This window comes from Sceloporus occidentalis, unplaced genomic scaffold (genome assembly GCF_023333645.1).
Source record: "Sceloporus occidentalis isolate IW3139 unplaced genomic scaffold, rSceOcc1.0.p SCAF_78, whole genome shotgun sequence".
NCBI classification, from domain to species: Eukaryota; Metazoa; Chordata; class Lepidosauria; order Squamata; family Phrynosomatidae; genus Sceloporus; species Sceloporus occidentalis.
Window position 1 is genome coordinate 3,485,970 of NW_028317058.1, and position 72,089 is coordinate 3,558,058.

Here is a 72,089-nt window from a genome sequence, read left to right on the forward strand (position 1 = left end):
CTCTTTTTTTAGGACATCACGGGATAATTTACCACTTTTATTTTATTTTTTACCTTTTTGAAAAACATTAACTATTTTTACTAATCACATTATGATTAGAAAGCTGGGCTACATTGACTTCCATAGATAAATGCAGTACCTATACAGGGGCTCAATTATCTGGAGAGACCCTCTTGGGAACTTGTTTATGGCCTCCTAAGCACTTTTAAATCAGGCATCCACCACCATTTAAGAGGAAAAAGCAACCTGTTGGGGGGGGGGACTTATAGGGGGGTATATCAGGGGGCAGAGTGGTAAACAGGGCGGGTATAAGCCATATCAGGGGGACAGATTGGCAAATAGGGGGGAATAAGGCATATCTGGGGGAGCAGAGTGGCAAATAGGGGGGAATAAGGCATCTTTGGGGGGGCAGAGTGGTAAATGGAGTATCATAGTTTACATGTGAATTATTATTTGTCGTTTTATAATCGAGCAAATACCGTATTTGCTCGATTATTATTTGTCGTCTTATAATCAAGCAAATACGGTATTTGAACTCTTGCAGAAAACAACAAAATATACAAATTGGTATCCACAATCAATATAGAGTAAGAGGTGAAGCTTAAAGAGGGGGGTAGGACAAAAAGAGAAGGGGTGGAGTTTACAGAGGAAGGGGTGGAATAGGTATGACATGGGTAGGAAGGGGTGAGGCAAACTAAAATTAGGGGGCGCATGATTTTCATCAGGCCTAGAGCAGCACAAAACCTAAAGTACTGCCTTGTCGTTAAATACATTTCCTGTAAATTGTGTTGTGTAGATCCTGAAATTGAAATCACTTTTCCTATTTGTTTTATATATCTTCCATTATTAATAAACTGCCAACAGAACAATGGAATGTGTTGTGCGTAGTGCGCTGAATGCTAACACTGCATAGCGAGGTAGGTGCTGCAATTACCAGCTTTAATACAAAGCCACGCAGAACTAGGAGGGCATAAATAAAAGGATGCCACCTGCTGTTTCCCAGTTCTTGTCAATTTGTTTGGAAAGGGTAACTACAGCTGCATCTTCTGGCACAGACTCTTAATCTGATGTGCACTGTCTTTAAAGACAAAACGCACTCCCATAAGAATTGTAACTCCTGTGGGGATAAATTCTGACAGCAGAATTTCACACTAGCACGTATAAAAAAGGCTTGTTAACTAGAGAAAACAGATACATATTCTTCAACAGAAACCCTCCCCACCATTACAGACCATGTCACGGACCAGGTGATCAGGTCTAATAGGAGCCCAGGTGCAGGGGATACGAGGGGCTCTGTCTGTACCCCACGATGCATGATGGCTTGGGGTTGGTACAGACAGGCGCAGGAAATAAATCAAAGACAGAAGATGCGGATTAAGAATTGTATTGCATATGATGGTACAACAATATATAAACAAGGAAAGTCACTTGGCAGGAAGCCCTCTGGTTGGGGCACACACGGCAGGAAGCCCTATGGTTGTGGCACACACGGCAGGAAGCCCTCTGGACGGGGCACACACGGCAGGTTGCCCTCTGGACGGGGCACACACGGCAGGTTGCCCTCTGGACGGGGCACACACGGCAGGTTGCCCACTGGACAGGGCACACGGCAGGTTGCCCACTGGACAGGGCACACGGCAGGAAGCCCACTTGCAGGGCACTTAACCAGGGAGCCCAGATGCAGGGCAATCGACCTGGGAGTCCACTAGTGGGGTGCATGCTGGCCACAACTCAGGAACAATACAGGAACCAAAACAGGCAGTCCTCTAACGTTAATGTCAAGGCCCAGAGTGAAGGGCTGGGCAGGTTTATATAGGCTGTGATATCCAGGTGCACCTTGTTTCCTGGTTATGGCAATCAGGTCTGAGTGCAGCTGGACTTGATAATCACTCTGAGTGCTTCAGAGTGACAAGAGCAGCCACTAGAGGTTGGAAACAGGAATGAGCAACGCAAACTATGAACAAGTCCAGCCAGTGAAGGGTCAAAACGTGACAGACCATAGGGTAGCGTTAATCTATAATGTTTTCGTATTGACAGATACCTTTTTACAAAGAGCTGCTTTAGACCTACAAAAACCACCTGGTCTGGTCAGATAGTCTTCACAAGTTGCCAGCCTTATTCAGAAATCCCTGAACAGTACTGGCAATGCAAGTGCATTTAAACAAGACATATCAACTTCAAATTGAACCTTACAAATATCTCTTGTTGCACTGATCCAGGTACGGATCAAACTACAGTCATTCTTAAACTTACTCCAGTCTTACTAAGAAAGGGGAACAACATTCAATCAATGACTCCAACTCCAGTCAGAATACTCCCTGGATCAAGTACTGTTTACCATACATTAAAAAGTTTACTGATAAATACTTTTCCTTGTTAAAAAAGGAAATCACCTCTGTAAACAATGGAATCCAGAGCTTTAATGGACAGTTATCAAAACTATCTAATCTACTCTATTTCTGTTTTAATGAATTCATGATAGGCATGGCCTACCCAACATCTAGTACAGTATGGTCCTTCAGTACAGACTGGACTGGGGAAACATACATCAAGGCCATTTAACTTCTAATAAACCATTTTAATCTCAGCCTTAGTAAGTACAGCCTTTTTTTTACACTGGTGAGAAATCATATAACTATCCAAAATTTGGTATCTGTTTATTGCACTGTATAGTCTGGGGTCTAGGAGCTCACGTTCTTGCTAATGTAACTGCAATTAATTTGTTCAGTATTGAAATATAAATAGAAACTGTGTGCATAAGATAAGACAACCACTGGAACATTGATATAAAGTTGCATTGTTTGATTGAAATACGCTTGTAAACTGCTGACAAACATAAATCAAATGCAAATAATTAAAGTCCTAAAATGCATATTGATTGGATGAGTATAATCACAGCTAATTGCTTTGCTTCCCCAGAATAATTACACTATAAGGCACAGGAACTGGCTAGCTTAGCTATTTGTTATATATATTTACTGGATGCCCGTTATTTTTGGTAATTATTGTTATTTTATCCAGAATAGAGAGAGAGAGAATATCATAATTGTGGTTCAATTTAGTATTTTTGCTAAAAATGAGAGAGATTGTAATAAAAAAACCTATTTTAACATACATAGGGTATGCATAAGGGTACTGAACAAGGAGCAACTAAGGTTTGGGGTTTTACGGCCACATACAAATGAGGTTGACCAAACAAATATTTATGAGCCATCACGTGTTATGTTTTTTCTTTTATTTTCCTTGACATTGGGTGACGTAGTATTCATAACTCAGCGTCATATGCAGAGGTTGTCTTTGGGAAATAGATGTATGAGTGCTGCCAGCATTGCTGCAGAGGTTGAAGGAGTGGGGGGGGTCAGCCTGTCAGTGCCCAGACTATACGCCGCACACTGCATCAAATTGGTCTGCATGGCTGTCGTCCCAGAAGGAAGCCTCTTCTGAAGATGATGCACAAGAAACCCCGCAAACAGTTTGCTGAAGACAAGCAGACCAAGGACATGGATTACTGGAACCGTGCCCTGTGGTCCGATGAGACCAAGATAAACTTATTTGGTTCAGATGGTGTCAAGGGTGTGCAGTGGCAACCAGGTGAGGAGTACAAAGACAAGTGTGTCTTGCTTACAGTCAAGCATGGTGGTAGGGGAAGAGTGGAAGAGGACTCCAGTGGCAACCTGTGAAGCTCTGGTGAACGCCATTCCCAAGAGGGTTAAGGGAGTGCTGGAAAATAATGGTGGCCACACAAAATATTGACACTTTGGGCCCAAGTTGGACATTTCCACTTAGGGGTGTACTCACTTTTGTTGCCAAGGTTTAGACATTAATGCGCTTAGACAATCTCCTGTGCCGACACTTCCCCGTGGAAAGTGGCGGCAAGGGAGGCTGTCTAATCGCATCGGAGAGTAGGATGCAGGTCCCCTGCAGCGTTGCGGTGGATTTGTATCCTAATCCTGCTGCCTGCCCAGCGCCCGGAACTGCATGTCCCGGGCGTCGGGCAATAGGAATTGCACATTCCTGTGCTAGACCCCTACCGCACCCCCACTTTAAAGACTTAGAGTGGGGGGGGTGGCCTATATTCGTGCAAATACGGTGTGTGTGTGTGTGTGTGTGTGTGTGTATATATATATATATATATATATATATATATATATATATATATTGTGAACCTGCACCCACACAGGGTACCAAACAGCACGGTCCTCTAGGGTATTAACGCCACATCTCAGTTAGGTAATCACCCACGATTTATTTGTAGTCCACGTATGAAGTTATTTACAGGATTACATAGAACACAAATTCCCTACAAACAAAAGCCTAGCTCGTCTGAGCGCTTACTAACATATAACTCCCTCACTACTAAGGGTCTAAACTAAAACAAAACGTAATCCCACCAACCTCTTTGATGGTCTCTTTTGTGCATAGCCAGCTCTGCTGCTTCCAAACAAACTCTCTCTCCCCCTCTGTCCAACAGGTCAGGTTATATTGCAGTCAGTGCAGCTTATTACTTGCAGCTGACCAGTGCATTGGAGTCAGCTTAAACTCCTGGCCTGGAACCCGTGTCAGTCCAGGTGCATGTAAACTGCGGGGTGGAGCACCAGCCTGCCCTATATGTCGTATAAAACCCTGCAAAATCGAGGGGGAATGTATACCCCTTCCACGACAACACCCCGCACCTTGTTACAATATATATATTATGAATCATGCTAGTGGTTTGCCACATACATGTGCTAAATGGCATGCTCCTGGGGCACCAATTTGTCCAGTACTTCCAGTGATTAATTATTGCAGATATTCCAGATTTCGCTAAAATTCATAATTCTCTACCCATGATTCCATATATTTCATGTTTCCCTGGTTTTCAGAAGAATTCCTTGACTCAATCCATTGTCCTAATCCCTTTTTCTATATGTAACAGATATATATATATTCACACACACACACACGTGTGTGTATCTTAAATATTTCTTGAATCGACCCTTACAAAAATGTAAGGTTTGTAAGAACAGTTACTAAATAAATTCAGGGAGCACAACACCTGCCTGTGTTCTATCTTGGTAAGCATATTACTAAGCCGGGGGAAAGCAACAAAGTGCCTATGGCAATCTCTCTCCCATGGTGTAGCATTGCCAGTAAAAATAGCTCCCACTACTAGCACAAAAACTAAAACATAGTTATATTGTAGCCAATAAGAACACACACCTTTTAAATGCAGTTTTTGAAATAAACACAAATGCATACTTGCACATACGTAAATATGAAATGCAGAATTTAGGAAAGTTTCTGGTCCAATTGAAATGAGGAGTTAACATAATTGTGCTCTGAAAACTATTTTTTAAATATACTCAGATTTATATTTTTTCCCAACTCTGATATGCCATTTGCTTCGACTAAAGACTTAACCAAAGCATTTTTGCAAATTGTTCCTAATTTTCCATGATTCCACCGTTAAGTTCAGAGTGACATGATGCCCATATGCATTTTCAACATGCCCCTCTTGACTATAGATGGTACAAAATGTGTTGTGGCAGCAGGATAGCGGATTCCACAAGAAGCATAAAAGAGAAGAGGTAATTTACACTAATGCTTAAATGAAAAAGCACCATTAACGTTTTAAACCTAGGTTTAGAAATTAAGACCGGAGATGACTGTTATCCATTAAAGATGTCCATTTCCTGACATTCTTTTCCAACACCCACAAACACAACTTTCGTACAAAATCTTTAGTCAAGCAGAGGAAACATCTCTTCCAGGCATTATGTTCCTTTTAAGTGGTAAATTAAACTTCTCAGACTGCATTTTTTTTTTTTAAATCTTCAATTTGTTGGCTTCAAATGACTTCTAGTGCTCTACTTAGTACTTTTATTATGTGAATGCTCTGTGGCTCTTAAGATCCGTCTCAAGAGATCCTCATCTGCTAGTTATCGAGGACATCAGGTCTGTAAAGTGCTTTATTTCCCCCCTCAGTCAGGGAGATATTGTTTGTTAAACAGGCTGGGTCTTAAATCTATTTACTCCCCTTTGTCAGGTAGGCGACATAAAGCTGTACTCGGTAAGAAGGTAGACAAAGGCTGAAAACGTGGACAGAAAAACAGGGATTAGGAGGGAAAACATGACCTGCTAATCAAACATTCCACCATTTGGGTTGTGCAGTGCTAGACGAGAGCAGAGGTAGGGTTTTTTTCCCGAGCCATTTTATTTACACTGCATGGGTCCAGGAAACGGATTGCTCACAGGAGCCAGGTGTGTGGTTTTTATATGACAACAAATACGGTATGTTTTTTGTATTCATTAAAGTGAAAGGAGCCAAAAAAAGTTAGGAGACAGAGGAGAGGAGACAAGAACAGAAGAGATCCAAAAAGGAGATGAAAGAGAAATGAGAAGAGTAGAAGGTCAAGAGAAAACAGAAGAGAAGGAGAAAAGAGGGAAATGCGAGACAAATGTGGGGGAAATGGAAGAGAGAGACAAAGAAAAGAGGAAGTGGAAAGGAGAGAAGGGAGAAGACGAGAAAGAGGAGAGTTGTGATGACAGAAGAGCGGAAAGAACAAAAGAGAGGAAGGCAAAACAGAGAAAAACACATACCTACCCTTTCTCCCTCTCCCCCCCTCTCATGCAATTCACTTAAGTGGGAAAGTATCGGATTACTTACAAATGTTATTGATAGAAAAGCAAAGATTTGGGGCTAGAGCTCATGGGAAAATTCCAGTGTTTTTGAAGCCAAAGTACGATTACAGGCAGCAGACACGGTGCAGATGGTCCCGGCTTCAGAGTGGAAAGGACAGCATTTGAAGCTTTGTGCGGATTTTGAAAAATATCATATATGTGTGGCGTATTGCTGGGGTCCATCAACTCCACTTAAGATCTCCATTTGGGTTATGTGCTTTTGTCAAGAACACTCTGGTCTCATACCGTCATAGTCCCCAGTGATGCAAATTGTTTGTTCTGCATGGGCCACCATTACATGCTATATGACTAACTGTAATTTAACATTTTAACAGCTTATACTCTGAAAGGTGTCGCTTAATAAATAGCCATAATGGAAGAAAGCTTTGTGTGTCTTCCTCAACCCCTGGCAATATGAAATCAGAAGATAGATGTACATTAAACTCCATTAGCATATGTCATAATATATGAATCATGCTAGTGGTTTGCCACATAAATGTGTTAAATGGCATGCTTCTGGGCCCCCAATTTGTCCAGTACTTCCAGTGATTGATTCATTATTACAGATATTCCAGATTTCGCTAAAATTAATAATTCTCTACCCATGATTCCATATATTTCATGTTTTCCTGGTTTTCAGAAGAATTCCTTGACTCAATCCATTGTCCTAATCCCTTATTCTATATGTAACAGAGATCATACGACAAATGATATATGGCAGTGTGCAAGCACAGATATTTTTACTTCACCTTCCAGGAGTTTGCTGGTTATTTTTTTCCTTTTAAGTTGTGCTTAGCTAGAGGCTATCATTGATTTTATTTGTGGCTTGCCATTCATCTTTAAATCCAAATTCAAGCTGTGCTCCAAAATGTGAAATAACATGTCTGAAAGCTGATGAGATTTCACGTTTAATATAACAGGTATGCATTTGAAAACCATTGGTACAGATCAGGATTATATATTATGGTTTTATAAACACCTTTTTCTATGCAAACCAAAAAACAATAGCAAAATCCTAATTTTATATTTCCATAAATTTTTGTAAAATTATCAATTTACTAACTTTTATTTTAGCTTAGATATTCAAGTAAAAACTAACACGCTGCCATATATTTACCAACAGGGCCCCCATCAAAAATCTTAGGGCCCAGTACAGAGCTAAGTCACCAATGGAACTAGACAGGGGTGCCCCCCCCTTTTACATGCTGGCATTAGAGCCATTGGCAGCATTCGATCAGATCCGCTCTTCATAACCTTCGTATACGCCATCCTAACATAGCCTCAACTTATGCCCATATATGGCTTTGAGCAATATATGATGTACAACTTGGCTAAAAACAGCCAAACAATGGAGTGCTTCCACTTTGGGCAAACATGGGCACAGCTAAAAGTGGAAATACACACTTGGCAAAACATTGAACTTTGCCCTGGCTGATCAAAATGATGATCCTAATATATACCGATAATATACCGAGAATCCGCTATATTATGAGATCAGTCCTTTTTAAAAATACCACGACCACACTTTCTCTGAGAAATGCAACAAACCTTTTTTTCCCCTATTGAACATCTCACACCAGTAAGCCCGCCGAAAGCTCAGCAGCCTCCGCCAAGTGTTGCTTGAAATATGATGTACCATAAACTGTGAAAGCAAGATGAGCATGTTTATATAGCAGATGTACTTTGTTACCTTATCAGCTCCATTGGTAAAATGGGTTTTGAAATGTATTATAATTGTATGTCATACTTTTGTTTTCATCTGTTTGGAGATGCAAACTCTTTGATAATAAAAAAATTATTATCTTTGGTTAAAAAACAGTAACAATAATCAGATACACAATCACGTATGCGCACCCTGTAATACATGTCCTGTCTGTTGCCATACACCCTTCCGTAGACATTATATAAATATGATATACATATATTGCACTTATGGACTTTAATGCATATGATTTCATTCATGCACTAAACAAACGACAATATGTGAAAAGAGACCCTATCTGTCCGGGAAAACGGGTGTGCTAATTACAGAAATAGTGAATCGTGCTTAGAGCACTCAGATAAATCGCAGTGATCTCACAAGGAAACAACTCACAGCATTATGGTCTGGCTCATAATAGGACCACCGACAGTCTACTAAGTGGTTGGACTTTCTTCTGGTGGACTACTGCTTACTGGTTGGGCTATGTTAGAGATGACCTTACCTCTTGGTTTTTTTTTTTGACAGTTAACCTTCCTTGAGAATAATGCATGTTTGATTATGGAAAATAGGTGATTATGTTCCAGTGCCTCACTATACATCTAGCAGCAGTGGTCAGAACGTGTGTATTCACACAATAGTGATAAACTAAAAAAAAGAAATGTACTTTAGTGCGCTTCAGTGCAAAATCTAGTACCAAAATTGTTATTTACATTTACTTGGAAAGAAAGATGCCTTAATATTCATATTCAGCAGTATGATGACGAAGGTCACGTAGTAAAAGTAATTATGTGCTATAACCGTTTACTACATGGGATCACTTAATATATGATACTATATTTATAAACATTTTCTTATACATATTTGGCAATGATTTTTATTTCTACACTTTGAATCTAATTAAGAGATGTATTTCAGGTGGAGTTGGATTTGGAGAAACCTCCCTAAAAATATCAATAACTGATGCCTGACAATTGTATCTTTTCACCCCTGTGATATGACTACAATCCCTAGTGAATATGTGAGTGCATTAGAGGGGCACTGGAGAAATCTTCTGAGCGGTGATATATATTACACTACAGTATTTTTATTTCATACTGCTGAATATTAATTTCAAGAGGTAGCTTTCCAGGAAAAATGTAATGGTAAACCAAGTTGTTGGGTTAAGAGTTTGAACTGAAGCTCACTTTAGTATCTTTCTTCTTTTTGTTTGATTCTGGTACTGGCCTATTTCTTTATTACGTCAAAAGAATAAAGGCCATTATTGGATTTCCTTTCCCAGTTCTCCTGTACTCGGTTATAGCCTGAGGAATCGTCCCCCAATGGATATGTTTTTGTCTTCAACAACATTCTGAGGACCAGATTATACGTTATGGAGTCATTCTTATTTATCTCCACAGCTAATATCTAAACCAATGTGTTATTTTGGGCAAGATCATTTGCATTCAACATCTTGGTTAAAGTCTTAAAGGTGAATGGTGCTTGAGTTTTAATTTAGTGGAAGTTCTTCTGAAGGAAGACCTCGTCTTATAACCATAGTTGATCATTATTTATGCCTACTTTAGATGGTATTTATGAACTTGTGTAAATATTTTACCCTCGGTTAAGATTTTTGTTTTGAAGGGTAAGCAAATATTTAGTTCCTGTTTTAATATCTATCTTTTGAAATTTTATTTCATATAATTATATTACATCATGCCAGTGTTTCCGAACTGAAAATATAAATTTCTAGTAAAAAAAAAAAAAAGATTTCACAGATCCCTCACACCAGGAGTAGCATGTAATATTTTTCTATGTTCCACATGAATTATTTGTGTATGAAATTCTAATAGAACTCTAAATCGGTTAGAAGGTTTTGAGGCAGAACAGCTATTGGGGATAACATTCTGCAATGGCTCCGCATATATTTCAGGGTGCATCTTGGACTCTGAAAATGTGCATTTTCTATTTTTTTGTTTTTTGCCAGCGAAGCAAAATAGAGTAATCTTATCAGTAACATTTCTTCAGAAATCATGTTAGTCTGTGAGATCCCTGAAATGTCATAGACCCCTCACATTCAGCCAATTTATAAAGCATTTGTTCCATTTTGAAAACTATAATGTAATTCTTAGCTAAATCTTTGGAGATATATTGGTAAATCCTTGCACTAGAGAATTTTCAACCTCTCGATACTTTATTCACGTATCATGCTGACATACAGGTCCACATTAAGGGGGTTAGAAGGTACCAGGTATTAAATGCTTACCAGCTACACTGTTTTTTCCATGCCAAGCAATATTGCTGCAAGTAGATTGTAAGCTCCTTTTGAGCAGGGCCCTCCTCACCTGTTGTCTCTGTTAGTCAATTTGTTATGTTACATACTACTTGTTATGTCCTGTCTACCCATTGTACAGCGCTACAGAATTTGATGGTGCTATATAAAACAATAAATAAAAGGTAGCTGGAAATATTTTTTATAATGCGTACTGGAGCTGGTATATCGCATGGACCACCTCTGACCAATATCATTACATTTTGTTTTCTCTTTTTGTATATGTAGTTATTAGTTGCTACACTGTTGCATAGTAGATAACAATGGTTATTGAATAACTGTTGCTAGATTTTTTTTTATATGGCTGCTGTGATTATTTTTTGGGATCGTGAATTAAACGGGTAAGAGTACCCTACGTAAGTAGTATGCTAAAGGTTAGCTAGAGGAGACCGGCGTGAGGGCGCCGTTGCATTTGAGTTTGATGTGATGTTGATCACAAGTGGGGATAATTCTTTAAAGAAAAGATGAGTGATGTATCAGTGCACCTCTTAACTGTATATGCACCAAAATAGATTCAGAGGGGATCCAATAGTATAGAAACGTCTGTCTTTATTCAAACTTTATTAAAAGCTTCACAGCGTATCTCACGCATCTCGCCACCAGGCTTAATCATAGACAAGGTGTGGAATATGCTTTAATGCTTTTATTAATGTTTGATGTGTCGCACAGGTGAAACGCGTGAGGTGGAGCCATTGCAGCGTTCTGTTTTCACGTTAAATGCTTTGTGTGCCTTGGAGATCTGATTTTACTGGAAGAAATAAAGAAAAAGTTAGGGCCCAGCCTCAGAATGCTTTTTTAATGCCGCCAGCAATAAAGAACTAAAAATGTGTTGTTCCATTAATAGATTGGACCTCGGGTACAGCACAGAGCGGCAGAATATGTTAATGTTCTTGTATACCTTCAGCTCATAGAGCAGTAGGACATAGCTCCGTGTTATGTTATGACCATGTATAATGCCTAATTCAATGGAAGATGAGACTTTGAAGAACTCATTGATGTACCTATATTTAAATAGGACCAGCCAAGCTCTTCCTGCATACAGAGGTTCGCTGTAGTTGGCTCTTCATAATATGTAGGCATGACTCTGAAACACAGCCCTTCCACAAACTCTTCCTTTAATGACTAAACCACGATAGCACAGAGAACCACAATATGCTTTCAGATCCCGTGGTTTGAGTGAAAGTAAGTAACAATATTGAGGTTCTTCTAGAGGCATAAACCTCTTATCATCCACAGTGAATTGCTGTGAGGACAAAAGTTACTATGGGAGACGAATAGAGGACATGAAAATAGGGAAGAGTCCATTGTGAAAGTATGAAGAACAGATTGAGAGGCAGGATGGGGTAAAGAGACTGAGGGACAAGGCGAGGCAGGGTTGTGTGCTTGAAACTGGAAGGAGAGTTGCAGAAAAAAAAGGTGCAAAAGTGCATTTTGAAAGAAGCTAGATTATAGAGAAAACAAACTACCATCTGTCAATATAAAAGAAATGCCAAATAAAAGTAAATTACAAAAAGGCAACGGTAACATAATCCACTGCAATATCAGTGGTTAACGATATTTATATGTATAATAGATGATATAATATAGTAGATCTGTATAGATAGATACATGTCATATGCAAAATGTTAATGTATAGCGATGCCCATTTTGAGGAAGTAATGGTTATATGTTAATGTTTTATTACGATCATATTTTGATGTTAACTTTAGCTGCAGGCGCATGCCTGAAGCTATCCAATACGTTTGTCAGCCACATTCAGAAACTTTAGCTTTTTATGGTCTAGGGACATTTTTGGGGATTTGTTAAATTTAAATGTAACGGTACTGCTGTGAATTGTGTTAATCTTGGTTAAAAGGCTAAGTATTCATTCTGGGTACTTGTCATATATCAGGCAAGATATGTTTGCATCATCTTTTGTACAATGGGAGGCAATGCTGTCAAAGACCTGTCTGGATTAAGGAGATTTAGCCTATATTTAACAAGAATGGTGGGACAACTCAGGGTTGCTAACATTTATTAATGACCCTGCTAAACAGGACATTTTACTTCTCGGAAAAAGAAGTGTTTTGTAAAAGAAGGGATTTAAAGATGTTGCCGAAAATCCCTGTACCATAGTTTGCACCATACAAATATGCTTATTGTGGCACAGTAAACATGTAAAATATAGTAGCTACCTAATCATATGTTTAGATTGAAAAAGGACACATTTCCAATTGTGCCTCAAAAGCAGGGATATCCCTTTTTTACTCCAAATGGCGTGGAGGGAACAATCATTCCATGAGTGATCATGCAGCTTTAACCCATTCAATGTTGTGAAGCACTTTATGGGGCTTTATAAGTCTTGTCAGACCAAGTGTTGATCGGTGATTGAAATAATAAAAACGTTCAACAGCACTCGCCTAGAGGACAAAGGTGCTTCCATGTCAGTTGCTGTCAGTGACAGCTATCAGAGGGAGAGAGTGGTCATACATTTAAAAAAATAAAATAAAATAAAAAAACACAATAAAAGCATTTTTTTTAAAAACGTATATTTATATTTTTTACGATATTTTTGCGATATTCATAGGTAACATTGTTTCGCCTAATAAATTGCTATCTGTGATCTTAAGTCACTGAACGTTGATCCGTCTCTCCGATCATTAGCCAGTGACCTTATTTGAAAATGTCTTCTATATACCTAATGGATATGAGGTTATTTGCCATTACCAATTACATGTATGCCTTATTCGTATGAACCAGTACATTTTGGTGGTTTAAAAATATAAAAGACAAAAGCTATCTATAGTTTTACACTAAAAATGAATTGTGGTTACATGAAAGGATGCTAAAATTGTAGGTGTCCTGGTCTACCAGGAGGAAACATTTGGCCAGACCTCTGGCACACAATGGGTTTAAAGCATCTATTGAAAATGTTAGCAAAGCCTCTTTATGAAGTGAATTCTACATCTTTTATTGTCCTCGCCATAAATGGTGAGGACCTCTTGAATGGATGACCTCTTGTTCTTTGTAAAGTCCAATTAATTAACAGATCATCAGAAAGCCGTTTATAGTGTCCTTTTTATGTATTTGTATAATGATATCCCCTCCAAGACGCCTTGGAGTATTTCTTAGGTCAAAGCTGTTGCGTTCCTCTGATTTTGTTGCCTGCCTCAGAACTTATTCAAGTTTCTTAATGTCTATTTCAAGAACGTTAACAATGAAAAGTACTTTGCTGCCCATCCTGTGGGATATGGAAATCTTTTAACATAATATAGCATTAATAAGCATGTCATAAAACTGTTCTATGAACGGGATCACAGAGCTTTTTATTGAAATCCAGATAGGGATGTATCAAGACAACATGCGTTGGCAGGTTCATGAAATCAAGGGAGCACTACAAACAAGAAATATTCTCTTTATTGGGTTGAAAGTAGTAATAAAACAAATGCTATGAAATGCAGCCTCTACAATGGTGTCACTGTGATTTATGTAGTGGAAAAAGAATTACGAGGTAGTTAGGTACAGGCTATTTTAGTTGTGGGGTTACTGGTTGAACTCTTCAAAGACATGGTCTTTTGTCAGTAACTTTGAAATAGAAATGAGATGTTGCGATACGGTTGCAGTACGTAAAAAAAAAATAAAAAAATAAAAAATAGATAGATAAATGCATATACACTTAACAAATTATTTTCTTATTTAATAGATTTTTAAACGCTGCAAAGAAAATGTTTTGGTTTTTTTTATCCTAATTTTGTTTAAAGCATTTGCGTTAGTAGTTCATGTGATAAACGTGGCACCATTGCTTTGATGGAAAAAATATTGTAATGTTAAAGAGTAAGATATTGCTTACATCGCTTCATTGCACAAGTGATGTTGATCATTCTGTACTTGGCATTATCTATACGGTGAAGAAGAAAAGGTGCATGAAAGGTAAATAATAAAAACGTTTCTATTTGACAGCTGAAGATTTCCAAATTGGTATGCAATAGTCACAGCCACACAGATTGTTTTACATACATCGATTGTAAGCCCTATGGGGCAGGGAAATCTTTTTTTTTTTTCTAATGTATTCATACTTGTTAAACTTATCACATTTTTTGTTAAACACTTATTTTATGGCAGTACTTGTTAACAGTTTTTTTTTTTTTTTTTTTAATTATACTTTAAACTATGAAGAGCAAAGTGAAACTGTAAGTGATCAATAAATAAAAATACACACGTACGTTCCGACACACAGGAGGCTTGTCGTTGTCTAGTTGGCAGTTAGTTTGTGTATGTAGGTAGCAGACATGTCAGCCACTGTTGGACCACCCCTTGCATGGATGATAACATGTCCTTACCGAACAAGTTAAGTCACCGATTATAAAAGAGGGTCAGCAATGTAACAAAATAAATCCCAATCAGGGTCAGACTTAGTGGTTAAATTGATGAGCAATCAGAACTGTTACCTGCGGTAAAAGATTCAAAAACAAGCCTACCTGGTAATATTTGGGAAAAACATTACCTGCCGTTTATATAAATAAGTCCAAACTCGGTATTCATCAGGTGGAATGTTATCTAAAAGTATTGCAGCTATGTAATAGAAACCTAGTGAGCAGTAACAGTAGTTATATATGGACTGTGCTCTGTCCACATACCGGAGTTGCCTCTCCACTAAATCAAGCTCTTGATTATACTGTTGAGTGAAGGGAAGAACAGTATGTATCAAAAGAGGAGAAATGCCAGGACTAGAGGACAAAGTCTAAAATTAGATGGGTGTAAGCCGACTGGAAAATACCTTACGTAAGCAAATCTAGTTTAGATCTGAAATAACATAACACGAGATGGATGTTCATGCAATTAAATGTGATTATTTTTTTTTTATATCAAAATATATATATTTATAAGTTACTTGGCAATGCCATGGAAGCCCCAGGTCAGCATCAGCCAACGACCACGATCGGGAATACAGAATGGCTAGACCTAGACATGAATACTCCTTCAGAAGTTCCAGGAGAGCTTCAAATTAATAACTGAGGAACAGATGTTTTCATATTCTCTAGATAGGGTGGTGGTGGCGAAGTGTTCTGTGAGTGGACACTCATCCAAGATACAGCAAGTTCCATGCACAAACATTATGTAAGTACTGTGTCCATAACACTTTGACCATGTGCCAAGATACCAATAAAGAAAGGAAACAAATAAGAAGGAACAGCTGCATGAGCACCAAAGCTATAGAAAAATGCCGTAGAGGCGAATATAGTGTGAGAACATAAGCATGCCTAAGCATTGGGTATTGGCCCCAGGATGTAGAAACCAATGACAAGACAGGGTGGGTCAAAAGGACCTTTTCTAACCAAGTTTCATGTTTCAATTGACAACTTAAATTGTGTAGCATATTGTATAATTATAAGACAAAATTCTCATGTTTACTTATCAAAGCTTTTGCTTTCTAATAAGGGGCCTTTTATGTCAAACAAGTTGTCAAACTATCTCTCACCATAAGCATACATGGGAACGTTCCGGCTCCAGCTACCCGGGGCCATCTTCTCAGGATGTGGGTGGGCATCTCTACTGACATCAGTGGGTGGTCCCACTGCCGTCGGTGGGCAGTGTCTTGACATAAGTGCTGAAGTTGTGTGCTGAAAACTTTAAAGTTTTCAAGTGGGCAGGAAGTGGGGTATTCCTCGATGGCACTCCCGCGACCCGGAGATTCTCTGCAGTGACCCGGAGAAGCGGTGCTTCACCCCGAGTCTCCGGGCAAACACAGAATCCCAGGTATGACTATAAGGGTTCAAGGTTCAACTAACAAAAAGCAATTGAAAGCTTAAACATTAACTATATAAGCGTTTAGAGTAACTGTTATCTGATACACCTGCTGTGTGTATATGCAATAATTGTTTTAATAACACAGCAGTCTGCTTGTTAAGCAAAGTGACATGGTTTATGGTAGGTCATGCGTTCAATAAAAATTATAATGTATCAAGAGAATGTACTACAAAACGCAACCCTAATGGCTTCACATAAATAATTAGAGGTAACAGCAGTTAATACAACTGCTACCTTAGTTAAAAAGCATGGCTTCGATCTTGAAGAGCCAAGTGACCTTTAAGTGTCTGCTTCAGTCACATTACTCATGCAATTTAAAATAAAAAGCAATTTCACTATGTGTAAGCGAAGAATGATTGCCCTATCTAATGAATGCCATTTATCACAGAGATGCAGAGCAAGTCTAATACCAGAACGGGTAAACAGACCAGTCACATGTACAGACCCTAATATTTTAGGTGCCTAGAAAATTATAGGAAGCGATAGAAATAAAACCTTGCAAGCTATGCACCTTCTTGCAGGTAAATATCTACTTAACCCTCCCCTCCTCCACTTTTCTTTTCTTATAGAAAACACACATTGTAAACAATGTGTAATATCTATAAGAATGTTATGTATATAAGGCAATTTAGGTGTGCTAGTTTATCTTGAATGATGCAAAAACTCTTATCTGTATTAACAGACTTTATGATCCAAATTGATGCCCTGACATATGCAGCAGAATCAGTCCTATTCAGTACCCAACCGCCAAGCTTGTAACACAAGTCCTGTCACTTGTACCACATGGTTTGGTAGCACAAAATTAACCAGATGTTTGTTATTGATTGACTGAAATCAATAGGAGTGCTTTGTGAGTATGGGGACTTCCCCAGAACTTTCATGAGCCATCAAGTCGACTGGCAGTGAGTATGGCACATAGCTCAACCACCTCCTGCAAACCTAGTAACTGGGAGGTGGGAAAAAGGCAAATGCACATGGAGGGATTCTATAGAACCCCTCTATACATTTGTAAGAAGGTCCACATGAGCTGGAGTGTTCAGTTATTGCCCTCTAGCCTCATGAAAAACAAGGGAAATATTTTATTTTAAAATGTAATATTAGTTTATCTAACTCCAACTCTATCCATACACACACTTACCCCATGTATCTGTTTAATATACACACACACACACACACTTACCCCATGTATCTGTTTGTTTAATATACATACACACACACACTTACCCCATGTATCTGTTTGTTTAATATACATACACACATATTTAAGAAAAATAACTCATGTCAGGGAGAAGGTAAATATTCTAGATAAGGAAAGGTTACGTGCTCCATTAAAAACTCAAATATACTGCGTTTTATCTTTTCTATGACCGCTCATCCAGTATGTGTATCCAGCATAATCATGTACATCATTTATCATCTGTTGGTGCCAGGGCCAATTTAAATTTCTTTAAGAGACTTTTGTGTTTGTTAAGACTCTCTAGGTGAGTTAAGTTTTCCAATTGATGTTCTCAAGTGTGCACAGACAATATTATTCACTCACAGCTAAACTGGTTGCATACACTTTGCTACTTAAAATACTATCAGGGCTTTCCCTAAAAGCAAAGGCTTCCTTACTGTCACGTCCTAGAAAGATAAAGACCTAAGGCCTTGAAAGCTGATGTGGCTCTACATTTTACTCTGTGAATGTTGTTCATCAAAAAGGTATCACAAACCTTAATACATTTTGAAACCTATGCAGTAGAATCCATTTTCATATCTTGTCTAATTATCCTTTATGTAACCTTGAAAATTTGTACAATTTTTTTATTTTTATTAGTTTGTCTACTTCTCCTAACAGCTTCACCCAGGGGAGCGCTGGCACTTTTTGGCCCAGCAGGGCACGTAATACCAAATGGCCTCATTAGCCCCTTGCCCCTCCTCTATATCTCACATCCACTGGTAGACACATGCACATTCACCCTAACACACTCACACTTACAGACATACACTCTAACACCAGGGCCGGCCCAAGACAAAATGCCGCCTGGGGCGAAGTTTAAAATGCCGCCCCCTCCCCTCATTATCTACCCTTCCTCTCCCCCCCCGTACTTACCTTTCAGCAGTCCTGCGGCGAGTCTCCCTGCTCGGTCTCGGTGCCGGCTTGTAATGCTGAGCGCCGGAAATGACATCATCTTCAGCTAGAGGGCTCGCGGAGGAGAGAGTGCCGCCTGGAGCGGTTGCCCCACTCGGCTCCATTGTTGGGCCGACCCTGTCTAACACACACTCACTCTCACCTACACACTTATTCAAACACTGTGACGTTAATGTGCATACGTACACCCACCTACACAGCTTTCTTTGTGGCTGCGAGCACCCTTGCTTTTACCATGGGGGTCACATAACATTGCCCCCTTGGGCCAGCCGGCCCTGGCTTCATCAGTGATTAATGTATATACTTAGGGGTCTCGCTAGACTTCCTGGTGCTCATTCTCATTGTAAAATGTGCTTGATAAGGCCTGCATTTGCTGTACTAGTAGTTCCCATCAGTTGTTAAAGTCAAGGGAAACTTAAAGCTTCCATGATACACGAATGTCCCTCAAGATTGTAAAGCTTATCTGAGCAGGGCCTTACTCACCTTTTTTGTTTCTGTAAGTCCAAATTGGTATCTGATGTACTATTTGTAATGTCCTGTTTACCCGTTGTACACTGCTCTGGATTATGATGGCGATGTATAAATCAATACATAATAACCCAGATTAAAGACAATGAGTGCTCAGAACAGTTGACGCAGGGGCTTATTGACTTAACCTTTTCCCTCCAGTTGCCCAAAGCTTGGGTTTAATAACTTGGGAGATGAGACTAACTGAACAATAATAAAGACCACAACACAATAATAAAAAATGTACATCATTTGAAGAGACCCTTTTACAATGAAAATTTAATGGTAACAGAACCATTAACACATGGACATACGTTAAATAAAAGGACACCCACCAAGATTTTTATGAGACTTTGATCTGCTTCTTCCTGTAGCAACATGGGGTGAGGAAATTAATGAAATTTCAATTAAGTGGCAATATGAAAACAGTAACTACATTGTAATTAATTGAGACATTCAGGGGGGAATAAGATTAATAAAATAAGTTAACTATCATGTAAAAAACTGCATACATAAACAAAATGTATAATGTTATTACAGTTGCCAAACAAAAACGTACTGCATAGTGTTTAATATGGAGAGCATTTAATCATCTCCAAAGCATGAAAAACTATTATTTTAGATGCTGCTAAACATAACTTTTTCAGCAAAAGGAGTTAAAAAAAATAAATAAATAAATAAATAAATAAAAACCACAGCATTATTTGTTGAAACATACAGTTGTGACCAAAAGTTTTGCGAATGACACAATATTGATCTTAAAGTTTGCTGCTTCAGTGTTCTTAGATATTTTGGCAGATGTTACTATGGTATACTGATTGATATGCTTGGAGTGTGTCAGAATTTGTGGGTTTTTGTTTGTCCACCCGCCTCTTGAGTATTGAGTTCTCAATGGGATTTAGGACTTTCCTGGCCATGGGCTAAATATTTAGATGTTTTGTTCCCAGAGCCACTTAGTTATCACTTTTGCCATATGGCAAGGTGCTCTATCACGCTGGAAAAGGAATTGTTCCTCACCAAACTTTTCTTGGATGGTTGTGAAAAGTTGCTCTTGAAGGATGCGTTGGTATCATTCTTTATTCATGGCTGTGTTCTTAGGCAAAATAGTGAGTGAGCCCACTCCCTTGGCTGAGAGGCAACCCCACACATGAATGGTCTCAGGCTTTCCTGTTGGCATGACAGACCGGATACCCCAAACAATCACAAAGGGAATTCATCAGAGAAAATGACTTTACCCCAGTCCTCAGCAGTCCAATCCCTGTACATTTTACAGAATATTAGTCCGTCCCTGATGTTTTTCCTGGAGAGAAGTGGCTTATTTGCTGCCCTTCTTGACACCAGGCCATCCTCCAAAAGTGTTCGCCTCACTGTGCGTACAGATGCCCTCATACTTGCCTGCTGCCATTCTTGAGCAAGCTCCGCACTGGTGGCACCCGATCCCGCAGCTGAATCAACTTTAGGCGACAGTCCTGGTTGCTGGACTTTTTTGGGCGCCCTGACACATTATTCACCACAATTGAACCTCTCTCTCCTTGAAGTTCTTGATGATCCGATAAATGGTTTATTTAGGTGCAATCTTACTAGCGGCAATATCCTTGCCTGTGAAGCCCTTTTTGTGCAAAGCAATGAAGACAGCACGTGTTTCCTTGTAGGTAGCCATGGTTAACAGAGGAAGAACAGTGATTTCAAGCACCACTATCCTTTTAAAGCTTCCACTCTGTCGTTATAACTCAATCCGCATAACAGAGCGATCTCCAGCCTTGTCCACGTCAACACTCTCACCTGTGTTAACGAGAGAATCACTGACATGATGTCAGATGGTCCTTTTGGTGCAGGGCTGTTCTTTGAAAACTTTGTTGTGTTGTGTATCCCTCTAATTTTCTTTTCATGTATCTGCCACAATAACATCATTAAAATAATGCGTCATTATTATATGAGAGAGTGACAGAACCACATTAACTAGAGCAAGGTTAATGTGGTGGATCAATAGCAGGGCCCTCCTTACCACTTGTTTTCTGCAAGTCAAATTGTAATGTTACTGCTTATGTCCTGTTTACCCATTGTACAGGGCTGCAGAATATGATAGCGTTATATAAAACAATAACTACATACCAGCTTAGTAGTGATTTTGGAGCACCTGATGAGAAAACGTCATGCTTATTGTAGGCTAACATGGAGGCAATCATTCTGGTGCCTTAGAGGAAAAGCCATTTTGTCCTGTTTTCTCAGTTTGTTAATAACTCCAGGTGCAGCCCCCAGCACATAAAGGAAAGCGAAGGAAAGAAGAAAGACCTAATCTTGCTGGATAATCTAGAAGTAATATATGCTCATCCATTCAGCAACTGGAAATCTATTTAGCTTGTTTTAAAATGTAACCATGATCTTTTGTGCCTGCAAGGCGTCCATTCTAAAAATTTGATGTTGAAACGGAGATAAGATGACACACCTGTGTATTGCTACTTTAGCTGTATAGAAAATATAATAGCCGATTTAGCGTTGAGGGTCTACGTAAACTGTGATAGCCTACTTGATATGCGAGGACCAGTGGCATCGCTACAGGGGGGCAAGGGGGGGCAATTGCCCCCCTAGGTAAATCCTTGCCCCTCCTGTTGCCCCCCTGCCGAATTTGGAATAAATGCGACTTTAAATCCCGTCTTTTTTTTATTATTATTTTTTATTTATTTTTTTTTAATGTGGAGGAGAGAGAGAGGGTGCGGCCCGTGTAAGATCAGGGCAACCGATCTTACGCGGGCCGCACCTCGAGCCCTGCTACTTACCTGTGGCAGGGTCTTCTGTACAGCATAGAGGAAGCGGAAACCAGCAGAGTTCACGTGACATCACATGACTCTGCTCCAGTCCTGCTTCCTCTGTGCAGTACCAGAGAACGCCGAGGGAGGCAGCACCCTCTGCTGAAGTCTGTGAGCGGCATCGAGGAGCTGCAGTGCAGGTAAGGGGGTGGGGAGGGTGTTTGAATGAGTATGCGTGATTGAGGGAATTAATCTGTGAATGCGTATATGAATGAATGAGTGTGTGTGTGATAGCATGGATGTGTAAGTGCTGGAACCTAGGCATGATGGGACTGTGATTGCTGTTGGCATGATAGGAGTGTGATTGCTAAGTCAGCCAGCACATGCTGAAACCTGGCTAGCTGCCCCCCTTGTGTATTGATGCTGCCAGCAGTATGGGGTCTGCACATCACTTACAGCCACCATGTACCAGCATGTGCTGGCTGACTTGGCATGATAGGAGTGTGATTGCTAACAGCAATCACAGTCCCATCATGCCTAGGTTCCAGCATTTACTGGTTGGATGTGTTAGTGCTGGAACCTAGGCATGATGGGACTTTGATTGCTGTTAGCAATCACAGCAATCCAATCACAGCAATGTACTGGCTGACCTGGCATGATAGGAGTGTGATTGCTAACAGCAATCACAGCAAGCACAAGTCCCATCATTCCTAGGTACCAGCATTTACTGGTTGCCTGGGTATGATAGGAGTGTGATTGCTGTGTGGGCAGTGTGGACGCCAGGGCTGGCTTTGGGGTGTGCAACCTGTGATCTATGCGTGTAATTTAGGGGGTTTTAAATATACCTTTTAATGACGTGTTTTTATGTGAATTCCAATTGATCTATACCTGCGTTATTCTGTAGATCCATATCTATATATTTCCATACATTATTTATGTATACCTGCAAATACAGTGTTTGTATGTCTTATTCAGTTGATTAATACCTGCAATGCTGTTTCCATGTATTTATTTGATCTATACCTGCAATGCTACGTTTCATATACTATTGTATACCTGCAAATACAGGATTTGTACGTCTGATTCTGTTTATTTGATATATACCTTCAGTGCTGAGATCACAAGTGAATTTCAGTTGATCTATACATGCAAAGCTTGGTTTGTGTGTTAATGTGTTAATCTATACCTGCTATCGGCAACTGGGGCTAATATTAATATATATGGGCAGCAGGGACATCAATACACAAGGGGCAAAAACACTAAGGGGGGTATAAACGACAATGCAGTGTGAAAAATCCATCTTGATGTAGACTGGTCTGACTAGTGACTTGTACAGTGGTAGGATTATTTCCTTGTCGTGGGCATCTATGCCCCTTTTGATGCACCCCATGATTTTATTTGCCTTAGCAGCAGCTGCCTGACACTGCAGGTAAATTTACTGTTAACTAAAACTCCCAAGTCCTTTTCCATGTCAGTCGTCCCCAGTGTTTTCCCATTTAATACATATTCCCAGCCTGGATTTTTCTTCCCCATGTGCACATCCAAGCCCAAGCCTCCAACCTATCCAGATCCATTTGTAATCGTGCACTGTCCTCTATTGTGTTAACCACGTTACAGAGCTTAGTATCGTCTGCAAGGTCATTAATAAATATATTAAAAAGAATAGGACCCAAAACTGACCCCTGTGGTACCCCACTAGCAACAGTAACCCACTCAGAGTATGTACCATTAATAACCATCCTCTGTTTCCTATCACTGAGCCAGTTACTTACCCACACATTCTCCCCCAGCCCAAGCATTCTCATTTTATGTACGAGCCTTTTATGTGGCACCGTATCAAATGCTTTGGAAAAATCAAGATACACGACATCCAGCGATTCACCCCGATCCAGTCTTGAGCTCACCTCCTCATAAAAGCTGATCAGGTTAGTTTGACAGGACCGATCCCTTGTAAACCCATGCTGATATGGAATCATACATTTATTTTCATTGAGATACTCCAAAATAGCATCTCTTAGGAAACCCTCAAACAGTTTACATACAACAGAAGTTAAACTAACAGGCCTATAATTCCCCCGGGTCACTTTTTGTCCTCTTTTTGAATATTGGCACAACATTTGCTATGCGCAAGTCCTGGGGAACAGACCCTGTCACTATAGAGTCCTTGAATATTAGAAATAGGGGTCTGTCTATTACATTACTTAACTCCCTTAGAACGCGGGGGTGAATGCCATCTGGACCTGGTGATTTGTCTATTTTGATTTTTTTTAGGCGGCACTGCACTTCTTCCTGGGTTAGGCAGGCGACATGTACTGGGGCATTTATCTCATCCTGCTGTATATTACCTGGCATTTCATTTTCCTCTGTGAATACAGCAGAGAAGAATATATTTAATATATTAGCTTTTTCCTGATCCCCGTCTATAACTTCTCCCTCATTACTTTTTAAGGGGCCAACGCTTTCATTTTTAACCTTTTTACTATTTATATAGTTAAAGAACATTTTGGGGTTTGTTTTACTCTCTTTGGCAATGAGTCTTTCTGTCTCCACTTTTGCTGCTTTTATCTGATTTTTACATATTTATTTTTTTCCCGATAGCTTTTTAGTGCTGCCTCACTGCCTTCCTGTTTTAGTAGCTTCAGGGGCGTACCTAGAGTATTTGGCACCCGGGGCGGATCCTGTAAGTGGCACCCCCCCCCCCACATGTAAAGACATCTACAAAATTATGTTAAGAATATTTATTGCACCAATTTGTAAACTGTATTTCAACTGTAAACAACAAGAAATCTGAAAAAAAAAAATAACTTATAAGTAAAATAAATACGTTTAAATAACATTTACTGAACATATAATAGTGCTTTCTTTAATAACCCTCCAAAAAAAACAGCGTCCACATTGCCCACATAGAACCTGACCAGCACCCAAATTACACACACATAGGACGTGCCATCTTTGCCCCCAAACAGCCCAGCATGAGTCAGCATTGTTCCCAAACAGCCGAGTGTACGCCATCTTTGTCCCATGAACACGCTACCTGTGCCATCTTTGTCCCACAAACACCCTGCTTATACCATCTTTGCCTTTTTGACAAATCAACTATACACCTATGATTAACACAAACACTTTTACAGTCACTCACTAATTCACTTTCATTCACACAATCATTTATTCTTTCACACAAATTATTTACACATATTCATTGATGCATTCTAACAAATTCTTTAATTCTCTCACTCATTCAAACAATTCATCCACACATTAATCCATTCATTTTCGCTCTCTCATTCTGACTCTTTATTTCAATATTCTTGCTACCCTCCTTTCTCCCTATCTACCCATTCTCACCCCCTTCTGCCCTATCTACCCTTTCTCACTCCCTTCTCCCTATCTACCCTCTCCCCCCTTTGAAGTTCACTTACCTTTCAGGAGTCCTGCGGTGGGGGTGCAAGGCCTCTGTCTCCCATCTCTGCCACTGTATGGAACAGTATAGAGTGATGGGAGTTATGATGTACTTTAGAGCATAATTATATAATGAAAAAGACATTGGAAATGGTACATCATAACACCCATCACTCTCACACATTTACCAATCCACATTTACCAATCCACAGATTCCACACATACCAATCCACACATACCAATCCACAGATTCCACACATACCAATCCACAGATTCCACACATACCAATGCACAGATTCCAAACATACCAATCCACAGATTCCACACATACCAATCCACACATACCAATCCACAGATTCCACGCATACCAATTCACACATACCAATCCACAGATTCCACACATACCAATCCACAGATTCCACACATACCAATCCACATTTACCAATCCACAGATTCCACATATACCAATCCACAGATTCCACGCATACCAATCCACACATACCAATCCACAGATTCCACACATACCAATCCACACTTCCCAATCCACATTTACCAATCCACAGATTCCACACATACCAATCCACACATACCAATCCACAGATTCCACACATACCAATCCACTCTCACTGTCACTCTCACTGAATGATTTCCTATCTTTCCTCTTTTCTTCTTACAGCAGTAAGCTCCTTTTCTTCCTCTTCGCTCCTCCTCTTCTGTCTTCTTCGCTCCTCTTCTTCTGTCTTCTTCGCTCCTCTTCTTCTGTCTTCTTCTGGGTCAGAGGGCACTGTGGGCGCGGCTTCAGTGTTGTGCGCCGGGATCTGACAACAAACCCCGGCGCACAGCAGCAGTTGCCGCGTGGATCGCGAGGGAGCGGTATCGGAGGTCTTTAACAGACCTCCGGCTCCCTTGAGTGATTTTAAGCCGGTTCAAGGGAACCGGCTTAAAATCACTCAAGGGAGCCGGAGGTCTGTTAAAGACCTCCGATACCGCTCCCTTGCGAGCCTTCTCTTCCAGCGGCGGACATTACTGTCCGTCTCTGGAGGGGTGCCGGCAAGTTGGCACCCCCCTGATCAGCGGCACCCGGTGCGGACCGCCCCCCCCCCCCCCGCCCCCCGCTAGGTACGCTACTGAGTAGCTTAAATGCCTTTTTTTGCCATTTATTGCCCCCTTTACATTTTTATTTATCCACATTGGTTTTCTCTTGTTCCTGACTATTTTATTCCCATACAGTATGTACCTTTCACAGTGAGAATTTAAGATATTTTTAAACATCTCCCATTGAGTGTCTGTACTCTTGTTTTTGAGGACATTTTCCCAATTTACAGTGTTAAGGGCTTCTCTTAGTTGATCAAACTTTGCCTTCCTAAAGTTCATAGTTCTTGTGGCTCCTCTAAGAGTTCCCTTATTGAAGGACAAGTTATAGTGTATTATATTGTGATCACTATTTCCTAGATGCCCCCTGACCTGCACATTAGTTACTCTGTCAGGTCTGTTGGTTAATATTAAGTCCAGTAGGACGCCCCTTCTGGTCGGGTCCTGTACTGTTTGGGACAGATAATTATCTTTAGTTATAGTCAGAAACCGGTTTCCTTTATGAGATTTACAGGTCTCGGTTTCCCAGTTTATGTCGGGATAGTTAATGTCCCCCATAATAACCACCTCATTGTGATTTGCTGCCTTGTTTATTTGCCTTAATAATTGATCTTCTGCTGCTTCATTATATTTGGTGGCTTATAGCAAACCCCGATCGGTATTTTATTATTTTTCTTTCCATATATTTCTACCCATAATGACTCCACATTATCATTTCCCTCACATATATTCTCCCGCAGTGTGGCCTTTAGGCTGGACTTTACATAAAGGCAAACTCCTCCCCCTTTTCGTTTTTTTCGATCCTTCCTGAATAGACTATAACCCTGTATGTTAACCGCCCAGTCATAGCTATCATCCAACCATGTCTCTGTTATACCCACTATATCATAATTTTCTTCAGACATTATTAACTCCAGTTCGTCAGTTTTATTGGTCAGACTTCTGGCATTAGTAAGCATGCAATTTAGCCTATCCCTATTAACTATTCTAACCCCTCCCTCCGCTCCACCCCCAGGTACATTTATAAGCCCCAGCTCTCTATCTACACTATCTTCCCCTTCTATATTGTAGTTTCCCTCCCCCCCTTTACCTAGTTTAAACACTCCTCCACCTTCTGGCCATCTTCTCCCCGAGCACAGCTGCACCCTCCCCATTGAGGTGCAGCCCGTCCCTACCGTAGAGCCTGTATCCGACAGAGAAGTCGGCCCAGTTCTCCATGAACCCAAACCCCTCCTTCCTACACCAGCTTCTGAGCCACTTGTTTAGCTCCCTAATCTCCCGCTGCCTCTCTGGTGTGGCACGTGGTACAGGTAATATTTCAGAAAATACTACTTGGAGGTCCTTGCCTTAAGCTTGCATTTTAGAGGTCTGGACACTTTTCGCCATGAGAAGCCAGACCAGTTGTTTTGCTATATTTTAAGTGGAAACTTATTTATTTTTTTCTTTTGAATCCATCCAGCTATTAATAAATACCTAGTTTAAGGTGGTCAGTCACATCGCGATGTGGCTGGTAAAAACGCCCCCCAAAAATGCCAGTATATGCCAAAGCAAATTATAATGGTTACAAAACCAAATATTTTTCATAAAGCCATGACCCCACATCTTATGCAGTATGAGGTTGTGCTAGTCATACATAAGATGGAGACTGTATGTTATAGTTAAAAGCCATTGGGTCAGAGGTGTAGTGTATAAGTGGGATAGACTTAAATAAGAAGAAATAAACATTGAGGGAATTCCAAGGGGCACTCTAACCATCATATGCACTAATATCGCCATAAATTTACTTTTTTTGCAAACTGATCAGAATCCCCTCTACGTATTTACGCCCCCCCCCAAAGCGTATCATGCAACCAGTTGGTCAAAGAAGTTGTAACATTAATTGTTGCTTTTTTTCACCAAACTTTCATTCTTTGTTTATTTCATTATACTTCAAAAGCTTGCTTTTTCGCTTGAAGAAAAGTAGGGGAGCTTGAGTATGCAGTTTGTGTCTTAGATCTTTTTAAATGATGACGATTTAATGATATAAATTGAGCAGCTTACATAATTGTTGTAGCTCTAAAGGGCTCTATGTATGTGCTTTTATTACTACACAGAAAAGGTAGGAGTAGATGGCAAATTTGGATACTATGTGGTTGTTACATGTGATCCACTAACATACATTGCATAGAATTACTTAAAAATTTTTAATTCAAATTCCAAACAAGACAAGCTGGACTACTAAAAGAATAAACTTTTTGTTTTATATATTTATATATCATTATTCTGTAAATTAATGAAATCGTAGACTGAAAATGACAGTTTTTTATACCATTATTTTAGGTATCGGAAGAGGCACTTCATTCCAAATCGGAGGAAGATGGGGCCTTTCAGGATATGGAGCCATATCTAGTGAGAAGGCTTTCTTGTCGAACTCTTCACTTACCTCCACTGGCTTTCAGACTAGCAGAGCAAGCTGAATGGGATAGAAAGGGTGACCCGGATTGTCCACAACGACCAACGTCGCTAGCACTGAGGATCCCACCAGTTATAGCGATTACAGCGGCTGATTCCACCAGGTAAGACATTTATTTTCCCCAAACCGATGGATATTACACACATATTTGGTTAGATCTTGCTCAGACAAATGTAAAAAAACTAAGCAAAGGCAATGTTTGTAGTTTTTTTTAATCCTCATTTTAGAGATACTGAAATTGCGTCATGTTCACTTGAACATTCCGTACAGGTGAAAGGAGATGCAGCAGCATGGTCTAAGATGTTGTATGTTATGTCCAAATGATTATAAGGATTACTAAAGATTACTTCAAAATATTTACCTGTACATGGAATGATGTTTCAGTTTGTTTTTCTTCTTTTTAATCTATTTTTATATATATGTGTGTAAACTTATTGTGCCCCCTAACATTCCACAATTGGACATAAAATGATTTTAGAAGGCAACATAGAATCATTGTAGAGAGTGTGGTGTTGGGGTCAGCAGGAAGCTTTATTATCTATAAGACTGGTGTGAAAGATGGGCACTTTTATGCCAAGAAATGGCGATTCTGTGTTCTTCAGGGTACTTGTAAAAGGTAATATAATTATATTCTTGTAACTAACACTTTATTAAGTTAACCTTTTTTCAATATTAAAAATAACTCATTCAGTGGCCGTTGTTTTTATATGATAACAAAATCCGTATACATATACCCATCATGTCACAAGCACAACTTCCAAAACTGTGCATATGTGCTTGTTCTAAAATATTATATGTTGGCTTTGCTTTAAACAAAATAACTAATTTTGTGCCCTCGGACATGTCCTTCAAAAAAGCCCCCAAGACCTACTTCCTTAAGGATGCTTACAACAAAACTTGAATGCCCTTTCTCCTATATTCCTGTAGCTCACCTTTCCTAGTCCCTCTCCTGTAATACTTATACTAGTGCGGCTGCTCCATCCTTAACAACACTTTTACCTATTGTGTAACACATCCTTACTCCCTCTAGATTGTCAGCTCTTTTGAGCAGGGCTTTCTTTCGGTGTTGTTTCTGTAAGTCAAATTGTTATGTTATAGACTACTTATGTCCTGTCTGCCCATTGTACAGTGCTATGGAATATGATGGTGCTATATAAAACAATAAGTCAACTTTACAGAGTAACTCTTGGCAATGGTAACAGTTCAGTATTTTTTGCATTGCTGCTATTTTTTTAAAGAAAATATAGGACTGTTACATATTTATGACATTTTCTATAACACCATTGCATGAAAAAATCTTTTTGGATAATTACCCAAGGACTGATGATTTCATAGACCTAATCATTAACAATTTAATATAATTGGTGGCGCCTACATCCTGTGGGTTTCTCCATCAGTAAATAATGCATCTACTTTGCGATTTAGTAAAACACTAAATCAACAATTATCAAAGGAAAGGAAACATAATACAGATGTTTAAGACCTTTCTCAATTTCTTAACGGATGTATCAGGAAAACGGCTAATAAGCTATGGCTACAGGGGAAGTAATACGAAATGTGGATGGGAATGGGTTGCTCATCTGTCTATCAAAATCTGCTTGCCGTATCCGAATATAATTACAATGCCTGAGCAAATTAGAACAGATACAAAATTCTTTGAAATAGTTCAATAAGCAATAAATGTGTGTTTTAAAAGTCCAACTTATGTGGCCCCTCCTAGAGCAAAGAGTGCCCAGGGCAAGAAGCCTAATTGTTGGCCCACATTGCGTGTCTTTTTTGTTTTTTTTCTTTTCTTTATTTTTCCAGATCTAGAACTCGTGTGCCCCCCACGCACTGTCAAGAATCTGCTGCACCTCTGTCAAGTACCAGACTGACTTTTAGACATTGGGCGCAGGTTCTAGAGTAACTCTTGCCGCCACTTGGTCTAGTCAATTCAGACAGATGCTTGACTTACCTAGTGCTAAAACTAGCCTTGATTTTTTTTTTTTTTTTTTGCGTTCTTGCTCTCAGGATCTATTCTTCTTCTCCAGTATGGTATCTCTGAGCCATTAAGTTGCTAATCACTGTTGATTGATGCATGCAGTCTTTGTATGAAAAGTAGGGACATTCTTTTATGATCAAAAAATCAGTCTCACTTTCCATGAGTGAACGAATTATCTTCAAAGCAACTATATTGATTGACAATAAAGGAAATTATAAACTGACCAACAAACGGCACAAGTGAAATGTGCTTTCAGTAAATTAGTTTACTTATATGACCGTGCCATTATTCAACAGATATTTTTTTCAACTGTACCTGTTCTCTCAATCTTTTTGTCAGAGGAGATGTGTGGCCTTGGCAAAAGTTTGGTGAATCAAACTAAAATAAAAATTTTCTTTTTTATACTTTATTTACCATGTATTTACCTATTTCATCTACAGCTGTAACATGACCATATCCACAGTTATTGTAAGTTTTAATAATACATTAGCAACCCGGCCTTGACCAGCAACGCTTTCAAAACACATTAACGTTATTTTTGAAATGTTTGTTACACAGTGTGCTGTATGCAGTATTTATCTTATTATGAGATGAAGTTAATGAAATTTTCGCTTTATCCTATTAACATAATGACGTTGCATAAGTTCTGTGATAAACTATGCAGTATTTATAAACTAATTAATTAATCAGCAATTACTCAACAAATGGGAGTTTCCTACAAAGAATGCAAAAATATACGAGGAGCAGTAACATAGTCTAAAATGAAAACTTAACTTTAAATTGATCAGTTGTTGTATTTAGGAACTTATTTCTTTTTATTTAATTAAACTTAATGATAAGCGCCTAAGAGGAGATTTGGTGAGCAACAATTGGGTGGGGGAGTCAAATACCAGATCTGTGCAATTAAAAATTCTATATAATTATATTACTTTTATAATTTATTGATTAAAATATTTGTATATGAAGAAAATCTATATTAAGGTGCAACATTAAAAAAGATTAAAGATAAGCCTGATTCTACTAACTTTTGTGGATCATGTAGAATATATAATTTAACATCATACGTTATTTGATCTTTTTAGAGGGATGGTAATGGCCTCTATGATTTTAAAAGGGAGAGTAATTAAAACCATCACTTTGAGACCATTAGGGAATAGGGTCTACATCTGATATCACCCAGATAACCTTTGTAGTAGATTGAGGTTCCTTTTTCCAGGACCTATGGATATTTTACCTACATAGCAAATAATGTTGGAATTATTGTGTTGTTCCCTAGGGTTTAATCCATTCATAGGCAATGTTAAACTATTTTCTATGGCACTCCTTTTCACAAAAGAGTTTTATAGTAATTTAGCTTTTGTGTCAAAATCTTTCAGGTTTGAGCTGTTTATTTTTGGTTAAAGATACTGTGTTGCTTGTATATTTCACTTTAAGGGGCTAGGATGGAAGCTTCACCAGTCGAAAAGGCTGTCGGTTAAAGTTGGTTTTCTAAACCACAAAGTGTGTAATGTCCCATCTGGTCCCTTAATGACTATATCTAAGAAGTCTAGATAAATAGGGTCAATAATCGAAGTTCATTTTAAATTTCATTTGTGTTTAGAACTTGAACAAATTCAGAAAATAGTTAAATAAAGGAATCCCACATAAGAAATAAATAATTGAAGATCTTCCCATTAAACATGAAAAAGTTAGGACAAAAGCAAAAATCTTCAGAATAAAGATTCAGAAGGTAGATGCAAATTCAGACTCTATTAAGAAAAAAAATTGTGGGGGATATTACTACAGTATATATAGAGACTGCACATCTAGACTGCAAATATGGGGGTAGCAAGATGTGTAGTTCACTTTATTTTATTAATAGTGTGTGTGCTTTCTTTAACATTCGATGGTAAGTTTATAACAATGAAATACAATATTTGTTACAAGTAGTGGCTGATTCTTTCACATAAAGAATAATTGTCCTATACAATACAGCAACCAGGAGGTAAAATGGATTTTTTGTGGATCTCTGTTAGACATGAGTAGCGCTATATATTCACAAAAATCCTGACATGGAAAGAGTTAAAATACTGGCATTTGAAATAACCATGGGGTGTCTGTTTTTCAAAAATGTTTGGTTTGATGGAGTAAATCAAATTGGCTGGGTATAAAGGTGTCCAAAATAGGACATGGGCACAGGCCGTTCAGATGTCAGATTCCCAAACATGGCCTTTTGTTGCTAAATACATATTGGGGTGTTTGGCTATGGCATATATCAGGAGGCTGGCGGTAAAATCAATGCATAGAAAGGGTTATAATACCAGTGTCTTTTTTTCCAAACATATATGGTTTGATGGGGGTAAATTAATGTGAAGTTGCCCCCCCCCCCCCTTTGCAGCTATAACAGCTTCCACTCTTCTGGGAAGACTTTTTACATGAGTGTTTCTATGGGATTTTTTTCACTTTCATCCAGTATATCATTTATGAGGTCAGGCACAGATGTTGGATGTAAAGGCCTGGCTCGCAATCTCCTTTCTAGTTCATCCAAAAGGTGTTGATGGGGTCAGGGCCCAGTCACGTTCTTTCACATCAAAATCATCCAACCTTGTGCTGGGGCATAGGCCTGCTGGAATAGAAAAGGGGATTTTCCCAAACTGGAAGCATAGCATGGTACACAATGTCTTAGCTGTAGATTGGTTTGTAGCAATGGTTTACAACATTTATGTACAGTACAGGTTTGTTTTTATTGCACACATAATATTACTCAGGTTATGGTATGAAGAAAGCAACCCCAAAGAGAGACTGTGTTTATGTAATTAACTTCTAAGTCATGGCTATTAAGAAACTGGAAGAGTATGATCTAATGAGACCAACATACTTGATTAGCGGATCAATTAAAGCATTTTTCAGGATACATTTAATAACGGCTTATGTTTCCTATCTTTAGTTAACAATTAGAATTTTTTTTCAATTTCGGTATTGCTTTAAAAAAAAAAAAAAATGCCATCCACGCCATAAGCTGGATCTGACATTTTCCACATTAAAATTAAAGCCATAAAAACTAATATGTGGAGTTTTGGTTAGCTAACTAGCATATAAAACTGGTTAATAACAAATTATTTATTGATTTATATAGCGGCAACATATTTAAATGTCACATTGTAAATAAAAAATTAATAACCATTAGAATTGCCAATATTTTAATTGCTAGAAAAACAAAAATGTTACTGAACAAAGCTGTTTTGTTTACAGTCATTTAAATAAATTAGAATTAATGATATCATAATGCTAATTAACAGATCTAGGTCGTTTACCTCTGAGCTCGTTAGTCATGTTCAGCTTTATTTTTCTTTCTAGTAGTCGTTTTATTGTACATACCCTTGTTCATACATGTGTTTATCGGAAATTCATAGACTTACAAACATTGATTAATTAGTGATGGCAAAAGTAACCTTCCCGCCCTTCAGTTTGCTCATATTAGAACATTCTAAGCTTGTCCTAAACCTCATACTCACAAAATAAATAGACTCGTTCCAAGTACGAGTGTTCATCCATCAAGCCGCCCAATGAACTGTTCAACTCTAGCCACTGGGTCTGTTTATTACATCTGCTGAAGTAATCAAGGGAAAATCTCTTTTTACAAAACAAGTTTAACCTTTTATAATTTGACTTCTAGTTTTGAACGTCTAGTTCAAATTAATGACTTTTATAAACCTCTAGTCATGTGATGTTTGGTAATGCAACTGGACCAGTAATAATTTTTTCACATTTATTACACCAGGTAAATCTAAAGTATAATGTTGTGTTAAATGGGCTAAATGCTAGTAGTTTAGACTGAAAGAATGATTTATTATAAGTATAACTAGGAATTTTCAAAACGACCTTAAGACTGATCATGAAGAATAATGGGTTATTTTGTGTCATATCCTAATGAATCAGAAAATCTTTTAACTACAGACTTCATGAATTACATGACTCTTGTTATAAATAATCCATTCATTTTTGTGAACCATTTGTAGCTTCTAGGAAACACAGCTGAATCAAGGTTATACCTTTAACCACTTTTGATCCCTATTAGTTAAGATTTTCGTATATGAGAATTTAGGTCATAGGTAGTACTGACCTAGGCTGACCTTGGGGCTGTGGTGAGAACCCACCTCTAGCGGGTAATTTTTTTATTTCTTAAACGTTATCTTGCTGTGAATGCTTCTGATCGAAGATGGACATAAAAATTAATATATAGATAAATGGACATTGCTACAATACGCTTGCAAAGTGAGTAGAACGGGTGCAGTACCTTATTAACCCCAAGCCCCGCATCACTTTAGACGCCGTCTGCCCTTAAATAAGGTTATGATGGATTATCATATCTCCTGTATGGAAACGGCAAAAATAACACATATTCTAATGCAACTATTATCTATAACATGCTCAGCAATGCTATCTTTAATTGCATGCCCGCATGCAGCATCACAGCTCATGCACAAAACGGGATATATATTTGAAGACATTATTTATAGTAGCAAAGCATGGAGTTCTTTACGCAAACCGTATGTTGCACATATAACTTGTCATTTGCCAGACTGAATGCTGGCGTCTGTACCATCTAACATTTACTTAATGTTGTTGTTTTGTAACAAAATTCATTACTTTTATTTTTAATGTCTAAAAGGAAGCAGCTGGTGGCATATCACTTATTGACTAGGAAACAGAGAATTTAATGAGCAGCTGTTGAATTTGTTTTGCAACACAGGTAGAGACTTGTCCTCAATCTAACTTTCTTGTATTTTTTTTATGAATATTTATATTATATTATATCTGCCTTTCCAATGTATTACAAAAATTGAAGGAAAAAAATAAATCTGGATGCTTTGAAATCTCAGAAATTATGTTGTAACTGCATGTTCCATTATACCACACATAGGGTTTTTTTTAACAACGCTCTCATTTGTCCCAGCGCCCTTTAGTATTGCATTACAAGTAGCTAATCGTTGCCCAGGTACTCCCATAATATGGCACAAATTCAAATTGGCCGGTAATAGTTTTGCTTTTGGTATGGGAATGGGATGCCACCTATGAAAATATTTTTACAAGAAAACATTTTTTAAAAGTTACTGAAGCTAAACATATGGCACATATAATATTCAATAATCAATATTATATATTTTAATTTTTAATAACTTTTTAGAGATGTATGCTTTTTAATATCTGCTTTTAAGTTATTCATATTTATATCAATGTTAAGCCTATAACGCTCAAGTTGTGCGAATTTTTTTAATTTTTTTTCAATTTTTTTTTTTCCATTTTTATTTATTTTATTTATCTCCCACCTATATTGGATATTGCCCCCCCCCTGAAAAAAAAACCCCACACAATTGCTAGCCCCAGAAACCATCAAATTGCATGGGGGGGGGTTGGGGGGGAGTGGGGACAGAGGTGGTGACCCAGAAAAGCAGCACTTAACACAGACATAGTTTCTAGGAATGGTCATCGCACCTAATACACGATACAACGGCTGTATCAGAGAACCAAAAATTATAGTTTAATTGGGAAATAAGCATTTTATGCCTAGATTGTGTTTCTCTGGCATAATTATACGGTTGTGGGGAAAAAGTATACCCACTTTGGATTCTATGGTTTTACATATCAGGGCAAAACCTTAGCTGGTCTAAAAATTAGGTAAATACAACCTCAGATGAACAACACATGACATATTACAACATGTCATGATTTATTCAACAAAAATAAAGCCTGTGCATGTGATCGTGAATGTTTTATGTATAAGTGTACATGAGCATGAATGTCTAGGTGACGTATGTACAATAATGAATGTTTAAGTGTGAGCATAGACGTGTAAGTGTTTGTGGGCATAGACGTGTAAGTGTTTGTGGGCATAGACGTGTAAGTGTTTGTGAGCATAGACGTGTAAGTGTTTGTGAGCATAGACGTGTAAGTGTTTGTGGGCATAGACGTGTAAGTGTTTGTGGGCATAGACGTGTAAGTGTTTGTGAGCATAGACGTGTAAGTGTTTGTGAGCATAGACGTGTAAGTGTTTGTGAGCATAGACGTGTAAGTGTTTGTGAGCATAGACGTGTAAGTGGTTGTGAGCATAGACGTGTAAGTGTTTGTGAGCATAGACGTGTAAGTGTTTGTGAGCATAGACGTGTAAGTGTTTGTGAGCATAGACGTGTAAGTGTTTGTGAGCATAGACGTGTAAGTGTTTGTGGGCATAGACGTGTAAGTGTTTGTGGGCATAGACGTGTAAGTGTTTGTGAGCATAGACGTGTAAGTGTTTGTGAGCATAGACGTGTAAGTGTTTGTGAGCATAGACGTGTAAGTGTTTGTGAGCATAGACGTGTAAGTGGTTGTGAGCATAGACGTGTAAGTGTTTGTGAGCATAGACGTGTAAGTGTTTGTGAGCATAGACGTGTAAGTGTTTGTGAGCATAGACGTGTAAGTGTTTGTGAGCATAGACGTGTAAGTGTTTGTGGGAATAGACGTGTAAGTGTTTGTGGGCATAGACGTGTAAGTGTTTGTGAGCATAGAAGTGTAAGTGTTTGTGTTACACTTTGACACATATACTGTATGTATGTTAGGGGGGCAAGGGTCAAAGACAAGCTGTTTGGGGCACTGGCAAAGTGCAACAAAGATGGCACAGGCAGGCTAGGGGTTAGGATGGCACTGATAAGCTGCTTTGGGGCAAAGGTGGCACTGAGGGACGTGTTGCTTGGTGGTGATGGGGGCCCTTAGGGTTTCAAGTTACACTACTGCTGTCAACTGGCATTTAAATCAAGCCATTAAACCTCTGTATGCATCCATCCGTCTGGCATATCTAGGTACCGTACATTTTTATGTGATTGTATTCCCATAGTGGAATATACAGCACTGAAGCAATTGTCAACATTTGCAATTAGGATTCCAGGCAAGATTAGTGATGTCCGGATCATGAACGAATCGTTCATTTGATCCGGTTCTTTTTAGTGATCCGGATGAGTCGGTTCACTAGACTGAACGATTCGTTTGTAGCGGTTCAGTCTGTGAATCATCATGCAGCTGTAACCTGATCCTAGAGCTGTGAGTCATCTGCAGAGCACTCTGGGGTCAGGTTACAGCTCATTAATTCTCACAGGAACGATGACTCATAGAGTCAGAGATTCGTTCAAAGAGTCGAATGAACCGAAGAGTCGAATGAACCGAAGAGTCGAATGAACCGAAGAGTCGAATGAACCGAAGAGTCGAATGAACCGAAGAGTCGAATGATTCGAATCTTACAGGGATCCGGATCTTACAAGGATCCGGATCTTACAGAGATTCGAATCATTCAGAGAAAATCACTGATACCATACTTTTATAAATAAATACATTAATAATGTTCACACTGCCCCCAGGATTTAGATTCCCCTGAGTTTGCCCCCCCTTTACCTATAACTGCACCTACAGTTAACTTTATTAAATTAATTAAATTAACCCTCAGTCATCAGCATAAAATTAACCCTTATACCCCATCAACCATAACTGCCCCTGAAATTAACCGTAAAGATCCCATTAACCATAACGGCCCCTGAAATTAACCCTAAAGACCCCATTAACCATAACGGCCCCAGAAATTAACCCTAAATACTCCATTAACCATAACTGCCCCTAAATTAATTGCATGTACTCCAGATAAATTACCTAATAAATTGGTATGGTTGATGGGGTCTTTAGTGTTAATTTGGGGGCAGTTATGCTTAATGGGGTGTTTAGGGATAATTTAGGGGCAGTTATGCTTAATGGGGTCTTTAGTGTTAATTTAGGGGCAGTTATGCTTAATGAGGTGTTTAGGGTTAATTTGGGGGCAGTTATGCTTAATGGGTCTTTAGTGTTAATTTAGGGGCAGTTATGCTTAATGAGGTGTTTAGGGTTAATTTGGGGGTAGTTATGCTTAATGGGGTCTTTAGTGTTAATTTAGGGGCAGTTATGCTTAATGAGGTGTTTAGGGTTAATTTGGGGGCAGTTATGCTTAATGGGGTCTTTAGTGTTAATTTAGGGGCATTTATGCTTAATGAGGTGTTTAGGGTTAATTTGGGGGCAGTTATGGTTAATGGGGTGTTAAGGGTTAATTTTAGGGGCAGTCATGGTTGATGGGGTGTTAAGGGTTCATTTTAGGGGCAGACATGGTTGATGGGGTGTTTAGGGTTAATTTAATGGTGAGGGTTAATTTAATTAATTTAATAAAGTTAACTTAAGGTGCAGTTGCAGGTAAAGGGGAATGTAAATCCTGGGGGCAGTGATTATTAATGTATTATTTATAACAGTATGGTGACATTCTCTGAATGATTAGAATGCCAATGAAGGCAGAGAGTCGTTCAAAGATCCGGATCTTACAATGATCCGGATCTTACAATGATCCGGATCTTACAGTGATCCGGATCACTGTAAGATTCGGATCCCTGTAAGATCCGAATCTTTGAACGACTCTCTGCCTTCATTGACATCACTGGAGGCAGGGGGGAGGATTCATAATGAAAGGGGCGGGGCCAATCGTTAGTGTGCCTGCACGGAGTTACTGGAAAACAGTAACTCCGTGCAGACACACTGAGTGATCCGAAGATCCGGATCATGAATCGGATCATTTCAGTGAACGAATCGAAATGATCCGATTCACTTTAATGATCCGAACTTCCCATCACTAGGCAAGATGTGTATGTTTGCAAATTGATTTTCTTAGGGCAGAATGAGCAACAGTATTTCCCAATGCCAATGGTTGGAGATTAACTCATTCAGCACCAGAGGAAGTCAACAACCTTTCCTGTCTCTTAAAGCATTGATTGCTATATGCACATTAACCTTTCAAGGAGGCAAATTGATACTTTTAACGGAAATGTCAAATTGGTTAGGAAGGATGCCAGTAACCCACTGAGTACCAGACTGGGAAGCATTGCTTTAAAATACAATTCACTGCACTCTTGACGCTAAGCATTTAAAGCCACCCATTTACTGGATTTCTATTTATATCTCAGATTGTTAGTTGGGCTCCATAGAGCTGTAACCCTGTAGTGTTTTCTGACTAGAGTAGCTAAATGTTCCTTTTTCTTTTTAGGTAATTTTTTTTTTTTCTTTGGACTTATGACATTCTTATCTTTAAGGCACAGGTATAACATCGGTATAATCTGCATATATATGATCAAAATTGCATTGGGTGTACATTCAAAACCTTTATATGCATAGACCACAAAGGGCAGACTTACAATTCATATCCATTTGTGAAAGAAACAATTGGGAGAGACAGAAATAATCATCCTGTTCACTCTTACACAGAATACCAGTGGAGTAATACCTGATCTAAGTGCATTCCACGTCTTAGTGGTGTTTTTATAGTGTCTTCCCAATGCTCCTTACTGTACATTGTGCCGAGCTCTTTTTCCCAGGCAAGCATGTCATTTTCTTGTGTCCATAAGTTTGATATTCCTCATTTAGCACCAAGGATAGCCTAGCTGAAGTTTACCTCTGATCCCCAATTTTGCTAGAATGTGCAACCCTTCCCACTCCAAGTAGTAATTTTATATATTAGTGTTTCATATTAAAGAGCTCTTTGTGGGGGTATGCATCCCACACTTGTAGGAAGGGGAGTAGTCGTTGGTAACTCCAAATCTTTTGGTCTTTGGAAAGTCACATGGCAACAGGAATTTCCCTGGGGAAATACCCCCGTACTGAAGGATCACCATCTTCATTGAGACGGGTTCCTTTTACACTATTATAAACCTAGCTACTAAATAATTGCTATAAACTTATGTCCATTTTAATGAATTATAAACTTCACATGTAAACTGCCATGTCTTGCTTTAAATGCCTTAATAAGCAATTGACCAAAAATGTGCAATTTATACAAGTTTCCTTTAGCTACTTTCTTTATTAAAAGTATCATTAAAATGTAGGTTTTAAAGTAAGAATGGTATATATGATCTATGCTCTCCATTCCAAAGAAGACAAGTTGGGTATAAGGCTCTGTCGCTTTTCACTCTGATAATGTAATATCAGTATTATAAGAGTCGATATATTCTATATCATATTCTGATATATTTCCAACCATATGACTAATGTATCCTATTGCTCGGAGCTCTAGCTCACGTATACAACTACAGTATGTGGTTTGTTTGTTTTGTTCATCTGATTGCACAATTCACGGTTCTGTAACATTTCTTCTAGTGTATAATCTTTAAAAAAACACTTCAAAATCCTGGCCATCAATTAAAAAAAAATTATAAAAAAAAAAACACCGAACACATGCAGAAAAAATATTTTACTAGTAAAAATTCCCTCTACGGTGAAAGCCAGTAGATATATTGTCATATCCTTAAGTGGAGCTCTGCAGAATTCTGCATTCTTCCTGTGCAACTTGTTGGTCTAGCCAGGAAATATACTAATTAGCCATATGTATTTGTTTTGCACTCGTAGCAGATACTGGCCATAGAGGTTTCTGCCCTGACGTAATAGAGAGTATAACACCACACATAAAACCTCCTCTCAAAGTGGAGGTACCCCAAATCTGTGTCCGAGCTCCAGTCTTTAGAGTCTCTTGTTTTTGGGGGGAACGTGGCACTCTGTACCAGGGGGAAGAAGTAGTCCCAACAGACCCCTTGTACCCACCTCCCCAAAAACAGAACCCGTTCCAAGGCCTGGGCCTTATAGGGAGGAGGCTGGCCCTCAGGCCTCTACAATGGCCCAGGGCATGGAGGCTTCCATCATACAAGTATTTTCTTGTTCTTATAGAAGTGGTGGACTGATACAGAGATAAAACAGCAAACCCCAAATAAGTCTGGAAAATTAGTTATTTGGTTATTAAAGTGCTTTTTTTCAACAGTTCAACTGACAAATAGATGACTTGCAATTGAATTTACATTAATGCATTTGTTGTGCAACTTCATAAATATTGTACTGAAATAATGTTTGCTGAATATGGAATGTATTCACCACATCATATTGACTGTGCAGATTGCCCCCCCCTCTGATTCAGACATTGCTAAGAAACTGTTTATACAGAATATATACATAATAGAATATTATTTGCTTTATAATCAAGTATTTTTGTGAAAAGAGTTAAATGATGGACTTCAACATTTTCTTTAGTTTAAAAAACCTTTAGAAATTGGAATGTCAACAAATTCATTGCCCTTTATATTAACGTTTACTGCCTTATTTTTAATCATACTTGTAAATATATTAACACTTTATCTTACATTAGATAAAGCTCTTTTCTTTTCCAAAAGTAATTAATTTTTTTTGTGATCTAACGCATAATATGTACTGTAATCGCAAAGTGTTATGTAAGAAATGCCAAGGCCAAATGCAAACCACATGATTCAGATTTATATCTGTTAAATGCTTTTGCATTTTATGAAATTCTATAAAAAAAAATAAGTTTACAGTTCTCCCAACTTGTGATTTTTTTATTTTTTTCCTTTCTACTTCAGCTGTTTTTGAAATCTGATACATAATTGATCTGTGCACTGTGGTGCCGTATTATCAATTAGGCACAATAAACATTTACCTAGTAGCCTCTGGGTTCTGGTGGCTGGCGTAGCTTTAAAGAATAATGTGCCCACCATCCTTATAGCAGCAGTGGTCGTCAAGGTTTACTGTAGGTGCCACAATATACTGTAATGCAATATTAGCATAACCTTCACTATGTATTATAAAGAAGCAACCCAAGTTAACACTGAATTTGGCCCAAAGAAGTGCAGAACTGACCTTGCATGTTGTTTAGTTGTATCAATGAGACTCATTAAAAACAACCTTTCTAAAATCTAAAACCTTAGTTATAATGCGCTATAACCCATCCCAGTCCTTATATTAAGCCACACTGATGATCATTGGAACCTGAACACTCATCTGAAATGGCATCCCACATCAGGTAAGTACTAAATCTAGCATGGCGTTGTTTCTTGTTGGCTCTTCTGCCAATTACATTGTAGAGGCAAGGCTCAGTGGGGCACAAAACACAAGCAACAAGCCCTGTGAGTGTATTTTGGTGGTAGTGCGGATGCATTTGGCTTTAGGTGCCGACCCTTCCCTGGAAACAAAGCTTTTTTGCAGAAAATTATTCAAAGTTAGCCCATAATGCAAGTAAAATTAGGGCATCGGGACGTTTTAGCTCACTGCACTTTTTATTGCGTAAATCCCTACGTGTGTGTATAAATGAATCTCTGTTTTTTATACCCCTATATCCTACCATATTGCATTTATCCTTTGTCTTATTCGTACTCGGTAACTATTTTGGTATAACTGCTAATTACTGGAATTTGTTGCATCTCTTAATGCGAAGGGCAGTGGTGTTTGGCCCTGTCCGCTCCTCGCCTTTCTCCTCAATTTCATAAAATCTTGGAAGCATGACCAGCCCTTCCCACCCAACCCAGAGTCACCACCTTCCATCTCCCATATAAGACAGGAAAATGTAATCTCTGGGTCAGCCTGCAAGGGATGGCTAGTGTGATTTATAAGCTTTTACTTTGCAAATGCGGTTTTGCAGGTCATGACACATAACAACCTGCAATAATAATTGGCTAACCTTTTGGATGAATGATAGTTCTCTGACCTTGTTGGTTAACATACAAAAAAAAAAGCCTTTGCTCTAAACACTGTTATAAAATGTGATGAGCACCGGATTTTCAACAGGAGTATACATTTCGTTGGATGCTCCCACCAGAAGCCATTAAAAACAGAGCCAACCTAGTGTATTAATGATTGTCATTGGTCAATAGTGAAGCATCTGACAGATATAGAGTGAGAATTCATTGCAGAGAACTGAAACATATGGACATATCTTTAATGACAATTTATGGTACCAGTGTTTTGGAATGATAAGCAATCTTTAAAAAGGTTTAAACTAAAGCGGAAATGCTAATTGGAACATTTTAGATCAAAAGATGCTGAATTATGTAAAAGGCGGATTCCTCATTCATATATATATATATATATATATATATATATATATATATATCACTATGACACATGTTTTATCAACATTACTGACAACTCCAACATTACTATGACTCCTGGAATCACATCTGATTAACGGAGTCTCGCTTGATCCCAGCATTTGGTCCTCCCCACTTCCCACCCAAGCTCTGCCTGCTCCCCCATCCTGTTTCCTATTGGCGGTTTACCAAACTATTCCCTACTCCCATAAGGAGCTCTTTGGGAGAAAAGTCTTGGGCATGTTTATCAAGTAAAAAGTAGAGCGAGGAGGTGCACACCTAACATTATATGCAAAAGCGAAAATGGCACAACATTATGCAAATTAAAGCTTCACAATCATACTTCTACCCAAAGTAGCGGCTTTACTCTATTGTTGATAAAAAAAAATCAACTGTTTGTCAGCAAATAGCTGGTAGGAATAGCTTTTCATTTGAATCAAATAATGGAATTATGTTTTTAATGGAATAATTTTTCATAAATCAGCCAGCCTTTGTTTCCCTTAAATATTGCAATTAACTAGCAAACCGTGTAAGTCATCATTTACATGTAATATTATATATTCATTCATTGACTTTCTCCACACCTTATGTTTCTAGTCACCTCATTCACTCTAGGTTATAAGTTTGCAAGCAGTGCCATAGTCTATCGATTCTAGTTTTGGCATACCCCTTAAATATATATTGTATGTTATGTAAATTGTTGATGGTATATAAATGATATTTAAACGTATTATTATATACTTATATGCCTCATATATCTAGGATTGATTCTATTGCACAAATTATACTTTTATGGTGATCTCTTTTGGAGCGCATCACTAATTTTTGCTCTTTTCAACATAGCATGTAAGTAACAATCAGGCCCGGACTGGCCATCGGGCACACCGGGCATTTGCCCGGTGGGCCGGGCCGGGCCGCGGCAGGGCCGGATTGATTTAGGGGCTGATGGAGCTGCAGCTCCAAGCCCCTACCTTAAAATAGGCCCAGTCAGGACCGGACTGACTGGGCCTCTACGGCCGTCTATAACGCAGGGCAAAAGGGGCACCTGCCCCTTAACCCTGCAGCAGCTGCGACCGGGCCCGCCACTCTAGGGGGCCCGTGAAACCCCCACGATTAATTCCGCGGGGGCCCGCTACTTACTGGCTAGCCGAGGATGCCGGGGACGCAGGAATCCAAAAGAATCACGTGACGTACGTGACGTACGTCACATGACCCTGCTGCGCATCTACTTCCTCCTGTGCAGAAGAACAGGGTGGTCTGCGAGCGCCGAGCGGCACGTACTCTTTAAATCTTCAGTTGTTCAGGTAAGGGGAGGCTGCATGAAGGAGTGTTTGAGATTGAGTGAGTGAATTAATGAGTATCTGTGAAGGAGTGAGTGAATGAATGTTTGTGAATGAGTATATGTAAATGAGTGTCTGAATGAGGGAATTAATGAGTATCAATGTATGAATATCTGAATGAGTGAATGGATTATCTGTGAATTAGTGAGTAAATATTTGTGAATTAATGTGTGTGTGTGATAGCATGGATGTGTAAGGGGGGCAAAGATATCACAGGCAGGCTGTTTTGGTGGCAAAGATGCCACAGGCAGGCTGGTTTGGTGGCAAAGATGCCCACCTGTGGCATCTTTGCCACCAAAACAGCCTTGTTTTGGTGGCAAAGATGCCACAGGCGGGCTGTTTTGGGGCCAAAGATGCCGCAGGCGGGCTGTTTTTGGGCCAAAGATGCCACAGGCGGGCTGTTTTGGGGCCAAAGATGCCACAGGCGGGCTGTTTTGGGGCCAAAGATGCCACAGGCGGGCTGTTATGGGGCCAAAGATGACACAGGCGGGCTGTTTTGGGGCCAAAGATGCCACAGGCGGGCTGTTATGGGGCCAAAGATGCCACAGGCAGGCTGTTTTGGGGCCAAAGATGCCACAGGCGGGCTGTTTTGGGGCCAAAGATGCCACAGGCGGGCTGTTTTGGGGCCAAAGATGCCACAGGCGGGCTGTTTTGGGGCCAAAGATGCCACAGGCGGGCTGTTTTGGGGCCAAATATGCCACAGGCGGGCTGTTTTGGGGCCAAAGATGCCACAGGCGGGCTGTTATGGGGCCAAAGATGCCACAGGCGGGCTGTTATGGGGCCAAAGATGCCACAGGCGGGCTGTTTTGGGGCCAAAGATGCCACAGGCGGGCTGTTATGGGGCCAAAGATGCCACAGGCGGGCTGTTATGGGGCCAAAGATGCCACAGGGGGGCTGTTTTGGGGCCAAAGACGCCACAGGCGGGCTGTTTTGGGGCCAAAGACGCCACAGGCGGGCTGTTTTGGGGCCAAAGACGCCACAGGCGGGCTGTTTTGGGGCCAAAGATGCCACAGGCGGGCTGTTTTGGGGCCAAAGATGCCACAGGCGGGCTGTTTTGGGGCCAAAGATGCCACAGGCGGGCTGTTTTGGGGCCAAAGATGCCACAGGCGGGCTGTTTTGGGGCCAAAGATGCCACAGGCGGGCTGTTATGGGGCCAAAGACGCCACAGGCGGGCTGTTATGGGGCCAAAGATGCCACAGGCGGGCTGTTTTGGGGCCAAAGATGCCACAGGCGGGCTGTTATGGGGCCAAAGATGCCACAGGCGGGCTGTTTTGGGGCCAAAGACGCCACAGGCGGGCTGTTTTGGGGCCAAAGATGCCACAGGCGGGCTGTTTTGGGGCCAAAGACGCCACAGGCGGGCTGTTATGGGGCCAAAGATGCCACAGGCGGGCTGTTTTGGGGCCAAAGATGCCACAGGCGGGCTGTTTTGGGGGCAAAGATGGCAAGTCCTATTCTTCCAATCTGGGTCCTAGGCAGGTCTGGGTGCCAGGTCTGATTTGATACTAAGGGGGGTGGCTGGCATAAATACACAATGTAGGGCTGGCTGACGGGGCAATATGCAAGGGTGTGGGGGCATTAATTCACAAGCGAGTGCTGGCTGGGGCATCAGTGCATCACATAAAACAATACTAAAGTGGGGCTGCTCTCTTGAGTGCATAAATACACGTGGGGGCTGGCAGCATCAATACACAAGAGAGCCAGCTGCGGCCATCACCTAAATCAAAGGGAAAGCGTCCGTGGAAACCCTCCGGATGCGGGTGTCAGTGTGGCAGAGCCTGTCCTGGTGTTTGTGTTTAGGTGTTGGTGTGGCAGAGCCTGTCCTTGTGTGTGTGTGTGTGTGTGTGTGTGACTGACTGGGTGGCAGAGCCTGTCCTGATGTGTATTTAGTCATCTGTTTTCTGGCTCTTTACTTTCTGTAGGATTAAATTGAACTATTTAATTTTTACTTATCCAGAGATAAAACGCCCTCCTGAATTTGTCACTTCAGAGGTCAAAACATTCTAGGCCCAGCAAAAGTAAAGGTATTGTGATTTTTTACTCTTATTTCAACCTGCGTATCTTATTAAAAAGGATTTGTGGCACTAGATTGTGGCTTCAGGGGTCCCGTGTATGATGACTTTTTTTAGTCACATTGCTCAGCCTAGAGGATTGGCTGAGCGCCGCAATTCAGTTGGCGTGGTCTGAGTTTCTTAGTTTGTGACTGGCTGCGAGAGAGGATCCAGGTCCCCTGCAGTGCTGCGGGGAATTTGGATTTTAGTGCGCAACTTCCACTACTTCACTTCCATCTGCCCCAACAGGGGTTAATATATCAACAGAAGAAAAACAGGGCAAATAAGCACCACTGGGTAAGCTTAGCCTGGAGTATTATCTTTATTTTTTGCTTATTTGCCCCATGTTTCTTCTGTTGATATATTAACCCCTGGTGGGCAGATACAATTTTTTCGGGATCTATTAATTATGTGCATTCTTGAATTTTTTTTTAATTTTTTTTGATTGCTGTAATATTTGATTTATTGCTTGTATTGTCCATATATTTATATATATATATATTGATATTGTATTATGTATTTTTTTTTTTTGTCTAATTATTATATATTTTCATACCTATTTTAGCGCTGTCAGTTTTTCTATCACGGGACAGAGTGTCATATAGGAGGTATAAGGGATATCAGGGGGCACAGTGGCATCTCTGGCATATAAATAAATAAATAAAAATGGGCTGCTCAGTCTCAAATGCCCGGGCCTATTTTTTGTCCCAGTCCGGGCCTGGTAACAATCCTTTGGAACCAAGGGCTTCCTGACTAACATTTCAATGTTTAATTTCTAACGTGTGATGGGAATAATATGCGTCAAATATATGCCCGTATAATAAAGGCTATACTCATACAGATTCAAATATCCTTGAACATACAAACATTCCCCAGAGTATATTATATGCTTATTCTGAAATATGTTTCATGAAAAAATAATAATGTGTATATATATATATATATATATATATATATAGATCATTTCTGGTCCCCTTCTCTTCCACCTAGCCTAGTAAATACTATAAATGTATTATAAACTGTAAATCCGCTGGCAATTGCGTTTCATCCATACTACATATGGTTTCTGCAAAAGAAATACAAACTGTATTTTTGACAGATTTCAGAAATGTATGGTTGCTACGACAATTTAAGGAAATACATAGAAACAGAAGTTCCTGGTAGATCAAGGCCAGATTAAGGAGCTTTAGGCCCTGGAACGACAAGTATACATGAATGGCCCCTTTACTGGATTTCTAACTTTGATCAAGCTTTTTATCCATGTTTTCCTCTGTTTGTTTTTTTTGCCTCTAGAGGTCTTTGGTAATTCTCTGGCCCTTATCTTTTCTTTTATTTTGCACCTCACTTACTGACATCTTCTTTGTCTTTTTTCTTTTATTTTGCTTGCCTTTTTTCATCCTCTTTTCACACACATACATATATATATATATATATATATATACACACACACAAACACACACACTATAGAGCAGAAAAGGTATGTATGGCATACATATTGGGGATTCCATCACACTATACGGCCATATATTGCTTAGCTCGCCACTACGTCAAAGTACTCCAAGTTTGATGATTGCAGGAAGTGTTAGGACCAAGGCCGGCGCTACCTATAGGCAAAAATCCTTGCACCAACCCTCCTTATTGCTCTTGTACAGTGCTGCCATTCTTAATTGCTACCACCACATCCATCAGGGTCCTACATTGTTGAGTAATACCTTCACAGTACAATCCCTCTTTCCAGAAAATTCATGTTAAAGCTGTACACATTGTGTGTGAATTGTATCCAGTGTACTTTATTCCCCAAGCGGGAATTGTAGGGATTTAATGTTTACTGTTTTATCTTAAAATACATTTTACATTTTGCTTAAATTATCAAAATCAGGTGTATGTATAACTGTGTATATATTATTCATATCTCAAATTAATGATTGTGTTTTTTGTCTTCCTTATGCAAGCTTTAGTAAGTTTATTATTTCAGTGTTGGGTTGATGTTGAATTTTTTGGGTGACATCATTAGCCATTGTCTAAGCTCAGGGGGAAAACAGACAAGATCTGCTGTATGTATCATATGCACAAGGGATTTTGTTTATTCCAGGTCTATGGTGGTTCATCTGGCAGTGTGGAATTGGAAACTTGTAACCCTGCTACACCTCAATAATTCATTATTTAGTGTGAGAGACATAGATAGATACATCACTTTCCAGTTGGGCTCCACGTGAAAACTGAATTATAGATTGCCTTGTGGTATGGGCAATCCACACCAGAGACTATACGCTATCAAGCCATTGCTTTGATATGACATATTTTTATTAAGACTTGAGCAAGAATGAAAAACGATAAATCCTGCATTCACAGCCGGACTCAGAGAAATCATTTATAGTTATAATTCCTTGGGACTTTAATCTTTACATTAGTTCAACTATGGTTACATTCAACTAAAATAGAAATTTAAATTGCTTCACAAGTGACTCAATGGAAAGATAATATGCTTTACTTTTAGTCCTTGTACAAGCTGTATGTTCTTTTCTAGTCATTGTGCATAAAATCTTAGAATGGCCCTTAGCGGTGATGCAAGTAATCCTATGGTAGAAGGGCACATTCGTAATACTCATTGCATAGTGTGTGTATCTGATGGCAGAATTAACAGACTCGATTCCCTGTCGCGCAAACACTCTGATGATCCCGGTTCTTTCAGTAAAGAGACAGCAAAAAAAAGCAATTTCCCATCCAAGTACAACCACTTCTAATAGAGTGTGAAATGCCAGGCACTTCATATAATCTCTATAACCCTTCCTTCGCTTTCCTCCTTTTGTCTTGTCTCCATTTATTTCTCTTTTCTCTTTTCTCTTTTCTCTTTTCTCTCTCTCTCTCTGCCCTCTGCCCTCTGCCTTCTGCTATTTCTCCCTATCTGTTTCTTGTTCTATCATCCCTAGTCTCCCACATACATTTAGCGTATACATTTATTTTTATGTATATACCAGAAAGGTGATGAACGCATACTTTTTCTACCACTAGGACCCCCGCTTGCTTCTTAATGTTAGTTATGACAGATGACTGCATATTTAATGATTTTTGACTCGAGCTGCAAGATTATGCTGACATAGAGAATTTTGGCAAGTGCTTCCATTGGTTGTTTTGACAATTCTGCAGATTCTTTGACAGAGAGAAATGTCCACTTGTAAATAGATACAACTATGTTTAAAAATTCATGGAATTTCCTTAAAAAAATAGTGCTAAGGGATGCTAAAATAAATCAATTTATAATTATGAGGAAAGGAATTTTGATCCCGGGGAGAAAACAGATGTGCAAGTTATAGGTTTCCAGCTCCTGACTGCAATGTTGATCCTACTGGTAAGAAGAAAAGCTTTTGAGAGATCTGTCTTAGAATCAATCATCACCTAGTAGGGGCACAAATTATAACAGCACAGCGTTATTTTCAGTTGGACCCTTCAGCTTTTTTACATTTAGTGAGGTGTTTTTAACTATGTCTTAAATTTAATGATCTGACCTACACATGGAATTAAAACAAGTTACTAAATCAATGCACTATTTAGTACACAGCCCTTGCTTGTTAATTATGTGGCTTCTGTTGTTTTTCTTCCTATAATGTTTCATATTGCAAGGGAGCAGTATGTTTCAAAGAAAGAGAAATGTTATGACGCGTATATAGTACTTATAGTACTTATGTACCGTGTTTCCCCGATAGTAAGACACCCCCGATAGTAAGACGTATCGGGAGTTTCAGAGGGGTCAGCTAATATAAGCCGTACCCCGAAAGTAAGACATATGTCTTACTTTCGGGGAAACACGGGGGATTTGCCTACGGCCTACGGCCGCATTAACGCAGGGCATAAGGGGCGCCTGCCCCTTAGGCCCGCCGCACCTGCGACCGGGTCCGCCACTCTAAGGGGCCGGGAAGTCCCCACCAAGGCCGGCCTTACGTGTCTGCGGCCGCACAGGATTTAAATTAAAACATCGGGGTTTTTTTTTTAACTTTATTTAACATCCTCCATGTTAAATAAAGTTAAAAAAAACTTTATTTAACATGGAGGATGTTAAATAAAGTTTTTTTAACTTTATTTAACATGGAGGATGTTAAATAAAGTTGAAAAAAAACCCCGATGTTTTTATTTAAACCCTGTGCGGCCGCAGACCCCTAAGGCCGGCCCCTTAGAGCAGGGCCGACCTTTGGGGTGTGCGACCGCACAGGGCGCCACACTCCAGGGGGTGCCAACCTGCGGCACCCGGCACCCCTCCAGAGACGGACAGTAATGTCCGCCGCTGGAGGAGCAGGCTCGCAAGGGAGCGGTATCGGAGGTCTTTAACAGACCTCCGGCTCCCTTGAGTGATTTTAAGCCGGGTTCAACCCGGCTTAAAATCACTCAAGGGAGCCGGAGGTCTGTTAATGACCTCCGATACCGCTCCCTTGTGATCTGCGCGGCAACAGCTGTTGTGCGCCGGGGTTTCTTGTCAGATCCCGGCGCACAACACTGAAGCCGCGCCCACCGCTGTCCGTGCCCTCTGACCCGGAAGGAGACAAGAACTGGCGAAGAGGAGGAAAAGAAGCTGAAAGAAGAAAGGAAAGGTAGGAAAGCATTAAATTCGAAAAAATTTTCCCAATATAAGACATACCCCGAAAGTAAGACATAGTGGGGCTTTTAGGGATAAAAAGAAAGTAAGACGCTGTCTTACTTTCGGGGAAACACGGTATTCAGTGGTCACCGCTACTAGATGTGTTTCTGCCTATACTGATAAAAAGATAAATCTACCAAAATTTGAGTTGCCGTAAAGTTACATTTGATCTTTTGTCATACCAGATAAAATAACCTCTATAATAATGTAGAATTTACCAATTAATACACACAACTTAATATCAAACAAGGTAGACAATACATAGTAAAACAAAAAATTATAATAATAATTTTGTCTTGTATCTAGTGTAATCAATCATATGTGTGTAAGTAATATATATATAATATATATAATATAATATAAATATATAAATGCTCTGAAAAATACCCCTCGTCTTATAATCAAGGTCGTCTTCTAATCAGACCTCGATTAGGTTGCCAGGCTGCTTACCGGTGCTTTGGTCGCGAGCAGCGTCTCTTCTTCTAGCAGCAGGAGAACAGGAAGCTAGAAGAGTGTCACATAATTCTGCCTCCCCCTCCTTCCTCTGGGGGCGGGGCCAGAGAAGTTGCTCGCACAGCCGGCCCCTGCAGAAGTCTTCGGGTGAGAGATCTGCAGTTCAGGTAAGGGGGTGGGGGAGGGTTTTTGTGATTAATGTGTGGTGAAGTATGTGTGATTAATGGAATGAATGAGTATTTAAATGTTTGTGAATGAGTGTGTGATAGCATGGATGTGTAAGGTGGGTGGTGGTGGTAGCATGGCATAGGGAGGCTGTACTCGCACTCATATCATCCCCAGGTTCCAGCATGTATTGGCTGCCTTGGCTTGATAGGAGTGTGATTGCTGTTAGCAGTTATATATATATATATATATATATATATATATATATATATATATATATAAATACCTCCAGAAATGCATTTTAACCCCCTATATGCCACTCTGCCCCATGATATGCCTTTTAACCCCCTATATGCCACTCTGGCATATAGAGGGTTAAAAGGCACATCATGGGGCAGAGTGGCAAATAGGGGGTATAAGGCATTTCTGGGGGCAGAGTGGCAACCCTGGGGGCAGATGTGCATAACTGGGGGGGGGGGCAGGTTGGCAAATAAAAGGAAATGAAAAAAATACATATTTGTCTCAATAATAGCTTTTATTAGATATGAAAAAATTAGTTTACATGAATTAATATTTACTAGTAAAATGTTTTTTTCTATAGGGTAGTCTTATATTCAGGCTTTTTGTTTTTTTCCTAAATTAATATTTAGATTTTGGGGGGTCGTCTTAAAATCAGGGTCGTCTTATAATCGAGCAAATACGGTATATATATTTTTTAATAGTGTAGTCAATCACATACTTATAGTTTATTAGTAGAACTTACCCTCACCAGTATCACCTTTAATCTTAATCCAACACCATCCAGGGGGGGGGGGGAGTCAAATAAATACTTAAGTATTAAGTCTGTGTAACTGGTTGTGAAGAGAACTGATCAGAGGTCGATCAGTAAATTCGGCCACATGAAAAAATTTCATTTTCTTGTAAGTGTCCTCTGTTGTCCACCTGGTACCAGAGAGGTAAAGAGCAAGCTTTCGTGGAGGCTGCACACTTGGAACACATAGGAGACCTATTTACGTAAAGAATCTTAATACGATAACCATAGGATGCATACGTAGACACCCAAATAGAGATCTAGACAGGCCAGCAGCTGAATACTGAAACACCCTATATTCTGCTAGAGCACCAAAAAAGGGTAATTGTGAACACCATTGGTTACTGGCCCACTGACCATTCGCCCAGTTTGCCATATGGCCAGTCTGGGCCTGGACCCAGATGTGTATTATACTGTGCAACAACTGTCAAAACAAAGGCTTCAAATCCAACCATGTGGACAGTAATAGAAAAAGAAAATTACTAAGAATAAATGAATCCTCTTACTCTGATAAGTAAAGCAATCTGCATATTCCTCTGAACCAGTCAGTTAGTAAAAGCAATTTCACATTTGGAGCTGCTGGGGGAAAAAAAGCATGAATAATAGCGAAGCCTTCTATATGTGCCTTCGAACCCTTTGATGCACCTTTAAAACACCCTGCTCTCTATAGGAAATTATGTGGTCCACGTCAGTTTGTGATTTTTTTCCTACATATATTTTCATCTGCAGCATACATAAAATAGCTGGGGCCCTCCAATTGTTGATGAGCCTTTTGAGGGTTTTATAAATTGTTGTCCATCCACGGTCTACAAACTACTGCTTGGTGGCCAACAACTGTTCTACTTTTGTCTGTATTAAAATAGAACTGAATACTGGCTATATCCAAATCCCATGTCAAACAGGATGATCATTACATTCAGGGGAGATGTTGCATGGCTTTAAGGGTTATTGTGGTTATAGTCTCATAATTCTGCTTCCTGGTTTAATTTAACTCAAACATCTTATAGAAGCAGTTAGCTACTGAATTGCTGGGGATTTTACGTGGTGCCTGCACTTTATCCATCAGTATGTTTGCATTATTGCTGTATCTGTATGCATGGACACATTTTAATTTGGTATCCACAATGCCTTTCCATACCCTAATGTTTCTGACAACCTTATTGTTGCACACACAAACAAAAAAAAACAAAAAGACCTGGACTGGCCATCTGGCACATTAGGCAAATGCTTTGACTTTTAAACTTTTATGGGCCATTTTAGGAAGAAATACCTAAATATAAAGTTGCATTTATTAAGATAAATAACTCTGCTTATCTTTATCAAAGTGCGATGTCCTTATATCTATCTGCCTCTCCTCCGTATTTAAAATCAAGTTGTCATCTACGTCTATACATTTATATTGTACTCACCAACATTTGCAGGATTAAAGGCTTTGCTAAGAATTAAATGCCATACACAGCAAGGACTTTCCTTAACACTAAATGTGCCATTAATGCTAAAGAAAATTCTATAGAAGCTTTATCTTTGAACATAGAGAGGATACAAGCCCATTGAATTCCTTTGCAACATGAAAGTTATGTGTTCTACAAAACGCGAGTGGTTGTCCTTTGAATCGTTTGGCTTCAGCTTTTCAGTTACAATGCACTCTTGGGGGTATTCTTGCTCAAAAAACACGTCCTTGTTTCTTTTTTAAGTCTACAGATGTCTTCTGTTTAAAAGAAACAAATTGCGTAACATCACCCTTCTAAACACCCCAATGTGATCAGCCGTATTAATCCATACTTATGCAGGATTTCAGCACGATTCTCTTCCATTTGGTTTAGCTGTAAACCCCAGCCTTTTTCTTGTTTTAATCTTATTATAAAAGGAATGATTCACAAGGTGTGTTATACACCATGATTGTGCTTATTGCTATAGTCTATTCACAAATATAAAACATGTCAATTCTAACAATGTTGTAATGGGAGATCCTTTAAATAAAAAACCTGTAAATAAAAGTGAGATGTTGCTTGACATAAATCACTCCGTAGAGCTTACAAGTCATTCACTAAAGCAATTAAAGATGTAGAAGAAAGTTCTCTTGATGAGCGCTTAAAGAGCCTTGCTGCCTCTGAGATGCTGTTTGATGCCCTCCTGTGAGGACTGTTCACATACTGCCTGATGTACACCTTTATTAAAGTAAACTAAATGACGCTAAACACTTCTCTGAATAGTCACGAAACTGAATGTAATTAGAATTTGTAATAGAAATTGCTGAGCGGTAAAGGACATTACCCAATTATATTGTATACAGGGGATCTACTACTTACTGCCTGGTTATATGCACATGGAGCCCCTGCCCCAAATCTAATCTAGTCTAATGTGATCATTATGAATGAAATGCATTTTTACATGATTTTACGTTTATAATACATATTCAGATTTGACCCTTGTGACTTTTGTCAGTATGGGGGGGAGGGGCATAGCTTACCCATTGAGCAGCACTGCCGAATATGATGGAGCTGTATAAATCAATACATTCAAATAGTTAAATAATGCCATAGAACAATATCCTTTATATGATCAGATATCAAAAGGCCTCATTGCTATTAGTGGGCAGGCACACACACATTATATATATACACAAATCAGCCGTAACATTATCACCCCCTGCCTAATATTGTGCAGGTCTCTTTTTGCCGAAAAAACAGCCCTGACCCATGGAGGAATGGATTCCACTAGACCTCTCAAGGGGTGCTGTGGTATTCAGCATCAAGACGTTAGCAGCAGGTCCTTTAAGTTGTGAGGTGGGGCCTCCAAGGATGCATCCTGGTGCCGTGTGTTCTCCATGTAAATGATGCACCCAGCCATCTATGTGATAACAAACTCTAACCCTGTCGGCGGTTCACCCCTTTTCCTTCCTTGGACCACTTTTGATAGGTGCTGACCGCTGCGGACCGGGAACACCTCACCAGAGCTGCAGTTTTGAAGATGCTCTGACCTAGTAGCCGTCATAATTTGGCCCTTGTCAAATTCGCTCACACATCAACCTTGTGGACTAAATGTTCACTTGCTGCCTAATATATCCCACCCACTGACAGGTGTCATGATGAGATTATCAGAGTTATTCACTTCACCTGTCGGTGGTCATGATATTGTGGTGGATCAATGTGTGTGTGTGTGTGTATGTATGTATACATACACGCTACATAACCAGAAGTACATTCTCATACATTGGACACCCTTCCTAATATGGTTAGAATCATCAACATATCACTACATAGTCATAGGACATTGTGTCATAGGAATTGCAAAAAATGAACAATTAACTTCTAGAGAAGCTCCTGGAACAATGCCCTCCTTCAAGAGTATGTAGCGACCTCCGGTGCATTGTGATTTTTCCTTGCTATAAATGGCTGCTGATTGAGTCTTCCATGAAGTTTTCCATTATTTTTTCCATTATTTTTTCTGTCCATTTACTTAGGATCCTGGCTTGCCCCTATGTACCCTGATCTGAAGTAAGATCTGATGCATGCTGCAAAGTATAAGTAGTTCTCTAGCAGGGAAAAATATTAAAGATATTTAACCAGAACAGTTAACAGATGACCAATGATGAGTTTTAGCTAAACCCCATAATTCACCATCTGTCACTATTTTTTTAGCAAATACCTACACATGGTCCTGGCATTAATGAAGCTTCACCTTGCAACCTGAAGGCCTCCTGCAGATAGGAGCACTGCATTAATTATGCAATGTAGCATGCAACGTCATTGTGCAAATACAGATGTCGCTAGAAGCGCCTGATAGGCGAGTGACATTTTGCCAAGTAGCCATTAAACGCAGCTTTGATTGTGCCAATACATTGCTTCACGTATGGGGCATCAGCACAGGCTAGTACCTCCTCTAGAATGTAGAAATTTGACTTGGTAAGATGATACTTGAGAGCAGAGAAAACACAATTTGCTGTAGGCTGTGTGCAAGGAGAAAAGTCCGAAGAAAGGACCGCTAAGATTGCAAAACTTAAGGCAAGTTTTCAGCTAAAGTTTAATATTTACCGATTGAGCAGAGCACGCATTACCATGTACTCTACTTACATACCAACTATGCCACCAATGGGGAAAAACAAAACAAATAAAAAGGAAGGTTCCATTTTAAATTCACCTCTTTTTTCGCATTCAGTTGTGTTGTAAAATTGCATGTGTATGCTGCAATTCATACTGTACTACATATTGCCATTATTTGTCTTTTTTGAGGTTCATAAGGAATGATCTTGTAAGGTACATCAAAGAGAATTGAATGTTTTTCTTTCTCCGTCTACTCACATTTCTGTTTGAATATCATGTAACAGTATAAAAATTTTATATTATCAAGTCACAAATATACTACCGTCATTATAATGGATCTGCCATATTATTTATTAAATATTCCAACCCAGGCGAATGTTCATTCACATCCATTATCCTCTGATTCACAATCTTTGGAAATCCACATTTTTGTCTAGAGTGTGAATATGGAATGATACTTAACCACATTAGGGATGTGTCCTTATGGGTTATTTTCTCATAACTCTGCTCCCCAGCCTTGGCTAATAAAATACAATTGACATGTTTTTATTGCACTGCATTCTGTATATGCATCTGTACCATAAGCATCTGGAGAGAAGATTAATCTATGAAAGGGGTAAGAAAAAATGTAATGGATTCAAGATGAATGTTTTAAGCGAAGTATATTTGTTAGAATGCTAAAATAAACTGTATAAATTTAAATAGTCCCACGATTATACATATTGTGTAAAAAAATAAATAAATAAGCCAATTATTAGTTTTCTGTTTTATCTTAAAGTAATAAGAAAAAAAAGTGTCATTGTAATATCAAAATAGTAAAAGTATAAAATGTGCATTATTGCATTTTTTTTTCAAGAAGTTGGTAGGTAACTAGTTAGTTTTGTAATTTGAATTTAGAAATACAAGGAATTCTAAGAAGTGTGGCTCGGATTGTTTTTCATTCATTCTGTATCAACGTTGACATGATAGTACACAGCAAAAGAGTGTACTTGCATTTTGCTGATGAAAACAAAAACATACAATGATACACAATGTTGAACCAGCCACATAATAATGTACAATGAGGTGCTATATTTGCAACATAATGCTCTTTGGGTTGGGTTTATGTGCATGTGTTGTATAATGATTCTTTGAATTGAATGTTACTGCATTTATATAGCCATATGAGAAGGAAATGTTTGTTATGGAGTGAGTTTGTATGAAATATGCTACTATTTGTTTAAAAGAGTCCATTCAGAAATTTGAAATTAATGTCTTGTGTAAATTCCACAGCATTGCAAGTACTTTATAAAATGGTTATTCTTTATTTCATGTATGTGCTTTTTTTTTTTTTTTTTTAGCATGGCTAGGTATATTTCTGTCTTAGTACAGAAGTTTTTTTTGTTTCTTTTAGATGTTGAGAGGTGTAGGCCAAGACATTACTAAATTTAATAATTAATGTTACTGACAATGAAAAGGTGACATATATCCAGAAACATCCAAAGTTGCTAAATACTTCAATAATCATGACATCAAACAAGTTTCTGAAAACAAATTAGTTGCAGAAGCCGTGTTATTGGGACATAAATCCTAATAATGAACTTTTCATAGACTACACAGCTATTCTACGTTAGGTATTATTGATTCATTAACCCAAACAGGCTTTCAAACTGCAATAAAATTTGTAATATACAAGAGTGATTATATGGCAACAAGAAATATTATACTGCAGGTGCCATGCGGCAAACCGGGCAAATGCCTGGTGGTGCGAACCACAAACATTTTGTGCCTGAATGCAATTATTGAAGCAGATCCAAAGATGAAACTGATAGAACCACCCAGGTATTTTATTTCTGATCATCTTTAATTTGATCACAGATGATAATTAAACAATGCCGCTGTGCCTTTATTGACGTTAATTGGCGGTGGTAGTTACCTAGAAGTCATCATATAGTTTCTCTTGATTAATGCACACATCTTGCCCAACTTCGGCAATGAGTGATAGATATGGATCCCTCTATGAAATAATAAAACTGTCAATTATCCTGTAAAATTTTAGGGCCTTGAGTCAGACCTACATTGATTGCCCCTTTTTAGTATAGCCTTGCTCTCTTGTCCTCAATGGTGGACGTTCTTCTGGCAGAGGGTATATCTATTTTTTTTGGGGGGGGGTTAACACACCTCTGTACTTGGGGTATATTATTTAACAATAAGCTACTGGATAATAGTCTGATGCCCTACATTTTATAAAGTAAGATGTTTAATCTTGGAGCATAAATACAGCATTATTTGCTCTTAGAACACAGCAGTAAGCATTATTTAAATGAATAATTTAATTATTTAATCATTTTTACACGTACATTGGCAATGTAGTGGCAATTGTGGTTTTAACTGTAAGTCTTAAAAGACTACAGATTTTATTACAATATTAAATGATTTAATGTACTTAGCTGACATCTTCTAAGTAATATACAATATTCATAATCTACCAATCTAAAAATCATCACTGATTAGAAAATATTTAAGTCAATACATCCTTTTCTTTTAGTCCTGTATTTGGATTAGAGTATAATGCTACTTTGTTTTCTCTGGGGATTAGGTGTCACAGTGAGACATGCTTTTTTACTAATTGAGTGCGTTTCCGTCACGTATTGAGAGGTGCTCTTTGGTACACATAATATAACACTCAAGTTCTAATTGAATGTACATTTCTTGCATTAAATAGAGAACAGAACATTCAGGACTTCTATAAACATAGCTATAACAGTAAATGTTCATTGACATTAAACAAGAGAGGGAAGTGACCAAGGTCTTATAGTCCTTAAAAGAAATTAACCAACTGTAGATCTTTGGAGGCAACTTGGACCAATAATATGACTCCACCTTTCATAAGTTATGTTTGACCAAGAAGCATTGTGTGACATTAGCGTGAAGGACAAATGGTTATTGAGGTGAAAAAATAAGGTCCATCTGGTTAAAAACATTTTTGGTATAAAAGTATGAACCTTCTATTTCCATGTTTAACACAAATACTGTTCATGATGTTGGCTAGGAGTATAAGTAACTCCTGGATCAAGGGCTGAGCTGACCCTGCATAGAGTAGCATTCAGTCTGTGCATTGACAATTGAAAACTCACTACCTTGCATAGTAAAGAAAGACCACATTGGAATGTTACAAAATGAAGAAGTCCTTGGGCATATGCATGCGCAGGTGTTCTGTTTTATTGTCTCATTCCAGCTCAACCACCTAGAACGTTGTAAGCTCTTATGTGTATGAAAAGTAGTGCTGAGCAGGAAGATTTGAGGTCTATTCACTAAATGAAGGGTTGGTAGGAGCTTCTCCTTTACTTGAGTGAGTGAGTTTCTGTCGTAGGAACAGCCTGTCTGATTCTGTGTAATATATAACTAATATGTGAGATATTTCCATAGTCTCGTCACACATTGAATTATGCATTATACAGGGTTAGCTCAGACCATACTGTTGGAGAAACGTACCATAAAGAATAAGGTTAAAACCAACTCTCCCTTTGCTGTATAAACCCTTGTCTCTTTTTTACTTTGGCAGAGAGGGGACAGATATTGGTATCAGGAGTCATGATGGAGGCCTGGGTAGAGTTCTTAGGATTGAAAAACAATTTTGAATCAAATTCCATATGAAGCCTAAAATATGGTATTGGTTGCCTTTGTGGTTCAGTTGCTTCTATTTTGCTGCCATGATTCATTTTTTCCTTTTTGGTCCTTTCCTTTAAATACAAAATACTAAGTTTCATGCACAGTTTCCATCTAATTATTTGCTGTTGGGGGACTGGGAAATGCATTGATTTTTGTAAAGTTACAAGTGCAAGGAGCTGACACCAGGGTCATATTGGACTCCTTTCATTCAGACTTGATGTTGAAACCAATATTGTTCGAAAATGAACCAAGTTCTCTACAACAAATTATCCCATCAAAAATGTGTCACATATAAATGAAACAAGACAGCAAAATGAACGCTGAGAGACTTAACTAGTTTCTAAAAAAAGACCTAGAGATCATGTATAATAAAAATTAAAAAAATCACCAGAATGCATAATACTATGCTTGTCAAAGGAAATCCACTGGTAATGACGCTTCCCTCCTGAACCTTTATATAACATCATGGATTTGTGAAAGAAGGAAATAAGAAGCTATGAAATCCCATTTAACGCATTCAACACGCAAACTGCTTTTTAGTTTTGAGTGATAAAAAGAAGTGTTCCTCCTTATGCCTCACTTGAAGGACGTGAGAGTACATCATTTGAGCACACACTACCATTCAAACTTTAGGGTCACTTAGCTGTTTTCATGGAAAATAAGGACATTTCTAGCTGTATCATTATTGCAAAGGGGTTTTCTAATGACCAATTAGCCATTTAAACGTAAACTTGGATTAGCGAACACAACGTGCCATTGGAACACAGGAGGGATGGGAGTGATAAAAGGCTTCTGTGCACCTATGAAGATACTCTGTGCTCTATTTCTGATCCATTTCATGTTATTTTAATAGACAAGATTTGCTTTTCTTCAAAAACAAGTAAATTACAAAGTGACCCCAAACATCTGAAGTATATGGCATGGCAGTATATAGCAAACAGGCAAAATTTCATACAAATCCGTAAATCCAGCTCAAGGGGTCATATATGCAAATTAATTCTAGTAATTCATTTCGAGAAGCTATAATATGGCAGTGAAGTTTATTTCAAGTTATCAGGACCATACATGCATAAAGGTAACAGAATCAGGCTTCATCATCTCACCATTTTTTGACCATATAAAATATTGGTGAAGAAGGCAAGAGATCTAGAACTATTTTATGTAAATTTGCCAATGATAAAATACACATTCATCTCATTATGTTTTAATTTTTTTTTCAACTGGTAAGGGTTTTAAGTGCTCTATGGATTAATATTGTGCTATCTGGTGAATTCATGACTGACTAGGTTACATAGCACCTCTTGAGTCTGTTGTCTGACGGCTGTGTTTTCCTGGGTTACCCTTGCCTCTTTACCATGGTATATGCACACACAGTTTCTGAGTGGTTTCCATCTTGAGGTTTCTCCTGTTATGAAGAGGCTGTAATCCTCAATGAGAGCTCTAGGTCTCCACTGATGAAACCTAGGTATGTCTGATATGCCCTGGTTTGATCCTCGGAAAGTAAACCCCACAGATGAATGGCATTTTGAAGAGTACCAAATCCTCTCGGTGTTGACAAGTTTTGGTAGAATTTTTTTTTGTATTTTTTTTTTTTTTACCTACAAAAAGCAGTGTAAAACTTACCACTTTGTCCTTGTCTCCACTCATATTTCATCCAAATGGGTGACATCCAGTCCAACCAACAACCACCTGGAAGCTGGCTTCAGGTATCACAGGTTAATGTCAGGCTTATGTGTTCGGATCGACCCAGTTCTTCCAACTTTCTGTCACTTTCCCATGTATTGGGGGTTAGCTGCACCTACTGAATAGCTAGTGCTGCCTACAGTTCCAGTTTCATACTTTCCTTCCTACCTTAGAGAAAAGAAGGGGTGAGCTTTAGTAAGCCAACCCTTGGAACTTCCCAGGTATATCTGAATATCTAATCAATAACATCACAGACTTATCTGTATTGCATTGTAAGCCCTTGACATTTTCTGCACCAGAGAAACATCTTGTGAAGGTTTTTATGGATGAGATCATTTTGAGAGCTCTAGCACAGATATATTCGAGCTGCTAGAAATTCAAGAGAACTTGTTTCTCCCATCCCGGTATTGAGAAACAATAAACTGGCATGCACATGAAAGCTGTCTTAAGACTAGCAACGTCTAAAACCATCTCCCAGGTTCTAAAAGAATATTGTTTCAGATTTATTGTAGGAAATTGTTCATCAGACATAATGGAATTTTTTGCCAATTTGCAGTACTTGAAGAAGTCTTCTGATGAGAATGTAAGTCTAAACGAATAATAAATACGTTTACTTAGCCAATAATTTACTGCAATTTTTTCATACATTTATTATGAACAGCTTTATTCTGGGTTTTTTTAAGTGCTTTTAGATCTCTTCATGCACTCTTATAAATTATTATTTTTTAAGCTGGCTATTTTGTTTTATTGTTTTTCATTTCGTACAGAGGCTCTGAAAGTCTTTCAGTGTAATGGCACATTGGTGGGTTCCCTGAGAGTGACAGAGATCTATAATTGTAGGCATTACGTATGTTATGTTATTAAACTCATCTCGCAATCCAGGCGAATACCACGTGAGCCAATGCCAGATATGCTAGTCACTTCCCTTTACTGCCGCTCAAAATCTTTATACGAGCCGTCTGACTAATAGAAAAATGTTTTCTTCAAAACATAGAATTTAAAAAAGATAAGAACCATTTGGCCCATTAACTTTGCCCATTATTTCTGTTGTAGCAAGGTTAGGTAAAAGGGTTGAACTTGATGGACTTAGGTCTTTTTTCAACCTTATGTACTATGTAACTATCTTATGTAGTTTATTTTTAGCAAAAATGGCCACACATTTCTAATAATAGTTAGCCATCCCCAGATTTGTTTTTTATAGACTACATAATGATAATAAAAAATAAAAAAAAAAATACAAAAAAAATTACATAAAAATGTGTACAAAAACAAATGTCTATTTCGTGTTCTGGAAAACATCATTTTCTTCCAACTAAACCTTTCTAAACACCTTGTCATTTGTAATACAATTTGTGGAATATTATTCATCAAATATTTGGACAGGTTTCCTATCAGAGACTTTATAACATTTTTCAGAGCTTAAACCTTGAAAACTCCTCTGTTAAAGTCTTGTTACTGCCTGCCGAGCACTGAGAATCATTTGCAAACCGAAAAATGATCCCTTACAGACCTCAAATTAGAGCTGCGCCATAAGACAGTAAGGTAATGGTTAGTTTGTGAGATCTGTCACTATTGTTTATTGTTTCAGTGTATATGCACTCCCTATATAGCAATATTATAACCTGCTGAGCTATAGAATTTTTAGCAATCAATAGATTATGAAAAAATAATTAGTGATGAACAAACATCCAGCGTTTGCCAGAACAACTTTCATCCTTGATTTTTTTTTTTTTTGTAGGAGGGCCATGTGGTGTTCTGAAGAATTCTTAAAATGTTCTATTGAGGTTTAGATTAACTTTGGGTAGAAATATTTTATACTTAAAGCTTTTGAACATGTGTTATAATACCAGTATATGTATCTTTATAAAAGATGTCTAATCTATGTACTTGGGGTCTTCTAAGATCTCCTCTCTGAGATGTCTTGCCACCTTGCTCCATATATGAGCTGAGAAAAAAAGGAGCAAGTTGTTCTGAGGAGCATGGCTAGCTCCAAATGAATGGGAGAAAGGGCAGGACTAAGTGAGGAGTGGGCAAGGTTAGAGATCAATTTCTATCAAGTGATCACACGATACCCTGGAGGCTTCCTTAATCTACTATAAGTAAACTGTGTATGCTAATTCATCCTTCATGGCAACTGGCTAGACTTTGTTTTGTGATGGGCCTTGGGCAAACGTCCACATAGATTGAAAGATAATGCAGCCATGCTTGAATAATTGAGGTAGACACATTCTCTTGAGTTTTCTTGCCCCATAAGGTAAAGTTATCAAGATCCTCTAATGCAATGGCTTCTTTAACAACAACTCTTCCTTTTAGATCTCTGCCTAGAATGAGTCAACAAGTCAACAATACTGAAGATCATTTTTGCAAGGACTCTATTTTTTATGGTTATTACACAGCCTTTTTTCATAATTAAATAATGTTAGACTAGTTTGTTGAGTAGACATCCATGGCATAGGGGAATGTAAACCTTTTTCTTTAGAATGTTCACAAACCTATTATCTCATCTCCCTTTATCCGACTATATTAGCTGTTGGTCTATCTATTCATTTATGACTTAATTGCTTCTGATCATGGATGCTCTCCGTGATGTATCTGAAGCGATTAGCACTACAACCACAATTTGATTTATGTCAATACATAATTACTCAGTCTTCCTAAACTTTGTTGTTTCACTTGAATTGTTACAAATTGTCTGCCCCTTCAGTAACCCGAAACATTTTGTCCAAAATCTACAAAGCATTTCCGAGCATCTTCTTTCTCAAAAACAGACACATGGTCTTCTGGCCTGCGATCTGGCTGATTTAATTTCGACATTACCATATTCCCTATTAATATAAGGGCAGCAATTTATGCATCCTATAACAGACGTAACCAAATGAAACATGTCATTTTTAATGTGTAATAAAATCTGCAGAGGCATTTAAATTAGATTGTGCTTTGCATAAAACAGATGTAACAAATTCTTTTTTTATTTTATTTTTTTATTTTTTTACAGTTTATCAACTGCTTGCAAGGGTTTTGCTGTAATTACCAGTTTTGTAAATTTGTCCATAGTTATATTTAAAAACTAATGTAAACTATAAATGTGAAAAGAGATATGGAATAACATTTTGAATTATCTACAGTATGTGCCCTATGAATTGAGGCTACAATAATGTCGGCTAGTGTGGGTTTGGGGCAGGAGCATGAACCACAATTCGCTTTACGTGTTCTTCTTGTCCTTAAACTCCCCAGGCAGTTGGCCATTCTGGATGCATATGGAACACCTGTCTGATGAGGGGTTTAAACTAGGCTCACAAGCCTGTATGGTTCCTACCTCATTTTTAAATTCCAAAATACAACACTAAAGTTGTCGGCGATCATCTTGAATATGTATTGCACTGTAACAATATTGCGGGTTTCAGATTTGTAATTTTGTTTTTACAGTGCAACAAAAACAATCGCATTGAGCAAATTGATGGTTTTTTTAAGCTTTTACTGAAGCCATATACTACCATTTCCATCAAATTCAAAAAGTGCAAGTTCTATAAATAAATCTTATAGACAACGCAACTGCTGTCAAATGCTATCTCACTTTGCTTCTGCAGCTCCTAATTTAAGGAATTTAATCTAGACATATGCTCAGGGAACGTGTCTAGTAACCAGTGGCTGCATTGAACTGTGATTTCACAAATTGTGGTTCATTTTTCCTATTTGTGATTTTTGTAGAAATGCTGGAACCAGGCTAAGTGGCACCTTGGGAGAAAACTCAATCTGCCCACAGCCTATAAAATATAAGCAATCTACAGAGATGAGAATAGTCCTAATAATTGTGGACAGGGCCGGAGTGGGAATGAAAAGCAGCCCTGGAAACATTTGGAGACGAGATCCATGTAGTTTATCTCGCGGTCGAGCTCTCATACCCACACGCACCCCTAATACATACCCGAGTCACACTATTTGCCATACAAATAACTATAAAACATACTTTTTATCACATTATTTGTATTAAAATGGAAGAAAGCAAAAGTGTTCAAAGGCCCTAAGAAATTATTGTAAGCTTGCGAGCAGGGCTTTCTCCACCTAATGTATCGGTTTGTCTTTGTCTGTCAATTCTTTTCTTGTCAGACCCCTTGAATATATGTATTGTATTAAGCGCTGGGTAAATTGTTGGTGCTATATAAATAAAAGAATAATAATACATAAGACGTAATGGAATCAAAACATTTGCTACTGCAAACATTTTTAGATGAAAAAGTTCCATTTTATTCAGTGGGACAAAACTGATCACATTATTCTTCACGATATTCTTGTAAGAAACTTTTGGCTATTAATACCACCACAACTGTTCTAGCACTGCATCATCCAATGAATTCCTCATCCCAGATACATTATTATCATTATTATTTTTAAAAAGCACACAGTTCATGGTGAAAAGTGGTCTGCCAGTATGTTTATGTAAAAGGTCCTCTCAAGGGGGAAGGACTGTGAAACCAACGGGAATAATGAAATCAGAGTGAAAAAATTTTGAACTCAAGATCCCAACCACCATTCAAGTTTCTGCTATTAATCCTTTGTAATAAGATATCCAGATTGAAATAAGAGTGAATAACACAATACCTTTTACTTTTCCTCTCACTGGTTTCTGGGCTACAAAGTTTTGTCCTCTGAAGTGACTACAAATTCAGGAGGGTGTTTTATCTCTGGATAAGTAAACATTAAATAAATCAATTTATTACTACAGTAAGTACAGTGCACACACACACACCAGGACAAGCTCTGCCACGCAGACACCCAAATACACACCTGCCCCCCCGTTATGCACATCAGCCCCTAGGCTTGCCACTCTGCCCCCAGAAATCCCTTATACCCCCTATATGCCATTCTGCCTCCCTGATATGCCTTATACCCGCCTATATGCCACTTTGCCCCATGATATACCTTTTATCCCCCTATATGCCACTCTACCTCCAGAAATGCCTTATACCCCCTATATGCCATAAAGGGGGTTAAAAGGAATATCATGGGGCACTCTGACTCCAGAAAAGCCTTATGCCCCCCCCCCGTAGCATACCTAGCGGGGGGCAGTTGGCCCCGGGTGCGGCTCATCATGGGGGGTGCCGCTCATCAGGGTGGTGCCACTATACCGGAACCCCTCCAGAGATGGACAGTATTTTACGCCGCTAGAGGGGCAGGCTTGGTTGAGGAGATGAGGTTGAGATTGAGGAGGCTTAAAGTCAATTAAGGGAGAGGGAGGTCTGTTAATGCAGACCTCCGATCCTGCTCCCGTGCGATGCGCACGGCAACTGAAGCCGCGCCCACCGCCTTCCGTGCTCACGGCACTGGAAGGACAGGACACAGAAGAGGAGCCAAGAGGAAGAATGAAGAGGAGGAGGAACAGTGACAGAAAAGGTAGGAAAACATTCAGTGAAAGTGGATTAGTAAGTGTGTGAGAGTGATGGGTGTTATGCTATAGTTTACGATGAATGTTTGTGAGTGTGTGTGTGTGCGTGTGCGCGATAGCATGGATGTGTAAGTCTGTGTGGGTAGCATGGCATAGGGAGGCTGTAATCACATTCCTATCATGCCCAGGTTCCAGCATGTACTGGCTGCTGTTAGTAAATATATATATATAATTACTAATATATATAAAGAATGATTGAACAACGATATGCTAAAAAGCCTTATGCATTATAGCTAGGCCAGCTCAGCACTATTTGTTGGGAACATGCTAATGTTGTCCCTTCATAATGAACATTAAGGTTTGAGCGTTAAAACCACAGCTCTACTGCCAACCATTGTTGTTATGACTACATTTCTAATAAGTGGTACTCTTTTATATATATATATATATATATATATATATATATATATATATTATACAATGCATAGAAACCCCTGCACATAAAGTAACATTTGATGTTAAAATCAACTGTATTCAAAGACCACATTCTAGAATTTCAGTACCAGCTGCTCATTTGTTGCACCTTTTTGAATTTGATGATGTCTCATGGTTTGCTAACTAAACAGCTGAAAGTGAAAAGGCTAATTTTAGAAAGATCAAAGAGCGTACAAAAGATTTCTGCAGAGAAACATAAACCCTGAAATTAGTAAAAAGATCAGTTTCCATGCCTTTGGCTTTATTTCCAACATTGAATGGATTAACCATTAGCCATTTTTTTTGGTACGCTGCAGGTTAAGATCACAATTAAATCAAGCTGTATTTATTTAAGTTCAAGTATGTTCAAGTAAATAATACCCTTTGGTTATATGACGAGTTCATTAATTCAATGTATAAAATGGTCAGTATAGTGATATAATGTTACGTGGTATTTAAGTTATTGAACTTTAAAGAATTATGTTAAAATTAGAAAGGTCTGCTCTGCACAAGCATCATAAAGGACTATTTTATATTTATTCCTTAGATTATTTTTCCTGTAAATAGTTATTTTCCTGCAATCTGGTTCAGTATAATTTAATATGTATATGTCATAGTAGCTCCAAGTTACAACAATGTCTGGTTGCTGACATGGTTCATCTACAAGGAGACCTGAGACGATGCTTACTTTGATAAACACATGAAAGGGACAGATTTTGGGCAGACTAGATGTGTCCAATGGTTATCTGCTGCCAAATTCTATATTTCAATTTTTTTTTTTCTCCCCACTAACATCTGATTCACCACTTTGTACCCCAAGATGTCTGGAGCCATAATCATGCTATAGGTCCCCTTGTGGTAAGAACACTCTTTATATGTCTTGTTTTGGGAGTTTTCCTAGCTCAAGTCATCCATATTAATAAATGCCAAGATGTAGATGTGTGTTGATCTCGCTATAGTCTCTCTCAAAATCTGAAATACCCAGAGAAAATAAAAAGCCAATTAATAGATTTTTGCAAATGCATTTTTAATGAGAACATACAGTTTTAGATTCTCTGCAAATGTGAATCATATAGAATACATAGAAACTGGTTAAAGCATCTGCTTCACACTTAAGAACTTGAATTAATTTTCATTTCAGTCGGTGCCAGGGAATATAACATGCAGCAACCCATGAAATAATGTATGTATACATATGAATGTGTGTGAATGTTTTACAATTATATATATCTATATATATCATATATAATTTAATTTTATTATATATGTACAGTGTGTGTGTGTGTGTGTGTGTGTGTGTGTATATATATATATATATATATATATATAAATTAGTATGTATATTTTCTCTGCTTTTTCCTGACAATTTTACAGTATTTTTCAAGTATGTTGCGCCCTCTGATCTCTGTGCTAAATTCTGTGTTTGGCAGAAAAAAGAGACATGGGAAATGTGAGAAACATTTAAATAATTATAGGGAGTAGTTTATTTCAGAGGAGGAGAAATGTTAGAACAAGAGGCCATAATCGAAAACTGGAGGGTCAGAAGTTTAGATGTAATGTAAGGAAATGTTATTCTACTGAGAGAATGGTAGATAAAAATCATACAGCCTCCCAGTAAAAGTGGTAGAGGTTAACAAAGAGAATGTAAACGTGTAAGTGATAGGCATAAAGTTGTCCTTTATCTAAGACAAGACCAATGTCTAATTGAGGTCTAATTCTTTACAGCAAGAGAAATTGAGAGACTAGATGGGCCAAATGGCTCATCTACCATCCATTTCTGTTTCTATGTTTCAGCCTACATGGATACATTGTCCTTAACAGTGGCTACAATAACTTGAATTTCCATAGGTTTGTAAAGTGCTATACTGGTTTAATTCCATAAAAAAAAGAATTCCTCCAATAAGGAGATTGGGGCGCAAGCATAGGCTCGTTATCACCCAGGGCTTTTGAAGACTTGTGTCTTTGCTCCTTTGATTCACCAGTCATGAGATCCTGAGCTGGTCTTCTGCTTCATTTACTTTCTGTAGAAAAAAAAAAAAAAAGGCTGGAAAAGTGAGTTGTTTTAAATTATGCAGGTGAAGCTGAGCTGGGACCAGTAAATCTAAAACCAGTGTAATTTACTGGATCAATATACAGTCCTAATGAAAACCCAGAGATGCTGGAAGCTTCAATGGTGAAATGTGATGGAAAAATAGTACTTAATTGCTACACAATGAATAAGGCATCCACTTATGCATTTAAGATCACATGAAATGTAGTAGATGCATTAAGATGGGTCAGCCTAAAGTCTATTTAAAAGAAGCGATCAGAAAACACACACACACACACACACACACACACACACACACACACCCCCCTCCTCAAGGTCCAATTTATTTGTGCCTGTGGGCTGTGTGGATACAGGTCTGAAGAAGCCATACCTGACAGCATCCATCCTAGCCGATATTCCCACTCAAGACAAAGAAACACTATACACGGATCACATACGTGTAATCACGGCTTAACCGATCATGTGCCAAATGGCTACTCGCTGCATAGTCCCTCGGCAGTGTAATGGTTAACGAACCTTTAATAAGTTTGCTTTATTTCGTAGCAGTATTGAAATCCGATTGCTGCCGGTCCTGATTAACATTAATTAAGGAGGGAGACGTGGCTTTCGCAGCGTTCTGTAGCCAGCTGTCTGTCACGGTCCCGCACACACACACACACACACACACACACACGGTGGGCGGTCCCTGCCCCACGCCCCTCCCCCTCCCAGCTTCAATCTAATTCCTTAAAGTTTCAAATTTTGGAAGCGGATGATGAGAGCGCAGCCATGGCCAGAAAGCAACGGGGAATAGCCTTGGACGGCAGCAGGCGGCTGTAACACATAGACTCCCGGAACCGAGCCATCCACTGATCTCCATCCAGCGTGAGCTTTAATCATCCGGGGCGTATGATCCACACAGGATAGGCATGCAGTGGGCACGGAGCCCGGGGCACCCCGCGAAGCAATACTTTATCTGGAGCTGGCAACTGGAACGTACCCAGTCACTACTGGTTGGTGACACCTAGATCAAGAACATTCACTGCAGAGGATTACTGGCTGCCTCGGTGGATATATTGCGGTCTTCATCCCTAAGAATGGTGACATTATAGGGGGGTCTGTGCCGGAGGGTGTCGGTGATCCCTGCCTGTGAGCGGAGGGCAGAACGGCAAGGAGCTGTCCAACTTTTCAGCACCGTTCGCCACTAACCTGCCTGCCTGGGCTGTGCTGTGCTGGAGGCAGCTCTGTGTCTGCACGGTGACCATTCATGGTCTGCTCTGAAGTTCTGCTAATACAGTAAGGGGATTGTTGTTGGGTATATTTGTTGGAGCTGAAGGATGGATGCAGAGGGCAGCAAACTGTCTGCTCTGCTGAACTGCAGCAACGGGAGCAGCGCTGACAACCTGAAGGCACCTAAACATCTGTGGAGACCGGAGCAGCAGCATCGCCAGCAGTGCCCCGCCGTGCATCAGCAGAGCTTCCTCCAGCACCAAAGCTTCCTCCAGCACCAGGATCAGCCCCAAGCCCATGCCTTGCACCCACACCATGCCTCGCATGCAGCCAGTGCTCCCCCAGCCCTTTTAAACCAAGCTGCAACCCAGCTTCAGCCCCAAATTTACCCTGCCCTTCAACCCCAATCCCCACCTCTGCCTCCGTCCCAGATACACCCCGTTGTCCT